Here is a 72,089-nt window from a genome sequence, read left to right as displayed (position 1 = left end):
ATCAGAGGGGGTTTGGGAGTTCATGGCTTCCATGATAGCCATGGACCTGACTCAAATGATTCAGGGCCCGACACACGAGGGAGGTCACACCTTGGACCTCGTTTTTGTCTCTGCCCAGTGGTTGAGTGATCTGGGAGGAGTGAATTTAACCATCACTCCTCTGTCATGGTCAGATCACTCACTCCTCCGACTTGACTTCCCTGGTGCTACCCCTCGCTGCGGGGAGGCGGAACCGGAAAACACTAGATGGTTCCGCCCCAGGCGCCTGATGGAACCAGATAGGTTCCAGACGGAGCTTGGCCCACCTCCTGCAGCCCTGACCCACCCTCAGGTAGAGGACCTGGTGGCCGCGTGGAATAATGCGACTACCGGGGCCTTAAACCGGGTGGCGCCTTTGCGGCCTTTCCGGCGGCAACGATCCACCCTGGCTCCTTGGTTTACCGAGGAGCTAAGGGTGATGAAGCGCCGCAAGAGATGCCTAGAGAGTCGTTGGAGATCCTCCCGATCCGAATTTGACCGAGCACAGGTACGAGCCCATTTAAGGACGTACCTAGTGGCATTGAGAACGGCCAAACGCCAATATTGTGCCGCTCTCATTGCATCCGCAGAGAACCGCCCTGCCGCCCTGTTTCGGGTGCCCCGCTCCCTTCTGTTTCAGAGGCCGCGGGAGGCCCCTTTACAGGGTAGGGCAGAGGAATTTGGGAAATATCTGCAGGATAAAGTCGCTCAAATCCGGAAGGATTGGGTCCCCTTCAGTGGCCCAGTCGAGACGCCAGTGGCGAGTCTTGAGAAACCTTTTTGGGAGGAGTTTTACTTGGTTGTCATCGAGGATTTGGACAGATTGCGTGGACAACTGCGACCTACCACATGTTTACTGGAACCGTGTCCCTCCTGGCTTGTACTGGCATCCTGGGAGGTTACACGCGACTGGCTCCTGGTCCTAGTGAACGCTTCGTTGGGTGAGGGGTCTCTTCCGGCCGCCTTGAAAGAGGCGGTGGTGAGACCCTTGCTCAAGAAGCCTTCCCTGGACCCTACGGAGCTGGCCAATTATCATCCTGTCTCCAACCTTCCCTTTTTGGCGAAGGTTGTAGAGAGTGTGGTGGCTTCTCAGTTCCCACGACATCTGGAGGAGAATGATTATCTAGACCCGCACCAGTCCGGCTTTCACCCCAGCACAGTACAGAGACGGCCTTGGTCGCTTTGGTGGATGATCTCTGGAGGGCCAGAGATAGGGGTTGTTCCTCTATCCTGGTCCTATTAGACCTCTCGGCGGCTTTTCATACCATTGACCATGGTATCCTGTTGCACCGACTGGAGGGGTTGGGGGTCCGGGGCACCGTTTTGCGGTGGTTCGGCTCCTACCTCTCTGGCCGGATGCAACGTGTGTTGGCAGGGGAGCAGAGGTCGACCCTAAGCCCCCTTACTTGTGGGGTGCCACAGGGGTCGGTCCTCTCGCCACTCCTGTTCAACACATACATGAAGCCGCTGGGTGAGATCATCCGTGGTTTCGGGGTGGGATATCATCTGTACGCTGATGATACTCAGCTGTACATTTCCACCCCGAACCACCCCAACGAGGCCGTCGAAGTGATGTCCCGGTGTGTGGAAGCCGTACGGGTCTGGATGGATGACAACCGACTCAAGCTCAACCCTTCCAAGACGGAGTGGCTGTGGGTTCCGGCCCCCCGGTTCAACCAGTTAATCCCATCTCTGGCCATTGGGGGCATTCAACTCGCCCCCGTGGAGCGGGCACGCAATTTGGGCATCCTCCTGGATGCCAGGCTGTCCATGGATGACCATGTGACAGCCGTGGCCAGGGGGGTGTTACACCAGGTTCGCCTGGTGCGCCAATTGCGCCCCCTATTGGACTGGGACGCCCTACGCACAGTCACCCATGCGCTGGTGACGTCTCGCCTGGACTACTGTAACGCTCTCTACATGGGGCTTCCCTTGAAATGCACTCGGAGACTGCAGTTGGTCCAGAATGCGGCCGCGCGGGTGATTATGGGGAGTACTAAGTACTCCCATGTGACACCTCTCCTGCGCAAGCTGCACTGGCTCCCTGTGGTCTATCGGGTGCGTTTCAAGGTCTTGATTACGATCTTTAAAGCGCTCCATGGCTCAGGACCTAGTTACCTGCGGGATCGTATTCTGCCCCATACATCCCTACGACCCATCCGCTCGCACAGAGAGGGACTTCTCCAGGTGCCGTCCACCAAACAGTGCCATGGGGCGGCGCCTAGGAGCAGAGCCTTCTCTGTGGCGGGCCCAGCCCTGTGGAATGACCTCCCCCCGGATATTAGGATCACTACTGACCTCCGCTCCTTCCGTGTAAAGCTCAAGACCCACCTATTCCAAATAGCCGGCCTGGCTCAATCATAACTTCATAACGCTCCTGATGGGTTTTTTAATTCAGTAATTTTATTTAATGGGATTTTAAATTGTGTTTTTTAATTGTCTTTCACTTATGAGTCTACCTCCTCCATGCACATGTATATGTCTTTGTTCTTTATGTATGTATGTTTGTCTTATCTGTATTTTATCTGTTTTGATTGTACGCCGCCCCGAGTCCTTCGGGAGAGGGTTGCGGCTAATCAAATAAAATTATTTATTTATTTAAACAATAGGTAGAAACTAATCAAGGAGAGAACTAAGAGGAATTTTGCTAACAGTGAGTACAATTAACCAGTGGAACAGCTTGCCTTCAGAAATTATGGGTGTTACATCACTGGAGACTTTAAAGAAGAAATTGGACAGTCAAGTGTTTGAAATTGTATAGGGTTTCCTGCTTGAGCAAAGGGTTGGTTTAGAAGACGTCCAAGGTCCCTTCCGCCTCTGGTATTCTGTATTCTATTCTGTGTGTGCAATCATTGTTCACATGTACAGACATAAATTGCAGGTGTGCTCTCAGAGTGAATGGAGGCTGTGAGGGGACTGTGAAACAAATGATTGTCTGCCTAGCTAAGAGCTTTTCTCAAGTTTGCTGTGACAGAATACTGGTGAAACAAACATTTGAAAGTGGCACATAAACCTGAGAGTAAAAACATTTATATAAGAGGGTAGAAGAAAATATGCAATTCGGGAAAAAAAGGACAGAGTAGTTTAGAGATAGGATTTGGGTCAGTAAGAGGCTTAACTTGAAAATAAAATATTAAAAACTCAGAAGTGCAAACTGTACTAGTTGCCTACAGGATCAGTTGTATTAATCTTTTTATGCACTACCAGTTGCATTTTTTTTTAAAAAAAATGCAACCATACAAAAATAGTTTGGAACAGTACTTTTAATTTTAATTTTATTTAAAATCTGTAAATGGGTTGAAAATCTCCTTTCTATGCATGGGAAAACTTACTAACAAACAAGGGAGAGGAAGAATTTCAGTCATTTTTTTTCAGTGCAAGGGAAATTATCCCAATAGTTTTTGTGAGTTGGGACCCGGTTTGACTAAGCATTGGCGATAACATATCTTTTTCTCTTATGTTTTGTATTTGCAAATTATGTTTTTTGCCCCTTATAGCTATTGCAAATAGTAAAATTACATTACCAATCTATTCATCACTTAGCATTCTCCATAATGTTCCAGATATAAAATCATTCTAGTGCATTGTCAGAGGAAAATGATGGTTCCTTCCCAAAATTTGCAGTAAAAGAAAATCTGCATAATAGTTTCTTTTTCTGGCCAAAATATATTTTCTAAGAACAATCTTAGAAGAATCTGTTTGATAAAAATTAACTCAACTCTGAAATTTCGAAGTTTCTATTTGTAAACTTTATCCTGAAGTACAATATGCATCTTTTTGACAACTTTAAATTTCAAACGTGGAGAGATAGAATATTGAAAGGATAATTATATCCAGAGGTGGGATTCAGCTGGTTCAGACTGGTTCAGGTGAACTGGTTTGCTCTGACGATCAGGTGGGCCTGCCAGCCCGCCCCTGCGCTATACTGACCTATACTTCCTTTGTTTGAAGCCCAGCTGATAGGTGGGGCAGAGTAGATTGCCGCGCCTCAGCTTTTTTACTCATCAGGGCTGCAGTAGAATGTAAGTTTTTGAGCTGTTTTCAAATGCACTGCACGCTCACGGACCAAAGCGGTTTGATGAGCGCGAAGCATGTGCTCAGCGAACTGGTTACTACAGCAGTTGAATTCCACCACTGATTATATCTATCTGTTTATGTGATTACTAGAAGCTGAAAGTTACTTCAATCAATCAATTATATTCCAATCTATATATTAGTTTAAATCAATTTGATTCAGAATTCATAAATAAACAAAAACTATTTGAATTCTTCAAGGATTCTTCCTTGTATATTTCAGTCCAACATCTTCTAGAACATGGGTGTCAAACTCAGTCGTGTCACGTGATGTCACATGATATGATATACGTATTGTGATGTATTTTGCCTTTGCAGAACCGGGGTAGGACTGGCCTGCATTCAGCCCATGGGCTTCCAGTTTGACACCCTTGTTCTATAACATCTCTCTTAGATGAACCATCTAGATCCTGTAAAGAAAATCTTATCACTTGTGACAACTTGTTCCAAGGATAAACAGCATAGACTCTCACATTCCTCCTGACGTCTAACATGAACCAACTTTGTTGTAGTTTTAATCATTTGGTTTGGTCCTACCTTTGGAACAACCCAGATTAAAGCCTTTCTCTCTTTCGTATGGCAGCCCTTTGAGATATTGGAAGAGTGTTATTTACATATCCCCTTCCTCGTCCCAATAAAACTCCTTTTATTTCATTTAAAGTGAATTCCTCTCCAGCAAAGTCCCAGCCAACAGTCTTTCAAGAGATTTCACAACTACAGACCTTGATCAGGCTTGGAGAGCTGCCAGGACGATATCTTCCAAATGCCACTCAGTAGCAGACAACACTTGACAAGAAGTCAGGAACAGATCTTCACCCTAATGAATTGAACTAAGTGTCTCATGCAAACTCCCCTTCCCTTTCGCTCCTCTTTATTCCCAATGGGAGGAGCCATTCACCATCCACCTGTGGCTTTACTTCTGAGTCAGCCCTTGTTCCTTAGCTGTTCCCTTCTCCTGGCAGCTCTGCGCGTACACACTGGAAACAGGTTCCAGCTGTGCTTCTGCCCTACTGATATCTGACTCTGAAGGCAGCTGATAACTGTCAGATGGCCCTGGCCCCATCTCTGCCTCCGACACAGAGCCCTCATCAGAGCCTTCCCCAAACTTCAGGACTGGCCCATGTTTCTCCCCAACCTCCTCACTGTCTGAATCTGCTGCCAGATTCGCTGGCTGCTGGTGAGCCACAACAGTTATATACTCATGTATTTAATTGATCCTGATAGAACTTGGGTTTCAGATTTATCATAGTCTTGGTAGCTTTCCTCTGATCTCATTTCAATTTGTTACTGTTCTTTCTTAACTGTAGTGCCAAAAACAGGATTAATTAATCCAAACGCAATCGGACTAGGACAAAGTGCAAGAAAATAATTACTTCCTATGAATCCCAAGACAAGCTTAACAAGAACTTAACCCAGATTCTTTTCACACATACTAGCGCTAAGCTACTATAGATAAGCCAGATCTCTCCCATTCTATATTTGTGTTTTATTTTACATTACATTTAAATTCCATTTTACTCATTTCAGCTTTCTATTCAAAGTCATCTATTTGTTGAATCTATTCTGTGTCCTCTAAAATATTAATCATCCCTCAAGGCTGTGTGTTTTCAGAGGACCAAATTTTAAAGTATTTTTTTTCCACAGGAACAAAGAGACATAGCTGAAATCCAAATATATTTTGAAAGTTAAGTACATGAAGCATAGATGAATTTTCTATAGAATTTGAGTAAGGTCAAGCAAATTGCACATTTTGAAAAATGTTCTTCAGAGTTGCAGAAAAACCAGAATTTGAAAAAAATGGTGGCTGCTCTTGATCTCTGCATAGTTGAGTGATTATTTACAGTAGTTTTATATTTGTGGCATCAGGCTTAACATTGTCAACACATCCCCTTTTTTACCCCATAATTTAGAAGTTTAAAACATTCAAAGTTTGGAGATATATGTAAGTCATTAGCTATGAGATGGACGGCAGATAAATTCAATAACTAAATAAATGTACGTCAATAAATGTAGAGTGAGATTTATTGGCTGTGTGATTTTGCATGGAAATTATCTATTTATAATTTGAGTTTAAAAAAATAGCACTGAATGGTTAATATAGGAAATAAAAAATTTAGACCGTTTGAAAGGAATAAAAATATTTTGTTAGCCTCCAGCTATGTGATAGAATAATGTATTTACATTCCTAATTTGATTAATTTATTTATTTCTTGTATGTTGAGAGTTCAGTCAAAAATGAGGCCTGGTCATAGAATGGAAACAGCATTGTTCATAGTGGATATACTTCATTGGAATCTGAGGGATGCCATATATTCCATTTGTCTTGTTAGACCTCTCAATAGCATTCATCTTGCTATCTCTGGTATCTTCCTGGGCTATTTGCTGCAAAGGTAGCTTCAAGTTCAGTAGTTATGTCTGTGGCTACTGAAACTATTAAAAAGGCTTTTTGGAATGTGGTATCATTAATATGCTGATGGTACTTGCCATTACATTGCCACTCCGGGCTTGCTTGGGGAACCACAAGATGGTCCTTCTCTTGTATCTACAGAGAGTGAGGAACTGAATGGGATACAATAGGCCAGTGATGGCTAACCTTTTTCTAAAGCTGTACCAAAACTGTGCTATCATGTGCTCACGTATGCCCACCCACCTGCACATGTGCACATGACCCTCCCCCCTGCGCATGTGTGCTAGGGGGGCCTGTGCAGGGGGAGGAAATTTTCACCCTCCCCAGTCTCCAAAGTCTTTCCTGAAGCCTGGGGAGGGCGAAAAATGGCCCAACAGCCCAGCCAGAAGTTTGGAATGAAATTCTGTTTTGCCTGTTGGGCCTGTTTTTCACCCTCCCCAGGTTCCAGAAACTTTCCTGAAGCCTGGGGAGGACAAAAACAGCCTTTCCCGGCCCTCTAGAAGGTCAAAAATTAGCTAGCGTATACTGGAGCTGTGGGCTGCCGTGCTGGCAAAAATGGCTCCGTATGCCACCTGTATGCCACCCATCCTGGCAATAGGCCTAAATTGAATCCCAGCAAAACAGACTTACTATTTACTTGGAGACATCTTGGTTTTCCTTAGTTCCTGTGTTGGTTTTGAATGGGGCTTCATTTAGAGCTAGTGCTGTGCACTCATGCGACTTGCTCAAGTATCAGATACAGATTTTGGCCAGGCAGGCCTTCACCCAGATTCAGATGGTATACCAATTGTGGCCTTTCCTAGACTGAAAAATTTGACGACAGTGATTCACCCTTTCATCACCACATATGTAAATGAAAACACACTGTATAGGGCACTGCTTTTTAAGATGATTCAGACGTCATTGTTGGTCCGAATTGTAGCACTCCTGTTTTGGAACATAATGCCAGCACTTTGACAGAACACCTCTTCTGTCTTGGTTGCTTATAAGTTTCCAAGTCCAATTCAATGGTTTATATGTGCATGAGAGGTGGGTTTCTGCCAACATTACTGCCGGCTCTGCGCATGTGCACAGTTGCCTGGAAATAGGTCTGCGCATGCACAGAACATTAAAAATGTCAAAAAAAAAAGATGTCTCGGCGACTGGGGAACCAGTTCAGGGATGTGGCAAGCATGCCATCCCTACCGGTTCGGCAACCCTGTTGCCATTTCTACTACCAGTTCCACCGAACCGGTGTGAACCGGTAGGAACCCAACTCTGACGTGCATGTGTATAACCAGGAGACATTCAATGGTATGACATCAGTTAGTGTGACCCAGTTTGTATCCCATAAATTGATGAAATTATTTACCTAAGGGTCAGAGAAATATGAGCAATCATAACAATGTACCTGTTGGAAAAAGCAAGCAAGCTTCAGCTCTAGACTCATTCCTATTTTTAATTGTGCAAATGATACCTTTCTATTGGAGTGCCATTCATGTGCTTTTTAGCAGGATAGAAACATGATTTCATTATTATGTCAATACTTTAGTGAGATATGAAACTGCGATCTTGTGAGAGCCTACAATATTACTAATAAAAAGCCTTTTACCAAAGTTCTCGAGATCCACATGTCCATCATCTGAAACATACCAGGACTGTAATGTATGAATATAGCAAATGGAACATAAAAATACATTTTAAAAATTCTTCTGACATGGTGTGGAAGGACAAAAGTCCTCTTTATCAAAGTGTACTAGCATTAACAACTTCTTATATGTAATTGATGGAAAGATCACTGGAATGTTTACAGACCTCCAAAAAGAACATTTTAATGGAGTGTCATATTTTAAATTACTTTTTCCACAAGATGAAGCATATAAATACTAACTTGAGGAGGCAAAGAAAAAAAAAAGACTTTTAATTCATTTAAAAGATGTGTGTGTGTGTGTGTGTGTGTGTGTGTGTGTGTGTATTTGTGTTGCAACCCCTGGTATGCCCAAATATGGGAGGGAACTCACTATTCTCCCTTTCTGTCTATCGGCTCACTGCTGGAGACCATCCAGGCAGAAAACCATATTTTTAATGTTGCCTTTTTATATTTATATTGTATTTGTGCTGCTAGTCTCCCTTTATTTATTTATCAGCACAAATACAACACACACACACACACACATACATACATACACACACACGCACATGCACATGCACAGACACACACATCTTCAGCGGCGAGTGAGACCTTGCCAAAATGTTGCCAAGACAATCTCAATCGTACACGGGAAAAGACCCGAATACAACAAGACCAGCATACCTACACCCGTGAAAATCTACAAAAACAAACAAATTATATATATTTATGTATGTATGTATGTATGTATGTATGTATGTATGTATGTATGTATGTATGTATGTGTGTTACAACCCCTGGTATGCCCAAATATGGGAGGGAGCTCACTACTCCCCCTTTCTGTCCTTCGGCTCATTACAGAGGACCATCCAGGCAGAAAACCATATTTTTATTTTTAATGTTGCCTTTTTATATTTGTGTTGTATTTGTGCTGATAAATAAATAAAGGGAGACTAGTATAGATCTATTTCAACCTAGTTAGGTCTCATCAGCTAGCCATACCCTTACTGGGAATCGAACCAGGGCTGTATTGCATATTAGGCCGATGTAATTGCCACTAAGCTCCCTCACAGATATATATATATATATATATATATATATATATATATATATATATATATATATATATATATATATATATATATATATATATATATATATATATATATATATATATATATATATATATATATATATATATATATATATATATATATATATATATATATATATATATATATATATATATATATATATATATATATATATATATATATATATATATATATATATATATATATATATATATATATATATATATATATATATATATATATATATATATATATATATATATATGTGTGTGTGTGTGTGTGTTTTTGTAGATTTTATACACACACACCACACATACACACACACATACCTATACCTATACCTATACCTATACCTACCTACCTACCTACCTACCTACCTACCTACCTACATATATACATAAAATCATGGTGAACTCAGTGCAACTTTGAAATAGTCTTTCATTCTGTCAACATCATGTGAAGATCATATTTGTAAGCAGAGATTACGAAACCCTAGAGCTATCCTACTGCTATGATGAAGTTACTGATTTTTTTTAAACAACTCCAAACCTAAATGTCTATGGAGATTCCCAATCATCCAAGTCATGGTTGTCACAAAGGTGTTTTTCCAAAAGGCAACTGGACTTTCTTATCAAAAAAGAATAACAATTTTAAAGCTATTATCTTTAATCTCATTATGTCCCAGATCTAGCAAGAGCCCCATCTGTAGAAACAGATATCTTTGTATAAAGATGGTGTCCACCCTCAAGCTGGCTTGGCCAGAGATGCATGCCTCAAATCGAGGCACATTAGAATATTTATCTGGATCTCTCTGAATAAATAGATGGAACTAGGAGTATCTGGATTAAGAGGAAGCAAAGTGTTACTATGGGGCCTAAACAGAGTTTGTGGTACCTAATGCATCCTAGAGCAGTGCTGGTGAACCTTAGCATGCACCAGTGGTGGGTTACGGATCCCGTTCCAACCGTTATGGTTGGAACAGGCCTGGCAGCGTTCATATGGACACATGCACCACGAGTACGCATGCAGTGCACACATGCATCTTAGCTCCTCAGCAAGCCTCTGCGATGCTCCAGCTGCTCCGTGGAGCATTGCACAGGTGCTGTACACACCAGGTGTATTTGCGGAAGACTTAAAAGACAGGTAAGGAGCTCGGGCAGGCGGGTGGGCCCTCCGGAGCACCATACCGAAATGGTATCTGGTCCTCTGGGCAGGCTCTGGTACGCCCGTACTGGAGCATACCACCTGCAACCCACCACTGGCATGCACACTTTGGAGCACTTCAAACCAGAAGGTGAGATAACTGACATGCTTGCGCACACCAGGAAGCTGTGCTTCCAGTTTCCGGCCCATGCATGCACACCAGCCACCTGGTCTTTTGGTTTCTGATGCGCATGTGTGCATAAAAAGCCAGCTGGACACTGTGCATGCGCACAGCGGAAACAAGAAGACCAGGAGTGCAGTGCATGCATGTGTACCAGGACACTTCTCCTCCAGTTTCCGGCACTCCTGTGTGTGTGAAAACCACTGGCCTGCGTGCAGGTGCACACTGGAAGCAGGAAGAGCAATGGGCGATAGCTCGTGTGACCAGAGAGATGACTTCCGGCATGCCTGGCATAGGTTCACCATCAGGGTCCTAGAGGTTGACTCATTGGTAGTACTGAGGTGTAGCTATTGATTTGTCCCAGATGAATGGAACATCTTTGCTAACGTGTTATTGAGACACTGAATTTCCTACATTCCTCTCTTACAGAACTGAAAATATACTTATAGTGTGACTAAGTGAATTTAAAAGAATTGCTCCTTCTCTTGAGAAAAATTACATTCGGAATCTCCTTTTGATCTTTGTACCTTTCAATTAGCTTCTACATTTGACTCAGAACAGTCTCCCTACTTGCTACTTAATTTCCTTGCCTTATTTTTAAGTGTCATTGTTTTTTATTTTTGTGGGACAACACCCATATACAACTTTTGAAAATTGTGGCATAGGAGTTTTTATTTCCCTTTTAACAGATGATTTTGATTTTAAAATGTTAAAGCATAATCCAAAATTTAACAAATGCAGATGAAAAAGATCTAAAAAGGAAGGACTATGGATCATATGTTTCTATTCTAGCTGAAGAGAACTAGCTCAAAATCCAAAGGCTGTTGGTCCAATTCATGTGCAATGACCTGCAGTGCGTGTGCAATGAACTGTGCTTTTCTCATATTGTGGCACATTATATTCTCTGTAAAGGGTACTGCATAAGGCAGATCACTGTTATTTCTCACCTCCTGGGACAAATATAAAATGTGAATCTTAGCTTCTGAGTAAACCCAAATAACAATGTCAAGAATATTTGCTTGAGAGCTGGCTTTGTGGAACTGCTTGTGATGATATTAGAATAGAACTGAACAAATAGAATTCTTTATTGGCCGAGTGTGATTGCATGCACAAGGAATTTGTCTTTGGTGCATATGCTCTCAATGTACACAAAAAGACAAGATACATTCGTCAAGAATCATAAGATACAACACTTAGTGATAGTCATAAGTGTTGTGGCCCAGCAGGATCTGGTTGAGCTGCTGATGGACTCGGATAGCGAGGAACCATGAGTCTGCCCTGGACGATGTGAAGGTCCCTGTGCAGGGTTCAGACTCAGAGCAGGGACCAGAGAGGCTGGTTAGCCACCAGGAGGCGCCTGAGGCATGGAGCAGTGGGGAGGATCAAAGGCAGTTTGTCCCTGATGCTAGATTGAGAAGGGCTGAGAAACGGAAGCAGCAACTCCGTAGGCAGACTCACAGAAGATGATTAAGCACAGGTGGTTGTGGATTGGCCCCTCCCAAGAGGGATTATAGGTGAGGTGTTGGGAGGGGACATTTGCAGGAAACAACTGTTCGAATTAGTAATTAAGAAAATCTATGTATTCTAGCAGTGTCTGCTCGTTTGGACTATCTGCGTTGCTTCATTCGAATTATCTGGGTTGCTCTATTGAACATGAGTTGTCTGGGCCCTCAGCCAAAGGATTCATTATTTCAGTAATTAAACAGTGGCAAACAGCCAAGCCTGTATTCTGGTTTATTCATAGGCGTGGAGAGGGGAGTCAGAACTCATAGGTTACTAATAAGCAATCAAATTATACTAGGAAACAAATAAAACAATATGAATTGTAAAGATATAAGCAACATGGTTATAGTCATAAGTGGGAGGGGATAGGTACTAGGAAGGAGGAGAATAATAATAGTAATTCAGTCTTAATAGGTAATTCAACAGTGTTGTGGGAATTAGTTGTTTAGTAGAGTGATGGCATTCGGGGAAAAACTGTCCTTGTGTCTAGTTGTTCTGGTGTGCAGTGCCCTATAGCATCATTTTGAGGGTAGGAGTTGAAACAATTTATGTCCAGAATGTGAGGAGTCTATAGATATTTTCACAGCCCGCTTTGACTCGTGCAGTATACAAGTCCTCAATGGAAGGCAGGTTGGTAGCAATTGTTTTTTCTGCAGTTTTAATTATCCATTGAAGTCTGTGTCGGTCTTGTTGGGTTGCAGAGCCAAACCAGACAGTTATGGAGGTGCACATGACAGATAATTCAATAATTCCTCTATAGAACTGGATCAGCAGCAGTTTTGGGCAGTTTGAGCTTTCTGAGTTGGCGTAGAAAGAACATTCTTTGTTGTGCTTTTTTGATGACATTATTAACAATGGGATCTTAATAATGAAACATTAATCACAAGTTTTCAGGCGTACATTTATTTTCAAATCTCTCTTGATTTATTAATCATTGATCATCCTTCTTAAATGGAGTTCTTAAGCAGAAAATAATAATAATATTTCCTGTGTTTATTTAGAATTGCTGATAACGCAGCTGGGATAGCTTCCATGCAGAACAATATTCCTGAGCTTTGGCCTTGCTTATGTCAGCTTTCCACGTTTTTATAACAACCTTAGACAATATCAATAAGCAATCATGTTTTCTGAAATTTAAAGGGAACAAGTGCTACCCAGCCTTAAGCAGTTTTCATGGTTGTGCTATTCAAATGCTACTAGTAAATCAAATTCTGAGGATATGAAATAAGGACTCAACCAAGGCTGATTCATAGGTAGATGTGAATTATGCGTGTCATGACTGAACTGATTATAGCAGCTTAGAGTATAATTACAATGACCATATTTTCTTGGAAAAAATTAAGGACAAACTTGAAAAAGGAGCAAATCTGTGTCATAAAAAATAGAAGTATTAATAATCATTATTATTTAGAACTTGGTTCTATACATAATATATATGTATAACATCAATATATATATAATTTCATTTTTGAAATACAATTCAATTTCCTTATCTTTCATATGAATGAAAAAGACTGCATTGTGATATTTTTGTATGATAAAAGTTAATTAACCAAAATAAAAGACAAAAGTGAGTTTTTGAAAAATGAATGCATTGAAATAAATCTTCTGAAGTGAAGAACTGATCTTTATAATCAGGAATATATGGTCATTGTAAATAACATGTGAACTAGATGAAAATGTATCAGTATTAGCTTTAAATATTATTATTCTCATATTATGATAAGAATGTAGGGACTTCCATAGGAATAAATGATCATGTGAAGATGTCAAGCAAAGGCAAAACTACAGATATTCCCAGGGGTCTTGATTGTTTTAGCAATACCCCAGGAGGAAGCATCATATACAATTATAATTGATAATTACTAATGTGACCTCATCTAGGTAGTTGATCAGTATATCTCAACACCATCAGGGTTCCAAGTAATACCCCCAACGAAAGAAGACTCCGACGCTTGAGTTTCCTCAAAGTTCCATTTTATTACAGATGTCATATTGGCACATCTGGGAAAACCCGAATCTGAAAGCTTCCAGGTTTTCCTCATCAAAGTGAAAGTTCAAATCCCTGCCCAGCACCCACATGTCCATCACATGCTCCAATCAGGCACCATCCAAAACTGGAGATGCCTCCAAGTGACACCTTTGCAGCTGCCGGGCATGGTGTCCCTGACTCTCTGAGAAAGGAATGTTATTTAGACTATATATCTCCCATACTCCATATAATCCCCCCTCCCATTTTCTCACAGTAGAAAATGTGGCAGGCCTGAAGGCCCAATATAAAAGATGGCTTCCAGGCAGGGGTGAAATTCAGCAGGTTCTGACTGGTTCTGGAGAACCGGTAGCGGAAATTCTGAGTAGTTCGGAGAACCAGCAAATACTCCTCTGGCTGGCCCCAGAGTGGGATGGGAATGAGGATTTTACAATATCCTTCCCCCAGGAGTGGGGAGAGAATGGGGATTTTGCAGTATCTTTCCCCTGCCACATCCACAAAGCCATGCCCACAGAACCGGTAGTAAAAAAAAAAAGAATTTCACCACTGCTTCCAGGTCTGACAAACATATGACAACTGGAAGATATATGGACTTCAACTCCAAGAATTCCTTCAGCAGCTCCCCTCCTAAGAGACCTAGGTCTGGTCAAGTCAGTTGACTCTTATCCCGTGCCAATTCCCTTGGCTATTACAAATTTAGTCTATTGTGTATAGGTAGCACGGGGAAAAAAATATGAATTCTGTTCTGATTCCTGACTTCTTGCTCCTGACAGAAACGCTGCTCTAGCCCGAATTTAATACCCATCTATTTGCAGCACTTTTGGGTGGGGTGTTCCATATTTTGCTACTAATGTCTTAGTATGGGGTATTGTTAAGAAATGCAGAAGTAGAAGAAATTACTTAGTTCTGTGGTCTCATGAATTAGGCTTCCTCGCTTTTTATCTTAACATTGTTGTGTTTGTAAATTTGCTTGAACAAGCAAAGACTTGAGAACTGAGTTTGCTCAACTTGCTAAGTTTGATTAGGGTTAGATAGCTGTTTTATTTTGGTTTGAATTTTGATTTGTAGTTTAGAGTGTAGTGTGAACTCAGCTGTTTGATTACCGGTAGTTTATGATTCAGGGCATTGTTCTATCCTAGGCAATGGACTATTCAATCACCAGATTAAGTCTGCTGTCTGACAGCATCCTCTACATCCAAAATCTGATATTGCTTGTTTGAAAGTTTATTCCACTTTACTTATGTCACTTTGATGATTTGGATAGAGATCATATTGGCAGATTGACTGAGTCTGTTTGGAAGAATCATCCCACACAAAAAGTGAGACCCGTGGGAGAAAAGGGAAAGTAGCTTGTCAGATCTATAGCCTCAGTTTCCTCCTTGGTATCTGTCTTCACAATTGAAAGATTATTATTTTTTCTTTACTCATTTAGACTTCCTGTCTGATTTAGAATCTTGTGTAAGATTTTAAATTAGGCAGGGATGCAGCTCAGACACAGGTTTTCCATTGCACTCCTTTAGTGCCTAAAAGGCTAATGGAACAGAATCAAAAATAACAGAGTTGGAAAGGACCTTGGATCTCAATTAGGAGACTCAGGGGTGAAATGCTATCGGTTCGGGCCAGTTTGCCCGAACTGGTAGTAAAAAATGCTACTGTTCGCCCTGAACCGGTAGTAAAAAAAAAAAGCTTTAAAAAGTAAAATAAAATTCCGACAATCAGTTGTATGACAATCAGCTGATGGTCACACAGCTGATCGTTGGAACTTTTTTTTTACTTTTTTCAGCATTTGCTTACTACCTATTTGTTCTGTCCCAAGCCTCTAATATATACTGACGCAGACTTGGCTGTCTGCCACAACTAAGGAGGGAGATAAGCAACCCCTTGACTAGGAACCCAGAAAGTTATCTCTATGAAAACAAGGCTTGAACTCACGAAATTCTCCCAATCTTTCACTACGTCTGGATTAGTAAACTGTTGTTTCCCACAAAATTTCCCTCCCATCGCCCCACCTATAAACTCTCCGGGAGGAGCCAATCAGTAGCCACCAGTTCCTATTTCCTTCTGTGAGCCTTTTTCCAAAGCTGCTCCCTCCTCCTCTCAGCCCTACGCATACGTACGTCAGGGACAGCCTCCCTCTGTTCTTCCTCACTGCTCCCTGACTCAGACGCAATACTATTCGCACGAACCATTAGTAAAAAAATGCTAAAAAAGTTTTTTTAAAAAGTTCCAATAATCAGCTGTGCAACGGTCAGCTGTGCCCTGTAATCGTCGGAACTTTTTTTTACTTTTTAAATTATTTTATTAACCACTGATCAGCTGTGTGACAGTCAACTGTGCCTGATAATCTGTGAAGTTTCTGCTTGTTGCAGGGGCCATTTTGTGTGAAGTTCAGCTGTTTTTTCATTGTGTGTGAGTCAATTGTGTAGCATTTGTGTTATTTTTGTGTAAAGTGTGATTATTTGTTTTTGAGCTCTCTGTGACTCATTTTGTGTGAAGTCCAGCTGCTTTTACATTGTGTGTGAGTCAGTTGTACAGCTATGCCCACTTGGTCACATGACCACCAAACCACACCGTCTGCTCATATGCCCACCAAACCACGCCCACCCAGTCACATGACCACCAAGCCGCGCCCACAGAACTGGTAGGGAAAATTTTTGAATTTCACCACTGAGGAGAATTTATAACTTTCCAGACAAAAGGCTGTCCAACTTCTTCTTTAAAAATAAATGAAGAAGAAATGAGAAGTGAAATGGAATCAACAGCATCCTACAGATGAGTGTGAACTTAACTTTGAAGAAAGAATGCAAAGGCAGTTACAGAAATATCTGCTGAAGCATTAAAGAGCTGAACTAGAGAGAAAGAAACTCGAAATTAACCCACCTCAATTTTCTTCTTTATAAGAGGAGGGAGGGAGGGAGGGAGGGATTGCCAGGTTTTCATAATTCTGTAATTATGCTCTGCAAATAAAAAAGTAGAATTCCAACAGTTGTCGTGGAGTCCATTTCTTGGATGGCCTATTCTGAAGAGCTGAAAAGTTTCTCCTCATTCAAGTTGTTTCTTACCTCTTTATAAAGGAATTCACAGATTTTAATAGTCTTGCTCAACTGTACATCACTAAATGTACATCAGTGTTCCAAATAACATCCAAAAGTAAAGCAGAGTCCAAGGCAAAGTATTGCTCAAAGAGAGCCATGTTGGCACATCTGGGAAAACCCAAATCTGAAAGCTTCTCGGTTTTCCCCACCTAGTTGAAAGTTCAAGATCTTGCCCACAATACAATACAATACAATACAATACAATACAATACAATACAATACAATACAATACAATAGTAGAGTTGGAAGGGACCTTGGAGGTCTTCTAGTCCAACCCCCTGCCTAGGCAGGAAACCCTATACCGTTTCAGACAAATGGCTATCCAACATCTACTTAAAGACTTCCAGTGTTGGGGCATTCACAACTTCTGGAGGCAAGCTGTTCCACTGATTAATTGTTCTCACTGTCAGGAAATTTCTTCTCAGTTCTAAGTTGCTTCTCTCCTTGATTAGTTTCCACCCATTGCTTCTTGTTCTACCCTCAGGTGCTTTGGAGAATAGTTTGACTCCCTCTTCTTTGTGGCAACCTCTGAGATATTGGAACAATGCTATCATGTCTCCCCTAGTCCTTCTTTCTCTTAAGCTAAACATACCCAGTTCCTGCAACCGTTCTTCATATGTTTTAGTCTCCAGTCCCCTAATCATCTTTGTTGCTCTTCTCTGCACTCTTTCTAGAGTCTCCACATCTTTTTTACATCGTGGTGACCAGAACTGACTGCAGTATTCCAAGTGGGGCCTTACCAAGGCATTATAAAGTGGTATTAACACTTCACGTGATCTTGATTCTATCACTCTGTTGATGCAGCCTAGAACTGTGTTGGCTTTTTTGGCAGCTGCTGCACACTGCTGGCTCATATTTAAATGGTTGTCCACTAGGACTCCAAGATCCCTTTCACAGTTACTACTACTGAGCAAGGTATCACCTATACTGTACCTGTACATTCCATTTTTGTTGCCTAAATGTAGAACCTTACTCTTTTCACCATTGAATTTCATTTTATTAGATAGTGCCCAATCTTCAAGTTTGTCAAGATCCTTCTGTATCTTAAGCCTATCTTCTGGAGTGTTGGCTATTCCTGCCAGCTTGGTATCATCTGCAAATTTGATGAGTTCCCCATTTATTCCCTCATCCAAATCATTGATGAAGATGTTGAAGAGTACTGGGCCTAAAACAGAGCCTTGGGGTACTCCACTGCATACTTCCCTCCATGTAGATGCAGTTCCATTGAGAACTACACGTTGAGTGCGGTTGGTCAGCCAGTTACGAATCCATCTGGTGGTGATGCTGTCTAACCCACATTCTTCTACTTTATCTAGTAGTAGGTTATGGTCTACCTTATCAAAAGCCTTACTGAAGTCCAAGTAAACTATATCGACGGCATTCCTCTGGACCACTAATTTTGTCACATTATCAAAGAATGCAATAAGATTAGTCTGGCATGATCTGTTTTTGACAAATCCATGTTGGCTTTTGGCTATTACTTTGTTTGCTTCTAGGTGTTCTCAAATTCGTTGCTTGATTATTTTTTCCAGAATCTTTCCTGGTATTGAGGTTAGGCTGATAGGTCTGTAGTTTCCTGGATCTAATTTTTTCCCTTTTTTGAAGATGGGAACCACATCAGCTCTTTTCCAGTCCTCTGGTAGTTCCCTGGTGTTCCAGGATCTCTGAAACATATAATTCAGTGGTTCTGAGATCTCGTCTGCTAGTTCCTTCAGAACCCTGGGGTGTAATCCATCTGGTCCTGGTGATTTGAATTCGTCTAGGGTAGACAGGTGCTCACTTACCATTTTCTTCCCTATTTCAATTTGTGTTCCTAATCTGATTTTTGTGGTGCTGCTTTTGATAGGTTGGACTGTTTTATTCCTTTGTGTAAAGACAGATGGAAAACATGAGTTAAATAGTTCTGCTTTCTCCCTGTTGCTTGTCACCTTCTTGCCACTTTCTCCTAGCAATGGACCAATTGTTTCCTTAACTTTTTTTCTTGTTTTTAACATGTTGGAAGAAGCTTTTTTTGTTAATTTTTATTTTTGTGGCAAGCCTTTCTTCATTGTGAGCCTTAGCTTTCCTCACTTCATCTTTACAGGCTCGGGCTATTTGCTGATATTCTGCCTTAGTTATGTCCCCCTCCTTCCACTTTTTATACTTACCTTTTTTGTCTTTCAGTTTGTCAGATAGTTCTTTATGCAGCCATGCTGGTTTCTTTTGGGAGCTGTTATTTTTCTTCTTCATTGGTATTGTGCTAGACTGGGCTTTTATAATCTCATTTTTCAAAATTTCCCAAGCTTCTTGAGTTGTTTTCCCCTTGAGGATTCTCATCCATGGAATTTTTCCCAAGCTCCCTCTAAGTTTATTGAAATTATCTTTCTTAAAGTCCAAGACTCTAGTTTGACTTTGTTCTACTACTTGTGTTTGCATAATGTTGAATTCCAATATTGCATGGTCACTTGCCCCCAGGGTTCCTATGGCTTCAACACCTTCTATCATTTCCTCTCTGTTAGTGAGAATTAAGTCCAATATGGCTGATCCCCTTGTTCCCTTCTCTACTTTTTGGAAAACAATGTTGTCTGCTAGGTTTGTTAGGAACCTGTTGGATCTTCCACTTGGTGCAGAGTTTGTTTCCCAGTTGATGTCAGGGTAGTTAAAATCTCCCATTACTATTGTGGTGTGCTTCCTGCATACCTTAGTTAGCTGACTAGCAAAAAGTTCATCTACTTCCTCTGCTTGGTTGGGTGGCCTGTAGTATAGATCTATGGCAATGTCATTTCCCCCACAACCTTTAATATTGACCCAAATGCATTCAAGATAGTTCTCATCATTGTTGTGCTCTATTTCTGTAGAGACGTAGTTATTTCTTATATATAGTGCAACTCCACCTCCTCTTTTATTTGGTCTATTTCTTTTAAATAATTTAAATCCTTCTAGCTGTATGTTCCATTTGTCAGTTTCATCCCACCAAGTTTCTGTAATGACAATAATATCATATCTGCCCTCTTTTACTTGAATTTCTAATTCTCCCTGTTTATTCCTCATACTCTGTGCATTGGTGTATAGACATTTGAGTCCATTTTGATTGACCTTGTGTTTACTGTCTACATAACCTGTGTTATGCCTGACTGCCCCTATTTTCTTGCCACTTGTGTGATTCATGCACATGGTATGGCAATCACTATTACATGCTTGGTTTTGCTTGACAGCAGGAGTGATAATCTTACCCACACACACATCTATGTTACATGCATTTATAACCCTATGAATTTTAGTTTGCTGGGGACAGAGATGTTCTGTATCTATTAATTCTCTGTCCCCGCTCTTCAGTTTAAATGTTTATCAAGAAAATCTGTGAATTTAATGCCAAGTAGCTCAGTCCCTTTCTCGGATGGGTGCAACCCATCTCTTTTGTACAGTTTTTCATTGGACCAGCTACAGGCATCATGACTAATAAAACCAAAGCCTTCCCTTTTACACCACTCCTTTAGCCAAACATTAAACTCTGCTACATGCTGGCCCTTCCCTTTTTGTTCCTTATATACAAGTAAAACCTCTGAAAAGATAAGCCTACAACCTATACTATTAAGTTCATATCCCAAGTTCTGGAAATCATTCTGCACAGAAAGTACATCTTTCTGGGATAGATCATTAGTGCCAAGATGTATAATAGCATCAACGTCACAGTCCTTACTTGCATTCTTGACTATCTTAAGAATACGCCTCTTGTCTCTGCTGGCAGTAGCACCTGGCAGACACCTGACCTCTTTTAAAACCTCCATATCCTCTCCTAAATTAACATCCCTTACGATTGAATCACCAACCAGAAGGTGACTTCTTTTTTTACACACCCACAAGTTTTTTTTACACACCCACAAGTTTTTTTTACACACCCACAAGTTCATCACATGGTCCAATCTCCCACTGCCATGCTCTGCACCTGATTCCGGTCAGATGCAGAGACAAAGGATGACCTTGTCTTTCTAGAAAGAATTTTGTTATGGCTACATATTATGTAACTCCTTACAATCCCCCCTCCCATTTTTCCACAATAGAAAATGCATAGCAGAATAATAGAAAGTGTGGCAGGCCAAAGATCCAAAAGAAAAGATGGCTGCAGAGCTGACAATGTAACTTTTCAAAAATAGTTTTCAACAGGTGAGGAACCTGGCAGAAAAATACATTGGCCACCAAAATTCCACGTATAATTGATTCAAATTCAACTTTTAACAAATATTAATCTCATGAATTGAGCACAGAAATTAGATACACATCTCCATTCAAGTATGCTGATAGTTATAGAAAATTCCTTCATCATATATTAGTTATTTTCATTTATCCTCTATTTATCCACCAGGATTTTCTTACATATAAAGGTGATGAATTAGCAAAATACATTTTATAACATGATATGTTTATTTCAAGCTTAAGAATCCTATATAAAATATATTCAAATTTAAACAATACAGCCAAAAGACGAATACAGATAGATGCAAGCATTTCATATTGACTCATGAGTGCCTACATTAAAATAACATGGTTAAAACCAGCCTCAAATACTTTTTGCTCCACTTGTAGCTTTTGTATCAATTGTGGGGTTAGTGAATGAATTACTTTCAACACATTTATAGTTGTCATATCACAGATATATAAAATATTTCACTGGACTAGTATTTTAGAGATATTTTTACTGAGTCCCTGAATGTTTCATTGATAAGGTTTATCCCTGTCCTCTCCCCTGTAAGCTATTATTTCTTGGCACCACCAGAACATGTCTACAAGCCTTGGAAGAATAAATAAAAATGTCATTATTTTGAGAAGTTCAAAATTATTTCTAAAGACATTTGAATATTTAAAACAATTAGTCCCTTTTAATAATTTAAACAATACATCCAAAAGACAAGAAGTAGATGCAAGCATTTCATATTGACTCATCAGTACCTACATTACAATAACATGGTTAAAACCAACCTCAAATATGAGATCTAGCGAGAGCATTAATTAGGCCTATAATATATGCAGGAAATCAACCAATGGCAAGCCTTAAGCCCAGAGAAGGCATAGAATGACATAAAGCTGTTTCAGCACGCATAAGGGTTGCTTCAAACGGTTAATGGCAATCCCCTCAGCACTTAATTAATTAATGCTTAATTAATTAATGCTTAATTAATTAATTAATTAATGCTTAATTAATTAATTAATTAAACAATTAGTTTGTCTATTTTACAATATTTTCAATACGATTCTCTTTGAATTCTTTTTAAATTCTAACCTCCGTTTTTGTTAGTTAACCATTGGTAAAATATATCCCATGTTAAAAAGTATTCTGTTTCTTCCTTTTCTTTTAATTTAAGTGTCAATCTATCCATCTCAGTACTTGCTAATTTTTTTTATTCCACTTTCACCTGTTGGGATCTCTTAATTTTTCCATTGTTGTGCAAACACTATTCTTCCTGCTGTGACTACATGCAACATTAAATATGCATTCCCTTTATTATACTGTTCTGGTAGTATCCCTACCAGAAATATTTCTGGTTTCTTTTTTATACATCTTGCACATATGACACAGTGTGGGATATAAAACACATGATTGCAAGCACTAGCCTGACTTTTCAACCCTTCCCCATCCTGGACACATAGGTGGGTTTCACAAACGTCTACCACCAGTTCGCCCCTCATGCGCTCGCTTCATGAGCGTGCGCGCCTTCCACGTATGTGCGCGGCCTTCTGCACATGCACTTGGATCGCATGTGTGGCTTGTATGCATGCGCACAACTTCAAAAATGTGGCTAAATAGGATGGCATAGAGCTGGCGTGGGTTATGGTTAGTGTTAGGTCTCCGCTACCGGTTCGCCGAACCGCTCTGAACCGGCTGAATACCACCTCTGCCTGAACACCTCTGCTCCAAAACCTATTCATAGTCTCTGATAATACTAAGCTCTTTTCATTGTGGATTATTTAGGACTCCTGCAGAAAGTTTGTCCCAGAGACAGATAATAATAAAAGTTGCAGTTATACTAGCATATGAAAAAGCTGCTTCAGATTTAGTCATCAAATATATATTGAAAAGCAAGCAGAGCAAACATGAGAATAATATTTCCATTTTGTTTTTAAAGACTCACATTACATTCTTTATGAATGATCCATAATATGTCCACTTAAAATATATACATATTGTAAAGAATAGCTAAGTATCCTTTAAAAATATGTCCTACATACTTTCAAATGTAATGAAAAATAAAAAATGTATACACGCTGCTGCTTATACCCCTTATTTCAATGAATTCAATGAAGTTTCAATTAGCTGGCCTGGCACATTCTTAGTTTTTACCTCCCGATGGATATATTTTAATGGGTAATTTTGGGTAATATTTTAACTCTTGGGTTATTAGAGTTTTTAATGTACTATATTTATTATTCTATATACAGTCTTGCAACCTCCTCCACCTACGTATTTAATTATTTAACTGTTTTATGTATGTATTTTATAACGCATTTTAGTGACTGTACACCGCCCCGAGTCCCTTTCGGGAGAGGGGGCGGTCTATAAATACGAATAATAAATAAATAAAAAATGAATTGATGCCATTTGAATTTCATTGCTATTGGAAGGTACTGTGGCCAACCTTTGGTAAATAGAAAACATAAGAATCACTGCATAAACCATCCCAATTTTTAAAAAAAGTTCTTTTTTTATATGTGGTAAGTAATCTTGTACTAATGTGTTTTTGAATTTCCACTAAGTGGCATATGCAAAATGTGTGAGAGCTGCATTCATTGTTTAATGCTTATGAAAACAAATACATTGTTTTGTTCTTCAGCACTTAGAAAGGAAATTTACAATTGAGTAGACACAAAGTAGTGTAATCAGATTAGTTCCCTGTTAGCTCAAAATATAGCACTTCTTCATGGATAATCTTTCTATAGAAGTAAAATTATACAATTACACAATGAAGCTTTTTATTGTGACCTTTAGGGCAGAAAATAAAACAAAACTATAATAAAATCTATACACTTGTAATTATTAATAAAGCTAAAAAATAGACTTAAAATGCAATAACACTACATAAAAATAAATTAATATAGTAATAATTTAGTATATAGTATATAATTTATAATAGTAATAACTTGGGGTAAGAGGCAAAATGGCAACCTATTAACATGACCCTGCATGAACTCTTGCTGCTTCATTTTACTGCTGTTTAAAACTTACTGTAGTGAGGTGATGGCATCTCTTATACTGTATATGTGTAACTTTTTGGGAGAGAAAAAGAGAAAGGAATTAGACCAAGAAAAGAGAGCAGAGGAAAGGAGAGAAGGGGAGAGGAGGAGAGGGGAAAGGATAGGAGAGAAGGAGAAGCAAAGGGGAGGGGGATTTTCTGACTCAGGAGAATAGAGAAAAAGGAATAGCACCCCAAGGGCACTACTGATTCCCAAAATTCTTCCAAAATAGCCATACAATTAAAAAATAATATTTTTTCTATTTCTGTTTGAAAAATAAAACAGCAATAAAAGTGGCAGCAGAACATGACCAGTGCTTTGAAGATTAATAATAAACCCTTATTGAGGCTTAAGGATGATGCCCAATTATGAGATGTCGTTTTGTTATGGGAACAGTTCCTCTCTTTCTCCAGCATCTGCATGGTGACCTTGATGGTCGCCAAGCTCTCACAATCTCCGTGTATATTCCCAGCATTCCACCTCCCCCTTCCTTGTCCTCAGTTCATTGGCAAGTTGAAAAGCATTAAAGTTTGAAAGAAGTGAAGCGGTTCAATCTTGACAGGATGGCTCAGGAGGTCACAAGTTTATAATCAGGGATTGTGATTGCGGAGTGGGAAAGTAAGTGTGTGTCTGAAGGAAGGGGTACCCTAACATCATTCCTGGGAATCTGGATTTTGTATTGATTTTGGGTAAGGTGAATTTAGTGGTGATAATTGTATTTATTGCTTTCATTCTTTAGTTTTCTATAATCCTGCCTGCTTGCTGCCAACTTTCTTTCCCAGTTGCTGATACCATATCATTTAATTATTTATAGACATATTGCTTTGATGTTGCATTTTGAGATGTTTGAGATTTTGGATAGCTTTATGATGAAGTATGCATTTTATTCCCTGTTGGGAAAGCTGAAGAGAGCACAGATTACCCCATCTGAAAAAAAAAAATCTTTTGAATTTCACAGAGAGCCTCAGAGTGTATCTGTGTGGTTGTTTGTAAATTGATCCTGTGCATTGAGAAGATCTGAGAACTGTGGTGGTGTCGAAGTAACTTAATTCGTGCTATATCAGGCTCAGAAACCTTCAGAGTATGTTATCTTCTCCATTACTCATCTACTGATGAGAACAGGTTCAAGATCTGATTGGGACAGAGTAAGAACACGGCTTCCAGATTCTTTTCTTCATTTATTCAGACAGAAAACGGGTTGAAACCAGACCTGTCTTCATTTCCAAAAGCATGTGCAGATCTCCAATTATATGTGCTAGGACAGCAGTCCCCAACCTTGTGGCTTGGCAGCCTGGCAGACTAGATATCTTCCATGCAGTGGTGGGATTTGGCCGGTTCGGGCGAACCATTTGTTAAATTGCTGGCTGGCCATGCCACTTCCTGCCCCGCCCCTTCCAGGAGTCCCCACGTGCCCTGTTTTGGCTCCCAGGTAAGTGGAGGGAAGCCTACTAGGCCCAAAACTGGGCACGGGGAGATGGTGCCCCCCGGCCCATTTTTGCTCCCAAGAGACTGCAGGGAGGCCTACTAGGCTCAAAATGGGGCACGAGGGGTGACATGCCCCCCCATGGCCCGTTTCTGCTCCGGGGGGGCAGGAGGCCAACTGCTGCCTGTCACACTCCCTGACCATGGCCACGCCCCACCCAGCCAGTCATTAGGGCAGAGAACTGGTTGTTAAATTATTTGAATCCCATCACTGCTTCCATGGCAGAATTGAATGATAGCGTGGTATTTCTTTTTCAGAGCCCAGAGGAGTTAGAAGATGTATCTGACCTTGAAGAAGACCATGATGCCCACAGTCGCACCAGTATTCAGACAGAAGGAAAAACTGATAGGGTAAGTATGGGAAAAAAAACTGAACAGAATTCCAATATATTACTATCTTCTTCCACCAGCTTCAGCATAACATATTGTTACAGCAAAATAGATGCATAATGAAGAGGAAAAGATTGAAAGTCTAAATACTAAACATTTAATTAAATTTGCTCGCTCAAAATACAGAACTGTTCTATTCCATGAGTTTTACTTTGACTAGCCAGCCTAAAAAAAATGGATATTATTTCTATTAAGGAGCTTCGTATCCTGCAACAAATGTAAAAGAGTTTGAAATGATTTTAATATTAGAAATGCATATCAGTGGGAAGGAAGAAGTTTGTTTGGTGTGGATTTTTAAGGAGACTGATAAACTTGCACTCTCTGAATTAACTTTTCTGCAATGCAGAAAATATGTACATTAGGAAAAGTTGCATTAATAACCAACAAATTATTATATTAAAGTTGCAATACACACACATACAGATATATAGACCAGAGGTGTCAAATGCAAGGCCCGTGCGCTGTCCCCAAGCTCTTTTTTTGCTGGCAGGGGAGTGCAGGAAGCCATCGCACCCAAAAATTGAGCTTGGGCTCCCGTTTTCGCTGGCAGAGCACTCGGGCCACCACAAGCACTAGTGACATCAAGCTGGCCACCCCCCCAAAGGTCAAACATAACCCTGATGTGACCCTCAATGAAATCAAGTTTGACACCCCTGATATACGCAGACAACCAGATGCGCGCGCGTGCACACACACACACATACACACAATGTCATGCATAATCTCAGATTACTGAGAACACGAAGGGTATCTTGCAGATAGCCTGAATAGGCTAGGTTTTCTATTCTTAAATGGTCTGTCTAGACCATCTGTGGCCAGGCTATAGAACAAGTCCAACAATTTACTTATCTTGGCAGCATTATATCTATCGATGGAGGTACAGATTTCTCCTCAAGTTCAGCACTTTAGAAGTTTAGTGTTGGTCAGTTGAACTGTTTCATATCATAAGTCTTTCCAACCTTCAGCAAATTATTTGGTTTGTAAAGAAGTCATTATTTCTGAGATACCAGTGTTGTTGTTGTTTCTTTTTTGGCAACTCAGAGCCTACCTACTGCTTCAGCTTTTCAGTTTTCCAACCAACTAATTTCTCCACAGAGTTTTATATGTAATTTCTCCCCACTTCCTCCATTCATACTCCACAATATTTACATGGCATTTATTATATGTATTTATGTACCGTGTTTCCCCGAAAATAAGACAGGGCCTTATTTTCTTTTGAGTCCCCAAAATAAGCGCTTGGCCTTATTTTCAAGGAGGTCTTATTATTTTTGAGGTGCAGGAGGCAGCGAGCGTGGTCACCACATGGCTGCTGCTGTGTTGCAATATTTTCAGGGAGGGCTTATTTTTGGAGGAGAGCTTATTTTAGCGGATGTGCTCAAAAGCCCAATCAGGCTTATTATCCGGGAAGGTCTTATTTTTGGGGAAACATGGGGTATATTCAAATAATATAGGTTGCATAGTAATAATTATCAGTGAATACTTGCGATTATAGAAATGAGAGTCAGTCAAATGCTTCTGGTTGAGCTGTTAAATTTCCATCTGCAGCAATGTCCTTGAAAAGATATCCCTTTTTAAAGACTTAATTTTTTAGGTTTTATATGATCATTACAGCGTCTTGTTTGCATTTGGTGATTGCTTCTGTGATTTTCACCTTGTTAGCATCACCAAATCAATCTGATTTGGTTTGAGGAATTCACCACAGTGCGTAGTGCTGGCAATTCCAGGAGAGAAAAAAATCTGATATGTTCTTTATTCATTTGACTTTAATATCTAGAATAGATGGCATAGAATTGATACCTGGGAAAACAGGAAATAAGCCTGTTTCACTAAAAATTCATGCCTCTTGCAGTATTATAATAAAACACAAAGTACATTGAAAGAAAGGAATAAGGGCAGAATAAGACTGCATAATTTCCCTGAAGGGGGATTTCTGATCTCTTGGTGCCACAGGATAGCTGAAAATCTCCCTGTGAAATAAGAGACCCTCCTTCAGGAAAACAGTACAGTTCTTGGCCATTTGATCTCAGAGCTCAAGGTAGGCAAAAAGTGAGATGATTCTTTAAAGTATTCCTAAAGCTTTTTGATGTTTTAAAGCTTCCTGTCTTTGTTCGTGTAATATCCATGGGCAAAACTAGACATACATAGATCCTTTCTCCAGATGCAAAGCTGAAAGGGAGAAAATGAATCCCGATCCTGATTTTTGAGGGACGGAGCATGTTCAAATAAAGAATATATATATATATTTGTTTTCGTAGATTTTCACGGGTGTAGGTATGCTGGTCTTGTTGTATTCGGGTTTTTTCACTTGTAAGATTGAGATTCAATCTTGAGATTCTCAATCTTACACGGGAAAAGATCCGAATACATACATATACATACATACATACACACACAATACAATACAATACAATACAATACAATACAATACAATACAATACTAGAGTTGGAAGGGACCTTGGAGGTCTTCTAGTCCAACCCCCTGCCTAGGCAGGAAACCCTATTCTGTTTCAGACAGATGGCTATCCAACATCTTCTTAAAGACTTCCAGTGTTGGGGCATTCACAACTTCTGGAGGCAAGCTGTTCCACTGATTAATTGTTCTAACTGTCAGGAAATTTCTCCTCAGTTCTAAGTTGCTTCTCTCCTTGATTAGTTTCCACCCATTGCTTCGTGTTCTACCCTCAGGTGCCTTGGAGAATAGTTTGACTCCCTCTTCTTTGTGGCAACCCCTGAGATATTGGAACACTGCTATCATGTCTCCCCTAGTCCTTCTTTCTATTAAACTAGACATACCCAGTTCCTGCAACCGTTCTTCATATGTTTTAGTCTCAAGTCCCCTAATCATCTTTGTTGCTCTTCTCTGCACTCTTTCTAGAGTCTCGACATCTTTTTTACATCGTGGTGACCAGAACTGAATGCAGTATTTATATGTATTTGTGTTACAACACCTGGTATGCCCAAATATGGGAGGAAACTCACTACTCCCTCTTTCTGTCCTTCGGCTCATTACAGAAAACCACCCAGGCAGAAAACCATATTTTTATTTTTAATGTTGCCTTTTTATATTTGTGTTGTATTTGTGCTGATAAATAAATAAAGGGAGACTAGTATAGATCTATTTCAAGTTATTTAGCTCTCATCAGCTAGCCATACCCTTACTGGGATTTGAACCTGGGCTGTATTACATATTAGGCATGAGTCTTAGCCACTAAGCCACAGGCTCTCCTCCTTATCAGCTAAGCCAGGGAAATAGGTATGTATTTGTGTTACAACCCCTGGTATGCCCAAATATGGGAGGAAACTCACTACTCCCTCTTTCTGTCCTTCGACTCATTACAGAAAACCATGCAGGCAGAAAACCATATTTTTATTTTTAATGTTGCCTTTTTATATTTGTGTTGTATTTGTGTTGATAAATAAATAAAGGGAGACTAGTATAGATCTATTTCAAGCTATTTAGCTCTCATCAGCTAGCCATACCCTTACTGGGATATATTTATCAGCACAAATACAACACAAATATAAAAAGGCAACATTAAAAATAAAAATATGGTTTTCTGCCTGCATGGTTTTCTGTAATGAGCCGAAGGACAGAAAGAGGGAGTAGTGAGCTTCCTCCCATATTTGTGCTGATAAATAAATAAAGGGAGACTAGTATAGATCTATTTCAAGCTATTTAGCTCTCATCAGCTAGCCATACCCTTACTGAGATTCGAACCGGGGCTGTATTACATATTAGGCAGTTGTATTAGCCACTAAGCCACAGGCTCTCCTCCTTATCAGCTGAGCCAGGGAAATAGGCATGTATTTGTGTTACAACCCCTGGTATGCCCTGGTATATATGTGTGTGTGTGTCTGTCTGTCTGTCTGTCTGTCTGTCTGTCTGTCTGTCTGTGTCTATGTGTGGGTTTGTGTTGTTGTGTGGGTGTGTGTAAAAGAGGAAAAGTAAGAACTGCTTTCTGTTCTGAAAACATGAGTTTTTGTAAAGTGAATCATTTTAGTTCAGACTTCCCTAACTTAGCAGGTAGAATTTCTCTGTTGGCCACAGATAAATGGGAATCTTTTAAATAGTTTCTAAAGAAACTTCTTCCTAAAAGTTCTCCTAATTGACTTGTGACTGTGCTTGGAATTAGAATTACTCCTTAAGCAATCTACAGAGACTTTATGTTATTTATATAAACCTTTATGATCATAGAATATATCTTGTGTCCAATAGAATGCAACTACCACAACTCTTTCAGAAATCTACAGAGATATCATGTTATTTATATAAACTCGGGATCACAGAATCTATCTTAGTTAATATACAACAGCTAATTGGCTTGCTATCCTCTCAAGTAGTTAATAATACTTTCTAATTTTAACCCCACATAGAATAAAACTGAAGATGGATCATAATTATTTATGAGAATTTTTCACTGCTCCAAATCATGTTCATATATTAATGGGAAAGTAAAATGCTTTCAGACGAAAACTGTAGCTATATTTATGGAATAAAGGCACTTAATCATGCTTATTTGTATCTTGGGGCATTTTGAATCCAAATCCAACCTCTTATACTTTGTTTTTATATATTAACACAAGCTGATGCCTTTTATAAGAAAAATGATCATATAGCAAGAATCAGAAGACTCTGCTAAGCTCTTTGGCTTTCAAACAGAAACTATATTGGCACACTCTGAAATATTTATTGTAAAAACATTAAATCCTAACTCATTATATTGATATGAGCCACGGTGGTGCTGTGGTTAGAGTGCAGTACTGCAGACTACTTCTGATGACTGTCGGCTGCTTGCAATTTGGCAGTTCAAATCTCACCAGGCTCAAGATTAACTCAGCTTTCCATCCTTCGCAGGTGGGTAAAATGAGGACCCAGATTGTGGGGACAAGAGGCTGACTCTGTAAATCACTTAGAGAGGTCTGTAAAGCACTGTAAAGCAGTATATAAGTCTAAATGTTATTGCTGTTGGGATCATTAAATAAGCACCTCGCAAGTCACAAACATTCATTTGGGATGCAGACTATGACTTAGAAGACCCTTTTCATCTGGAGAACCTCAAGCGGCACCCAAGGTGGAAGGAATGTAAAAGCAAATCAAGATGTCAGTCAAGATCACACAAAGTCCTGTGTGTCATACATGTGATATGTCATCAATATGATGCACATAAAAAAGAGAGAATATATCTTTATATTTAAAAAAATAAGGTTGCAAATGGGATGGTGCATGGATTCTTTTTTCACATTGTCACCTAGAAATATTTTTAAAGTCGCTAACTCTCAGGTAGACATGGGACCTTGTCTTTTAAATGGGATATTAGCTGTCAGCTTCAAGTGACAATACAGTCTCATGCTTGATGAGACAATGCAGCTGCTTCCTCTTCTCCAAATACATCCACAAACTCTGAATACTTTTCTGGACTCAACACATGATGCTGGAGACAGAGATGGATAAGAGTGGGAGGCTTGCAAATGTGTCTGTTGACAGCTTGAGTTTTTTCCCCTTGCTCTCGATGAAAATCTGGATCACAAGTTTGCAGACAACCAATGCTTAGCACAATAAGGACATCTGAGTAAGCTGTGAGATACAATATCAAGAATGTATAATTATTTATTGTCAATAGCAAGAGAGTTGTGTGTCATACAACAGAACCAATTCAAAGTGCTTGTCTCTTGATTGTTTATACCAGCGTAGGCTTCTCTAACAAATGTGTATGAGGAAATTAATTTGTTGCATTGTGGTCTCATCCTTGAATTTAAAAGAGTAGAGAGTTTCTTGCGGCCTGTCAGCCACCGGCCCCTCCCAACAGCCAAATCAGAGGAGGAGATGGTGTGGGAGTCAGGGACAGCATCAAGACAACCTGAGAGCTCCGAGGGGGAAGAAGGAGTGGAGCTGGCAAAGAGAGAGAAAGAGGTGGAGCATGGGCCGGCCGTCAGCCCTCAGATGGAGAGTCAACAGCCCCCAGATCTGGAGGTGGCTGTTGAGGAAGAGGAGGAACATCTGGGTCCAGTGCCTGATGTGCCGATGCGCAGAAGGCAGAGGAAAGGAGAGCAGTGGAAATCTATGGGCCGGTCCTTGGAAAGGAAGAGCCACTGCTGCTGGTGAAGCCCCACCCTAGCTCTGGGGATAAAAGGCAGGTGGCGGAGACAAATAGATGTGGCAGACAACTTTTCGTCTTCCAGCCATACGGACTTGCTAGCCTGCAGTGAGAGAGAAACTTTTTCCTTGGCCTCCCAGCACTCCTAATTAAAGGAATCTTTAAGTTTACTTCTCAGGGTTTGTCATGTTTGGGGAGCTGGGTCAGAACAGACTTATGCTTTAAAAGCTTGTTGTCTGCTGTCTGAGCTCTTCTTATTTGTCTGACAATTCTTCTGCTGAATTGTCCAGAGGAAAACCTGGAAAGTTTCTTAATGACAAGGCTTTGGCGGGGTTCAGATACTTGTTTGCCATATGTCCACAGTCTCACAGGTGCTGCACTCTGCAGTTGAGTCGGAAATCTATACTTTAGTTGTGCCAATCTTGATTTATTGTCCCAGTGATCCACAACAGGAGCATCAACTGAAGTCTGTTTCTGTTGAGGATTAGGGTCTTTGTAAATATCCTGCTTGCATGGCTTTTCCAGCCTGGTGTCCAAGTAAGGCACAGGGGGAGGCAGTCAGAGGTGGGTTCCTACCGGATCATTTTGTCTGGCACTTAATTGAAAATCCAATAAGTACTCATGAACTCTGTGGTTACTCTGTTTCAGCTTGCAAACATCTCAAGCTGCTGCTGCTCCCCCAACCAACTCATTAACAGTACCTCTAAATCTTTGCATGAAGTTCTGGTAATTGTTCAGTAATGGATTACTGCCCTCAATGAAGGGCATGGCTTATTTGGCTGCTCCTTCTTTCAGCAGACTCAGAATAAAAGCCACTTTGGCTGTAGAAATTCTGCTGTCTGATCCACCATGAACAGTTCACAATGAGTAGCAAAAGTCAGCAATCGATCCTGGGTTCCTCCAAACTTTTTTTTTGACAAACTCCCATGAAAGGAAAGACATATTGATTGGGATGCAGGCTGCTGAATTGCTGGCTGAAGAGGAATAGAATAGAATAATGAAGTTGGAAGGGACCTTGGAGGTCTTCTAGTCCAACCCCCTGCTTAGGCAGGAAACCCTACACCACTTCAGACAAATAGTTATCCAACATCTTCTTAAAACTACCAGCGATGGAGCATTCACAACTTCTGGAGGCAAATTGTTCCACTGATTAATTGTTCTAACTATCAGGAAATTTCTCCTTATTTCTAAGTTGCTTCTCTTCTTGCTTGATTTCCACTCATTGCTTCTTGTCCTGCCCTCAGGTGTTTTGGAGAATAGCTTGACTCCCTCTTCTTTGTGGCAGCCCCTGAGATATTGGAACACTGCTATCATGTCTCCTGTAGTTCTTCTTTTCATTAAACTAGACATACCCAGTTCCTGTAACTGTTCTTCATATGTTTTAGCCTCCAGTCCCCTAATCATCTTTGTTGCTCTTCTTTGCACTCTTTCTAGAGTCTCAAAATCTTTTTTATATCACGGCGACCAAAACTGGATGCAGTATTCCAAGTGTGGCCTTATCAAGGCATTATAAAGTAACCCTAGTCCCAAATGCTGGTTAGCTGTAGCATGACATTTTACAGGCTATTTCTATATCTTTTTTGCTGTTAATGTTGTAACTGTACCTGAACAAGTTATTCTGCAGGCAGAAGAATGCCCTCAGGAACTGATGCCATTTCCATGAACAAAGACAGGCTCTTTTATTAAAGAGTACTGTAGTGAAGCTTTCAAAATTGGAATAAGCCATGCCAGGAAAAAACGCCATAAGAATTTTTGGAAGTCTATTATTGTAAAGTATAATATAACAGAATCTTGAAAGTCTGCCAAATTTGTCCTCTCTTCTTTCAAAGAGAATTAAAACAGAATTGTGTTTCTTTCTCACACTCTCTCCTTTTCCAGGGATAAACTGATGTTTGCTTAATTGCTGTTACATTCTGACATCTCCAGAGATGGTCACAGCCACCACATTGTTTTTTTTTTTTTAATCACATGGGAGTCAGTGGAGCTTAAATGGATAGTGGAGTGCTTTGAAGACCCCCTCTCCCCTACGTTTTCCCACCTAAGTGATGATATTCTGGAAATGTTACATTGTAGGTAGACTTCTGATCTTTTCTGCCAGGTTCTGAGGATAAACTTATTATTGCTTGTTGTTAGTTACAAAGTCGTGTTCGACCCATCATGACCCCATGGACAATGTTCCTCCAGGCATTCTTGTCCTCAACCATCCTCTGGAGTCCATTTAAGCTCATGCCGACTGCTTCGGTGATCCCATCCAGCCACCTCATTCTCTGTCATCCTCTTCTTCTTTTGCCCTCCAACATTCCCAGCATTAGGCTCCTCTCCAGTGAGTCCTTCCTTCTCATTAGGTGGCCAAAGTATTTGAGTTTTCTCTTCAGGATCTGGCCTTCTAAAGAGCAGTCAGGGTTGATCTCCTCTAGGACTGACTGGTTTGATCACCTTGCAGTCCAAGGGACTCACAGGAGTCTTCTCCAGCACCACAGTTCAAAGGCCTCAATTCTTTGGCGCTCAGCCTTTCTTATGGTTCAACTTTCACAGCCATACATTGCAACTGGGAATTGGGAATATTTCAACTTGGGGGACAATAATGCAAACTATTTTCCAACTATTTCACCAGATTAGAAAGAGGAGGCAGGAAATATCATTTCACTCATAAGAGACAGTTGGGATAAGGGAAGAAGAATAGAAGGCTAATCCCAAAGCTATCTTCTTTGGGGAAGGGCCAAAGGAGAGGGATATTTCCCTGAATAATTACCAAGGAAAGAGGAAATTAACATTCTCCAGCAAGGAGAGGGGGATTAGAAACAGACATATTTTTTCACATAATTCCAAAAAAATCCAATCCTTCTTTAGCCTAATCTATAGGATGAGGTTGTGAGCAAAGCAAAAAGATTAATCTTTCATTGTGGTAGACAACACTTGTAAATTCATTCTGATGATTGCAATAATAGGTATAAGAGAGGTGAACTCACCTGCCGCAGAAGCATTTCTTCCACACTAGTGACACAAGTTGGCTAAACATTGGATCTAGCCAGAGGGCTGCTGAAGAGATGCTAGTTGGCCAGTGGTGGGATGCTGCCAGTTTAACAACTGGTTCGGTGAGCGCGTGTTTTGCCTGCATACGTGCCTAAAGCACTTGTGCACAGTGCTGAAAATGGAGCATTTAGAAACTCAGCTGCTTACCTTCCAAGTCAGCAAGGGTAAATAGAACAGTGGGGGGGGGAATCAGCTGTGCCGCGCGATTGAGATGAGCTAGAAAGCAGGAAATAAAGGACAGGATAGGGCAGGGGCGGGTGGGCGGAGCCAACTGAACGTCAGAGCTACCGGTTCACCCAAACCAGTCCAAACCGGCTAAATACCACCTCTGCAGTGGCCATTATTTTGGCCACTATTTTGGAGAGCCACCAAGCCATGACGCAGAAGGGTACCTTGACCAGCAGCTGTTTCTTACAATCCCCTGGAGGAGCAACACTTCTTCTGCTCTTGTGAATTAGCCTTCTCCCCATGTCATGCTGCCAACTGGTAATCAAAGCATGTCAGCAGATCTTATGCAAATTCTGCACAGATGATTCATGCAGTGTGTGGTGTCACTGTCCAGATATGCTTAACAGAAGACAGCAAAAAAAAAAAAAAAAAAACCTGCATTGAAAGCCGAAGAGTTTAATTACATTTGGAATACATCCACCCTGAGAACATACTGTGTGAAATTATTGTTTCCCATAAGGATGAGTAAAGAAAATAGCTGGCAATTAAAGTACAGCCACTCCCCTTTGGAGGCTAAATTATGCCTTACATTACTGCATTTGAAGGGTAAGACAAACAGGATTTCCTCAAAACACATTACACTAGCTGCTTCTTTAAATTTCCGCAAAGATAGATGAAAGAATGGTGCATACATTGCACAATAACTTTCTTTTGAGGGATTTATTTCACTCGAAATCTTATTATCTTGAAAGTCTAGATGATTTTCTTCATGAAGAAAACCCAAGTCTAAATTTCAATAATACTAAGAATAAAAATAAATAAAACATGTCCTGCAGTTGTTTCCTAACAGGCCATTAAGGTTTTCCCTTTGTAAACTGGGTTCAGGCTAAGAGAATAGAATCAAATGTACTGGAAGGGACCTTGGAGGTCTTCTCATCCAGCCTCCTGCTCAAGCAGGAGAATCTATACCATTTTAGATAAGTGACTGTCTAGACTCTTCTTTAAAACACCCAGTGATGGAATGCCCACGATTTCTGAAGACAAGCTGTTCCACTGATTAATTGTCCTCATTTTTCTCATTAAGTAATTATGTAGTTTCCCTTTTATGGCTTAGTTAGTAGGAACCCATCCAATGTGATTTCTTCAACAAACCATGATTAAGCATATTATCATTGCAATGAGCATATGTTTTTTTTAAATTTTTTAAAAAATTACATAATAATTACAGAATTATAGAATAACTAAATTGGAAGGAACCTTGGAGGTGTTCTAGTCCAACCCCTTGTCCTCGCTTAAAATACAAACATTTAGAGTTTGTTAAAACAATACAGTAATAATAACATTAAATATTATGAAATATCAGATTCTGTACATTCAGTTACATGCTTTGAAAGCATAAGAAGCAAAGATTAATTGGATTTCATTAAACTCATACTACTTGAGTCTATTAGTATACAAACTAAACAATGTGTCTAAAATTCAAGAACAGAATTGAAATTCCAAAACTGAATGGGGAAGCAGATGTGTGGATCAAAAGAGGAAGAAAACAGTGCTAAATAAAATATTATTTCAAGTTTTTTCTTGTCCTTCATTCAGAGTTGATCTGCCATACATGGAGATGTAGATAAAATTCACAGGCAGGCTTCTTATAAAACTTGGACTGTTTTTGCCGTGAATTCTTTATTCAATTAATTGTTTATTTAGCAAAATATGTATGGATCATTTCATAGTTGTTTCTGCTTCGCCTTCTACCTCCCTTATGAACATCATAATAATTGTATCCTCAAATACTCCATTTGTCCTTGAATTTTAACAGCTGGTTTAAATGCCACTGGCATCTCCACCAGAATCTTGATTTCTTTCCAAAACAGTTTGCCTAGTATCTTTGGAGCCAATACACAGGGATTTTTTTTTTTTTTTACCTTTGGCTATTTTTCTTCATTTTAAAAATAAAGATTTAGATGCTTCCCTTGACCACTGCACTTCAGTATTTGAAGCAACCTTGACACAGCCGAAGACCAGCTGACCATAAGATCTAAGGATGAATCAGAAATATGCATCAGTACTGATTCTGTGGGTCTCAGAGGGCAGTGTCCTAGCAATAGATTAGCCCATAGATCAGTGATGGTGAATCTTTTTTGCCTCGGGTGCCAAAATGATTGTGTGCTCATCCCATAACTTAATGCCCCCCTCGGTGCTGTCTCCTCTGCGCATGTGCGCATCCCCCCCGCTGCCCCGTGCATGGCTTTCTTGGAGCCTGGGGAGGGCAAAAACGCCCCCCCCCGAGGCCCTCCAGAGGCCAGAAATGGCCCCTTTTTCCGAATTCCGGTGCGCCTGGTAGGTCCATTTTTCACCCTCCAGAGGCTTTCTAGGAGCTTGGAGAAGGCAAAAATGGTCTCCCCTCCCAGAGGCCCTCCGGAGGCTGGAAGTGGCCCGTTTTCCAACTTCTGGTTTGCGTGTTGGGACATTTTTCTCCCTCCAGAGGCTTCAGGAGGCTTCCCTGAAGCCTACAGAGGGTGAAAAGCAGCCCAACATGCAAACTGGAAGTCTGTTCCCAAACGGGGGCGAAAAATGGTTGAAAATGAAGGCTGAAATCAGCCGGCCAGTGCGCATATGCTGGAGCTGACAGAGCAACGCCTCGCGTGCCCTAAGAAATGGCTCCCCATGCTACCTGTGGCACGTGTGCCATAGGCTCGCCATCACGGCCATAGATTCTGCACAGGTTTCTGTGTAGAAAATTCTGTAATTATTATATAGCAGGCAGAAATAGGTAAGCATCCATTTCCATCTGGACTCTGGTTTGAATCTGACAAATATACATGCACATTGTATATGGATTTGAGTGCATTGTACAGATTTTCTAGAATAGATAATGACATTTTGGATTTTACTTGGAAACCTATCCAGCCAACTTTGCGCTTAAGGAGGGACTAGAACTTATGTTTTGCTACTTTCTAGCTGGGTGTATTAAATCACTACGCCAAATATGCTGTCATTGCATGCTAAGGATCCAGGTTAAATTTCACCATTACAGGAAAGTCGCCCTTCTGAATAGAAATTACTGCAGATCAGAAAACAACTGAGCAAAAGTTGGATAGCATTCTATGTTACGTCCAAGCTGCTGAAGCAGTGGTCAAAAATTTAAAAAGGGAAAACCATAACGTGCAGCTTGGAATGAAAGAAAATTTTAATTTAGTCTACATTTTAACTGAAGAGATCTAATCTGTACACATTTTCCATTCTGTACCTATATGAACATGTTAGAAAACATTGAACATTTTTGTGTTACACTTTGGAAATGCTAAAAAAATAATTTTATGTGGATTGCAAATCTTTGAAAGAAATTGCGGTAATGGGATGGAATGGATTCATGACGAATCCAACATTATTTTGGGACCAGTAAACTGATTGGTCAATCCATTTTAGCTACAGAATTTTATAACATATTTTCATTACTAAAGTACTGTTGGAAGAAATGTCCATCTGGGTTCAGTTCCAAGTGGGGAAAAAGACACTGGATTCATGGAAAAGGGAAAGAAGGTTTATTTATTCTTGGAAAGAAGATTTATTGATGATGGACAGGACCACATGATTTGATGTTCTGGGGGAAAAGGGCAGAGATGCTGAGAGTGCCTGGGTTTTATGCCCTCTTTGGGCTTTTGAATTTGAGTTTGTGTTCTAATTGGTTGTCAGACTCCCATGAGGCCATGCAGGGGCAACTCTGTAGGCTGCCCTGAGTCCCAGGCTTGGTTGATTCTTGCTGGGTGATGACCTACTTTGGCTCTGCCTGAAGGAGGTAGATCTTTGTTATGTAGAATAGACTGGCTCAGGCCTTAATGGTGCATGGATAAAGCGCGGGGGGGGGAGTTTCTGCCTCCCTTTTAGGGGAAATATAATGTCCCTTTTAATAAGGTGACCAACTTTTTTACAATGAAAAGGAGAACAAAACATGTTCTATTGTCCAAAATGGTTAATATTTCCTAAAATATCTTATTTTTCTAGGAGAGTGGTGGGTACTAACTTCCTATAGTGCACAAAGACAACAACAACAATATGAGGTTAGAAAATTACTTTTAGCTGAAATTTAAACCAGTCAAATGAAAACATTCTCAACTCTTTTTTTCTATGAAAAATAGTCTTCACATTATCCCCTTTATGTTGAAAAGTCTTTGTACCTCTGACTTAGACATCAGGGAAGATTATCACTGAGTCAGTTCCTGAGTCTGATTATCATGTATGATTTATGAGCAAGAAGGCCCAGTGCTATTAAGTAGGTGAGAATGAATGAATGACCTGAAGAAAGTTGCTTCTAACTGTGTTTCTTGTTAGGTTTTAAGTGTACAGCTCAGTAATTGTAGAACAAAGAAAGGTCATGGACCTTTTAAATGTCCCCAATGTATTGCACATGTTTTGCAATATATTTAGCATACTTTCCTAAAGCTAATTGGAATTCTAAAGCAGAAATTATATTCTACTCCACAATTTGCATGATTTTAAATAATTAATCTATCATACATATAGTAGGTATTCAGAATTCATTGGAAAATTACCTGCATTTACCTTTTCATTCACATAAACTACCCTCATGGAGGAATAAAATGTGCAATAAGAAAAGGCAGTGGTTTTCAGCACCCTTATTTTTGCACTTTATTCTTTTCAGATTTAAAAAGTTTCCCTTATTAATAAAGAATTGGAAAGGTTACTTAGGATGTAAATGATATTAAATGAGGCCAGTTTCCATTAACAGGGTATATCAGGTTCATAGATTTGACAAATAAATATTGGCTTCTGTAAATATGAACATCTGAAGGGTTGCCAGAGGTAGCAAATGAAGTCACTCACATCATCTCATTCAATTAATGTGAATATAATAGTTGGGAAACTGCCTAGATTGGAAGGATGTGTGTGTCAAGCATGGGCTTAGCTTAGAGCAAGGGTCATCAACCTTAAATGCTGAAAAGTCGTCAACCTTAAACACTTAAAGAGCCACAAAGGTCCTAATCGGAAGCCCCCCGTTCAATTCTGGAGCTGACCGTAAGTCCAATTCCTCCACCATAGAGTTTCCTCCTAGTGCAGCATCTTTTTTCCTCTACCTATCCTAACCGAAAGCCCTATCAATTGTGGAGACGCAGCAGAGGGATGAAAGGGCCACATGCGGCTCCAGAGCCGCAGATTGCTGACCCCAGGTTTAGAGTCATTGTGCAACTGCAAAAAGCATAAGCTTGTGCACTCCCAAGATCCATGAAGGTTTATCTGGTTGTTCCCAGAGGAAGGCGAACAGTCTGAGGAGATTTCTGTACAATAAAGAACAATAAAGTTGCTAGACATTAATGACATATATAGACTATGCAAAAGAGATAATCAACCAGCAAAAAGGGAATAAAAAAATTCCAGCACCTCTCCACCAGCAATCAGCACCCAGAGATCAGGGGTCAGCAACCTGCGGCTCTGGAGCCGCATGTGGCTCTTTCATCCCTCTGCTGCGGCTCCCTGTTGCTCAAAATATGTGTCACAACCGCCAATGTGCGACACCCACTGGCACACCATTTATTGAGCTTTTCAACCTCCAGTAGGCCAACCATGGATAAATCCAAGAAAAGAAAAGTTTCAGAAGAAAACAGAACATTTAATTCAGCTACATATGCTAGTTTTGTGGGCGCTCAGGAAATAGTCAGGCACGGGAAGGGTTTTGTGGCTCCCGGTGTTTTCTTTTCTGAGGGAAACGGGTCCAAATGGCTCTTTGAGTGTTCAAGGTTGCCAACCCCTGACATAGATTAACTGCAAGATTAACATCAGACCACCAATCAAGTAAACAATGCTCCCATCAAGAAACTGCCAAAGAAGCCAACAGTAAACAGCCCAACCAAGACATTTCTAAGACCTTCGACAGTGACAGGGCAAGCCACTAGAACTGCGATGGCGAACCTTTTTTGGCTCACATGCCAAAAGTAGGGGGAGCTCAGGGGGAGTCGTATGCGGACGTGCCACACCCATAATGCAATGTGCGACACCAGCGCATATGCACGCATAACCAGCTTCCCCCCCCCCATTTTTTGCATGCTTTTTTCATCCTCCTCAGGCTCCAGAGGCTTTATAGGAGCCTGCGAAGAGCGAAAACAGCCTCCCTTCTCCCGGAGGCCCTCGGGAGGCTTCAGGAGCTTCCCTGAAGCCTCCGGAGGGCAAAAAACAACCCCACGAGCAAACTGGAAATCACTTCCGGTTCGTCTGTAGGGTCATTTTTAGTCCCCTGGAGCCTTCAGAGACCTGAAGCCTCCAGAGGGCCTCGCTGGGGGAGAGGCTGTTTTCGCCCTCCCCAGGCTCCTATAAAGCCTCTGGAACCTGAGGAGGGCGAAAAATGGCCTCAAAAAAAGGCTAATAGGGCTACGCCTCGCGTGCCCTAATAAATGGCTCCACGTGCCACAGGTTCGCCATCCCAGCACGAGAATATGAACTGACAGCAAAATTCACTCCTTGCTAGCACTGGTGATGTTGCCTAGTTTGAGTAATGAAACCTCTGCAAGAAAACATGCAAGCTCAGAGAACATCAAGGACCCCTCATTTCAACCCTGAGCTATAAATATTCTTTAAAATTGCTTGCTTCCATGCAGGGGTGGTATACACTTACCTTCCCTACCCGTTCGCAAATGTGAGCCTTCCGTGCATGTGCCTTTGGGGGAAAAATAGCCTAAGTGGGATGCCGTAGAGCCGGGGCAGGTGAGCAGGGCCACCTGTGATTTCCACTACTGGTTTGGGTGAACTGGTCCGAACCGGTAGAATACCACCTCTGCTTCCATGCAATAAAGTTGCTTGCTTCAGCTATTTACGAATGGCTCTGGTTGTTTGTGCCTGACAAGAACATTCATAATCTTTGAAATGACATCATGACACACATGATGCCATCATAGCTTCTGCTGGACCCATACCCATATGGGCTAGAGCATACCATAAACAGAGGGGGCAACCAAGTATGCCTTCACACTCTGTCCATTTTTCTCACAATGGCAAGGATATACAATCCTTGGCCTTCTAAAACGGGGATAAGAGTAGAAGAATGAAGCAGAAGGGACCAAGCTAAAAATATTTGATGTCATTTTACATCAAGATTAAATAAAGCACTGTTAAAACCTCTAATTTTGAGTTGGACTTCTGACAATCTTATGATTACTGCTGCTGACAGCAATATAATTACATTCCAAATATTTAGTATTTTCCTCTTCCATTGTTTTCAGAATTACTATTTGATGGCAACTTAGGAGCAGGAGTTTGGAAGCCATGCCAAAGACTTGGTTGATAAGAGAGGGGAACACATATATTAATAGGGCTGCAGGCTATGTACACTTGATGCTAGAAGTCACAAATTTTGTGTCTCTGTGTGTCTCCAGAAGTTGCTCTTGAAATTTTGATAAATTATGAATCTAGACAGCAACAATCTAAAAAGAATCAAGGTAAGATTGTGATGAGAAAGAATTCTTCTTATTGGGCTATTTGATAATTCTGAACTGATTTTTATGACCCTAATCAGGACTGGGAGACAAGAGGAAGCTTTCAAAATTTCTGTTGGAACAAGTTGGCCAATTGTTGATCATATAAAGTAACTGGTGTCAATGAAGGTTGTAAACATCAACACTCCAGTGGTATATGAATAGGATGCAAATCCCTAACCCAGGGGTCGGCAACCTTAAAGAGAGCCATTTAGACCCATTTCCCACAGAAAAGAAAACACAGGGAGCCACAAACCCTTCCCGTGCCTGACTATTTCCTGAGCAGCCACTAAACTAGCACATTTGAATTAAAGCTTCTGCTTTCTTCTGAAACTTTTCTTGGATTTATCCATGGGGGTCGAAAAGCTCAATAAATCACATGCTGGATGGTGTCCCACTTGTGACACATATTTTGAGCAACATGGAGCCGCAGCAGAGGGATGAAAGAGCCACATGCGGCTCCAAAGTCATGGGTTGCTGACCCCTGCCCTAGCTTGCTTGGCACATGCATCATGGAGGAAGGATAGACAGCCACACATAGGTAACTAGACTTTTTTTTAGACCGAATTGGTAATTTCCAAATCACAAGTGAGTGAGTTGCTAAATTGCCCCAATGATGCTGATACATCTTTATCCCTCTAAGTGTGCCAGCCTTTGCATACCTTATAGTGCTGAAAGCCTATCAAAATAATAGCCCAACGCAGTTTATATGTAGAGTAATTAAGTAATTACAAGAGTAATTAATGTAGTGACTCTTTCACGTATATGTCTGCTGTCACATCTAACAATCTTTCTTTGTCAGGAAATGAAGGATTGTAGTGTGAGAATTGGAAGGCAAGCCATTAAAGAGGTGGATTGAACAAGCATTGCAGAAAAGGTTACACACACCCTAAATAGATGGAAACATGAGAAAGAAACACCTCACCTTAATTTTATTTGCTTATAAAGTGGGGCAGAGAGAAACTTGGACAGATTTTAAGATTCGGTTATCTATCTATCTATCTATCTATCTATCTATCTATCTATCTATCTATCTATCTATCTATCTATCATGTATCATCTATCTATCTATCTATCTATCATCGTCTGTCTGTCTGTCTGTGTGTTGTATTTGTGCTGATAAATAAATAAAGGGAGACTAGTAGGTAGTACCATGAGTTGTAACACAAATACATACGTATGTATGTATGTATGTGTGTTACAACCCCTGGTATGCCCAAATATGGGAGGGAGCTCACTATTCCCCCTTTCTGTCCTTCGGCTCAGGGGAGTAGTGAGCTCCCTCCCATATAGTGAGCTCCCTCCCATATTTGGGCATAGCAGGGGTTGTAACATAAATACATACCTATTTCCCTGGCCTAGCTGATAAGGAAGAGAGCCTGTGGCTTAGTGGCAATTACATCGGCCTAATATGCAATACAGCCCTGGTTCGATTCCCAGTAAGGGTATGGCTAGCTGATGAGACCTAAATAGGTTGAAATAGATCTATACTAGTCTCCCTTTATTTATTTATCAGCACAAATACTATATATATATATATATATATATATATCTATATATATATATCTATATATCTATATCTATATCTATATCTATATCTATATCTATATCTATATCTATATCTATATCTATATCTATATCTATATCTATATCTATATCTATATCTATATCTATATCTATATCTATATCTATATCTATATCTATATCTATCTATATCTATATCTATATCTATATCTATCTATATCTATATCTATATCTATATCATCTATATCTATATCTATATCTATATCTATATCTATATCTATATCTATATCTATATCTATATCTATATCTATATCTATATCTATATCTATATCTATATCTATCTATATCTATCTATCTATCTATCATCTATCTATCTATCTATCTATCTATCTATCTATCTATCTATCTATCTATCTATCTATATATATATATATATATATATATTTCACAAAATTGAAGAGATTTCCTGGAACTCTTGCTGCGCCTGGAGTTGACCTGGCCGATCTTGAAGGACATAAATCATGGCACTGTGCAAACCCGAGACCTCTAACTCTATCTGCTGCCATTTGCCACTTGCCTTACCAACAGTGGGGAACTTTGGGGATCAGAAGCCATGTCCATGTCCAGAATGCTGGAACTGATGCCCCTCTGATGCCAGGGGTTTTTCAAGATTAATGTCAAGTTCTAACAGACTGACAAGCTCATGGAACAAGAGTGCCTCGGATTTCTGGAAAGATTTGTATTGCTGGTTGTATTCTGAAACCCTGCCAAAGTGATTCTCTTACAAAATTTTGTGTAATTATGGTTGACTTATTTTGGATTTCTGTCTCAGGCTTTTCCTCTCTCCTGGACTCAAAAAATCTCTTCTGCAAGGGTCCCATTTCTGTCTATAATTGTGCTGCTGTTCCCCCTATGTTCCTAAAGTTTGTTAAGCTTTCCATCAAAATTTTGCTTTTTACAATGCTTGTTATTCTGGGACAGTTCTGCCCACAAAGTACGTATACAGGCAAATATTGGAAATAGCAAGAAAAAAGAAAGCATCACATATATATGATATAAAACTGCACATATGCAGTTTTATAAACATGATCCCTTGAAATAAAAATGAATTTGTGTTCAAATTAATAAGCTAATTAACCAAGGAAAGCATATTTTAATGTATTTTTAACTAGCATTGGTGAACTCTTTTTGCCTCCCATTGCAATATTAATTCTCATCCAGTGCCAGAGAGATAGGTGGATAGATATTTTATTATAGTCCAAGGGATATAAAAAGAAAACATTAGAAACACAACAAATAATAAACTGCAAAGTATATGAAGGAAATAATAATGTTTAAAGATACCAGTACTATTAAAATTAGAGCAGCAGAATTGGACCTACATCTACACATAAGTTAAATTCTGTTTTCACCTAAATATTTTTGGTTCCTTGTTGTTATTGCTAGTTGCGAAGTCGTATCTGACCCATCGCGACCCCATGGAAAATGTTCTTTTAGGCCTTCCTATCCTCTATCATCCTCTGAAGTCCATTTAAGCTCAAGCCTATTTGATGACTCCATCCAGCCACCTCAATCTCTGTTGTCCCCTTCTTCTTTTGCCCTCAATCTTTCCTAGCATTAGGCTCTTCTCCAGTGACTCCTACCTTCTCATTACCTGGCTAAAGTATTTGAGTTTAATCTTCAGGATCTGGCCTTCTAAAGAACAGTCAAAGTTTATCTCCTCTAGGACTGACCACTTTGATCGCCTTGCAGTCCTAGGGATTCTCAGGAGTCTTCTCCACCATCATTGTTCAAAAGCCTCAATTCTTTGGCACTCAGCCTTTCTTATGGCCCAACTTTCATATCCATACATTGCCACTGGGAAAACCATAGCCTTGACTATACACACTTTTGTTAGCACGGTGATGTCTCTGTTTTCAGTATGCTGTCTAGATTTATCATAGCTTTGCCATAGTTTTGGGCAAGAGTTTCAATCTCCTCAAGTTATTATCTTTTGAACTACACCCAGGTCTTCTTGTGAAAGTCCCCAATCCTTCAAGAGAAAATTCTAATAGTACAGAACAGAAGAGAGGGATGGATTTGCCATTGTTCCAATGTTAATGTTATTTTAGAATGAGGCCCTGCTCTGCATGGCCTATTATGGAAAATGATGTAATGTGCTTAGAATCATTAAAGGTGATGGCAATCCTTATCACAAGTGAACACCCAGAAGCACGGGAAACTAAGCATGACATAGGCACTGTCTCCCATTGCCCAGAAAGCCAAGTTTCAGAGGTGACCTCTTCCAATGTAGGAAACCATCCATGTGCATGTTGAACCAACCAGCTCTGTCTTCTGATACTTGTTCTAGGTCTTGCTTGCTCAAGAATGTAGGCTCTTGAGGTTGTTGTCTACTTTAAATAATATTCCTGATAGGACAGTTCTTTGCTTATATTAGAGCAGGGGTGTCAAACTCAAAGCCCGGTGGCTGGATCCAGCCTGTGGGGTGCTTACATTTGGCCTGTGGGGCCGCCATGGAAACAGTGAAGGACTGGCTCGCTGTGCCTCTGCCAGGGAAAATGGATCTCAGGAGGGCCATGGGCAGCCCTTTGGAGCTCTGCTTTCACTTGCAGTGGGTTGCGGGAGGCTGTCACAGCCAAAAACAGAGCTCAGGGGCCCTTTTTTGCTGGTAGAGTGTTCGGGCGTCCACAGCCCCCTCCCTGACATGAGTGACATTGATCTGGCCACACCTACCCTGGCCACCCCATCCCCCCATCCTCCTAAGGTCAAACACAACCCTGATACGGCCCTCAAAGAAATCGAGTTTGATACCTCTGTATTAGAGGATTTAACAGATTAATAAAGTTGGAAGGGATAACCTTGTAGGGTCACCTAGTCCAACCCTCTGCCTATGCAGACCCTACACCATTTTTGGCAAATGGCAGTCCAATCTCTTCTTGAAAGCCTCCAGTGATGAAGCTTCCACAACTTCCGAAGGCAAGCTTTGGTTGATTGTTCCATTGGCTGATTGCTCTCACTGTCAGAAAATTTCTCCTTATTTCTAGGTTGAATCTGTCTTTGATCAGTTTCCATCCATTATTCTTTATCTGGCCTTCAGGGGCTTTGGAAAATAGCTTGACCCCCTCCTCTCTGTGGCAGCCCTTCAAATATTGGATTTATTGTGGTGCACTTAGGAAAGCACTAGGAAAAAAGCTAGTTGCTCCCTATCTCTAGTAAACATAAAAGTGAGAATGAGGTCATGTTGACTTGTGTTTTTTTTTTTCCTTTTTAGTTCCAGACTGTGATGAGCTTGCTTTTGGGCGGTAAACTGAACAACTGAATTTTTTGTATCTTCAAGCTACCATCTTCTCTCTGAACATGTCAAACATTGGCATTTTACTATTTTAAAATTTTGAACAGTTCCACTGCAATTTCAGAGCAATTCATTCTGATCGCCTTTTGGCAAGGCAGATGGTATAATCCTTGACAGCTGCAAAGACGTTGGTGATCATTAAAAAGGAGCTTCCAGGCAATTCCTGGAAATTAAAGCATAACTAGAAGGGAGAATTGAACATGGACCTTAAAAATGACTGACTAGTATATTCATATGTCATGCCTTGGGGAACAATCGCAATGTGTCTTCATATAAGTTATTCCTTCAACGGTTTTCACATTCAAGGTAGTTTGCTTGGCAATTGAACGGAGTCGTTGTGGATCCAGCTTCCCCTGCACCCTTCCGGTCTCTGCCTCTCCATGTGGAGTACTTCCCTTCTATAAATGAGTATATTTCATTCTTCTAAAAGGCTTTTAGAAGAATGTGTCTACAACATCCCTCATTTCAGGGCTAGAATTCAGGACATGGAAAATAATTAGCCCAAAACAAAACTAAGAACCCATTATACCAAAAGTGCAACCAAAGCCTGGTTGTTGTACTCCAAGCTTAGCTCATGCTATGCATAGGCAAGTCACAGTGGTGGGATTCAAAAAAAATCTACTACCAGTTCTGTGGGTCTGGCTTGGTGGGTGTGGCAGGGGAAGGATGCTGTAAAATCTCCACTCCCTCCCCACTTCAGGGGAAGGTTACTGCAAAATTCCTATTCCCTCCCAATCATCTGGGACTCGGGAGGCAGAGAATAGATGGGGGCGAGGCCAGTCAGAGGTAGTATTTACCGATTCTCCGAACTACTCAAAATTTCCGCTACCGGTTCACCAAAACTAGTCAGAACCAGAGGTGGTATGCTGCTGGTTCGCACCAGTTCAGACGAACCAGTAGTGGTGGTGGCACGAAGTTCCGCCCACCCACTCTGATGTCATCAAGAATCTTCTGCACATGCTACCCGCTACTAAACTGGTAGTGAAGAAAATAGAAAAACACCTCTGATCAGATCCTGCTGAAAACTACCTCTGACAAGCCAGGGTGGTTGATTGCTTGGTCATATGCCATCAAGTTGTTTTTGACTTAAGAGAGATCACATAAGTAGTTTTTTTTCCCCCTATCATGATCTATATTTGCTGAGGTGGTTCAGTGGTTAGAGTACAGTACTGCAGCCTACTTCTGCTGCCTACCAGCTGCTTGCAATTTGGCAGTTCAAATCTCACTAGGCTCAAGGTTGACTCAGCCTTCCATCGCTCCGAGGTGGATAAAATGAGAACCCAGATTGTTGGGGGCAACATGCTGACTCTGTAAACCGCTTGGAGAGGGCTGTAAAAGAACCGTGAAGTGATAAATAAGTGCTATTGCTATCCCTAGACCCTCATTCAAGTCTTCCAATGGTGCATTAATCACCATTGTATTGAAATCCATCCACCTTGCTGCTAATCATCATCATCTTCTTTTTCCTTCCACCTTCCTCAGCATTAGTTGCTTTTCCAGAGAGCTGGGTCTTTGCATAATGTGTCTGAACTAGGATAATTGGGCTTGGACTTGATCAGAATATAGAAAGAATACCTGGTCCAACTAAGTGAGAATGTGAGACTGAGAAGTTTCCCCATCCTAGTTTGTTTGTTTGTTTATTTATTTATTTATTTATTTATTTATTTATTTATTTATTTATTTATTTATTTATTTATTCAATTTATAGGCCGCTCCCTCTCCACAAAGGGACTCGGGGCGGCGTACAATTAAATATACAAATGACGAGGAGGAGGTATATGCAAAACATTTTACAATACATAAATAAATAATCATAAGTTAAAACAACACAGTAAGATTAAAGCAATTAAAATACCCAAAAAGTCAGAATTAATTTAAAATTGTCCAGGGGGATTGGAGAATGTAGTTATAATTCAAGCCAGGCCAGCTAGTTGGAACAGGTGGGTCTTGAGTTTCTTGCGGAAGGAGCGGAAATCGGTAGTTGTCCTAATGTCGGGGGGGAGGTCATTCCAGAGGGCTGGGCCCATCACAGAGAAGGCCCTACCCCTCGGCGCCGCCCTCTGGCATAGCTTAGTGGACGGCACCCGGAGGAGTCCCTCTCTGTGAGAGCGAATTGGTGGCAGGGATGTATGGGGCAGGATACGATCCCGCAAGTTCAATACCTTAGTCACAACATTATAGCAGCTCTATGTGTCTGCAAAATAAGAGAAAGCTTCTATTTTCCAAAACTAAAATGGGCAGCAGAGATCATTGTCTAAAGATTTAACTGATATCCACTATAGTATACACAGTATATGGAAGATTGCTGCTGGAATGGTAAAAGGAATACGTGGAATGGAGCATCAATTTACAAATGACTAAACTAAAATACTTGTGTTTGGTATCTGTAAAACTAAAAGAAAGTGGAAAGTTAAAATAGATCTGAACATTTTGGTTCAGTTATAAGCTAAAATGTCACAAAGTATGAACTGATAGTTGTTGTTTTTAGAATGTATAGTGGTATACAGCCGCATACCACTATATGATATGAAAGCAAGAAAGTAAGAATATATAGATTGGTAATAGTTGCATGTTAGTTTCCAGCAAACGGTGATAATGGAAAAACCAGAGGTAGCCCTTGAGAGAAATTGTACAATATTTTGAATAAATGCATTTCAGAGAAATATGTTATGCTGTTCAGTGACATGAAAAGGTGGGTGAGAACTACAGTACATGAGAAAATAGAGACTTAAGAATAAATGAGAATGGTGATTGTTCATTGAGGAGCCATTTGGAAAATGGTTTCTTGTTTTGATCACATGGATTAAATACAAAGTTTAAGCAAGTGTATAATAATCATACACATAATTAGAAACCTGTAACGTCTTAAAATGCTAAAATACATTTCAAACTTGGAGTGATAAATAGAACTTTGAAAATTAGGGCATTATCAAAAGGGCTTTTCTCTGCTGATTTTAATGGGTGGACAAAAATATGGAGCAGTGGTGAAATTCAATTTTTTTTACTACCGGTTCTGTGGGCATGGCTTGGTTGGCAAGGGAAGGATACTGCAAAATCTCCATTCCCACCCTACTCCGGGGCCAGCCAGAGGTGGCATGTGCTGGTTCTCTGAACTACTCAAAATTTCCGCTACCAGTTCTCCAAACTACTCAAATTTCCGCTACCAGAACCTGTCCAGAACCTGTCAGAACCTGCTGGATTTCACCCCTAATATGGAGAGAGGTATATTTCAGAAAATGGAGCTCTCTGAGGAAGAAAAGTCTGAATGACCACTAGATGGCAGTGAATAGAACACCACTCTTACTAGCAGTCTAACTGGCCTATGTGTACAATTGCACCAGGAAGTTCCTTTTGGTTAATCCAATACACGAGTTAAATAGTCAGATTAGGAGGAAATAAAAGCAAGTTGAAATCTGTACAGAGCCATCTCCCCCAGTGTTGTGGTCTATTCCTCTATATCCCCTTACATAGAACTTGCTTTCCCTTGTTACAGGGCAAGGGTCTCCAAATCTGGCAACTTTAAGGCTTGTGGACTTCAACTCCATGCTGGCTGAAGAATTCTGGGAACTGAAACCCACAAGTCTTAAAATTGCCAAGTTTGGAGAACTTAAAATTGCCAAGTTTGGAGAAGTGGCGATAAAAGCGGCAAAATGGCAACATTTTTCCGCTCTTATCTCGTCTGCAGATAACTGCCCAGCCACCCTGTTTAGGGTGACCCGTTCCTTACTTAACCAAGGAACTGGGAAAGACCCCTTGCAGGGTAGGGCTGAAGAATTTGTTCTATTAGACCTCTCGGCAGCAATTGATACCATCGACCATGGTATCCTACTGCGACGACTCGGGGGGTTGGGAGTGGGGGGCACCATTTTACGGTGGTTCTCCTCTTACTGTCGGATCGGTCTCAGTTTATGTTGACTGGAGGGCAGGGATCGACCCCGAGGCATGTCACTTGTGGGGTGCCCCAGGGGTTGGTTCTCTCACCCTTCCTGTTCAACATATATATGAAACTGCTGGGCGAAATCATCCGTGGTTTTGGGATACGGTATCATCAATATGCTGATGATACCCAACTTTTCATCTCTACCCCAAACCACCCAAACGATGCCCTCGACGTGATGTCCCGATGCCTGGAGGCTGTGCGGATCTGGATGGGGAGGAACAGGCTCAAGCTCAATCCCTCCAAGACTGAGTGGCTGTGCATCATCCCGATTTGTGCATCTTGTTCCATCTTTGATGATAGGGGGAGAAATTTTAGCCCCCTCAGAGAGGGCCCGCAATCTGGGAGTCCTCCTGGACACGCGGCTTAGTTTCGAAGATCACCTGACGGCCGTGACCAGGGGAGCCTTTTACCAGGTTCGCCTGGTACGTCAGTTGCACCCCTTCCTGGATCGGGATGCTCTATACACAGTCACTCATGCCCTCGTCCTTTCTCGCCTGGACTACTGCAATGGTCTCTACATGGGGCTGCCACAGAGTTGGCCTCTTCAGGGTGCCATCGGTGAAACAGTGTCGGCTAACAACCCCCAGGGGGAGAGCCTTCTCTGTGGGAGCGCCTTCCCTTTGGAATGGGCTGCCCCCGGAGCTTCGCATAATCCCTGACCTCCGGTCCTTCGGATGTGCCTTAAAAAGTTGGCTTTTCCAGCAAGCCGGCCTGGCCTGTTAATTTTATCTAATTTTTTTAATGTTAGTGTTATATTAATTGGGTTTGTTTTTTGGATTGTTTCTAATTTCCTTTTAACTTTTGTAATATGTGTTTTTTAATGCTGTACGCCACCCTGAGTCCTTTAGGAGAAGGGCGGCATATAAATCCAATAAAACAAAACAAACAAAACAACAAACAAACTCTGCTAAAGAGTAAAGACCAACAGTACACTTAGCAACGTAGTTGTAGTAGGGCATAAAATGTCTTCTTTTAGTCATGTTGGAAGAAATGTCCTTCTGGGTTCAGCTCCAAGTGGGGAAAAAGACACTGGAAACACGGAGGCCGCTTGGAAAGATGTTTTTAATGGTGGACAGGTCCACATGGTTGGAGGTCCTGGGGAAAAGGGGACTCACATGCCTCAAAGATGTTGAAAAAGAAAAAAGTCTCCCACTCCTATGTAAGAAATGCACTCTGATTGGCTGTCAGACTCCCATGGGGTGATACAGGGGCAACTCTGTAGGCTGTGCTTTGAGTCCAGGTTTGGTTGAACCTTGCTGGGTGGTGTAATGAAAGGGCTTTGGGATTTCTATTCCTATTATGGCTCTGCCTGAAGGAGGTAGATTTTTGTTATGTAGAATAGACTGGCTCAAGCCTTAATGGCCCATTGACAAAGGTGGGAGCTATTAAGAGTGAGTCTGTTTCCTGCCTAAAAACATGTTTCTCTGGCCCAGCCTTAATGGCTGATTGACAAAGGTGGGGAGGGATGAGTTTCTTCCTCCCTTTTAGAGTGAAATATTCTGCCCTTTAATATTTCCTAAAATATTTCATTTTCTAGGAGAGAGGTGGATGCTGACTTCCTACAGTAATATTGAGTAGCCTGTTAAATTAAAAGAAATAGTGGAGGAAGAAAGTTTTTTTTTTTGTGCATAGAACTATGACGTTTGGTCAACATCTAATAAAAAAATTGCCCTCTTACAGGAATTTGGCCCAAATATTTGTGGATTAGATCTTAGCTGCATCACAGTCACAACTTATTTACAGCAATAATTTGTTAAAGTCCCTTCCAATCTATAAAAGGAGGACGTCCTCTGATAGAGGCAGATGTTTTACACATCAAATTATCTTGATTTTGCAGGCAAAGATGACTCAGTTGCCAGAGGCGGAGAAAGAAAAGATAGCTGAACAAGTGGCTGATTTTAAGAAAGTCAAGAGTGAGCTTGATAAGGAGATTGAAATATGGGATGACACCAGCAATGACATCATCGTTCTCGCTAAAAGGATGTGTGTGATTATGATGGAGATGACAGACTTTACAAGGTAATTTAAAAGAAGGTAAAAGCAGGAATTTAAAAGAAATATATATTTCTGAGCACTGGGAATCATTGTCACATTCAAAAGGGAAAAGAGAAAAGGTTTTATAATGATAGGTGACAAGTGCATGTCAAAACTAATAGAACTGAAAATTGAAATGTTCACTGTAAAATATTGAAGTGTCACAATGATTGTTTAAAGCAGGGGTGTCCAACCTTGGCAACTTTAAGACTTCTTTAAAACACCAAGAATTTCCCAGGCAGTCATTGAAGTCCACAAGTTTTAAAGTTGCCAGGGTTGAGTACCCTTGCTTTAAAATGTATGCTAGTTTGGAGAAAGACAGTGAGCTGTTTGTCCTTTTTTGATTCTCTTCTGTTTTGTTTATGGTTGACCCTTTTATGATGGATACACAACAAATTGATCTAAAGCAAAGAAGACCCTTGGTTAAGAAATAATTTATATGACAACTGAAAAACTTGGAATTTACTCTCTTAGTGCTTGTCATTGTGATCTTTGACCATGTCTGTCTTAGAAACCCAAACCAATTTTGCACTAATTGAAATGCCATGGATTTTCTCAATGAACCATGAAGATTATTGTTCAGAAAGCAAGGGGCAGGCATGGAGGTCTCTAGGATGAAATAACACTTCTACATTCAGAAGAGGAAGGAAATGCATATTGAAGCAATTTTAATAGGTTGTGTAGGTATGGTTTTTGTTTAGAACTTCTCCCAACTCTGATATTCTAAATAAAACAGTAGACTATCAAAAGATAAGATATTGGAACTAACTAGCCATTACATGGCTAGTAATAACTTCTGCAAAGAATGGGTTGTATCCATCTGTATAAAATATTCTTTGATGCAATACCAATTTTGACGCAGTACAGGGAGAAGTTTTTGTAAATCTCCATCAATCCTTAATTTTATTTAGAAGATTGGAGAAAATGCAGAAAAAGGTTCAGGAGACTACTATGATGATGATAGGGAAATTACTAAAATTGTTTTTCTGTTGCTGATAATTGATTCAAAAAGATGTGATGTCCTTATTTTGTAGGCATTCAGTGAGTGCTCTTCAGCCACCTATCAAATAAAATAATCATTTAAAGGTGACAAGGAAACATTCTCTCTCTAGAAATTGAACTTACTCTGTTACACAATGAGGTACCATAGTACTTTTCTGGAGGCTTCCATTTCAGCACATTTGTATTTACAAGGATTTATAGATTTACTTATAGGGATGCAGTGACTCAATGGCTAAGACGCTGAGTTTGTCGATCAGAAAGGTAGGCAGTTCAGCAGTTCGAATCCCTAGCGCCACGTAACAGAGTGAGCTCCCGTTACTTGTCCTAGCTTCTGCCAACTTAGCAGTTCGAAAGCATGTAAAAATGCAAGTAGAAAAATAGGAACCATCTTTGGTGGGAAGTTAACAGTGTTCTGTGCACCTTCGGTGTTTAGTTATACCGGCCACATGACCATGGAGACATCTTCGGACAGCGTTGGCTCTTTGGCTTTGAAACGGAGATGAGCACCGCCCCGTAGAGTCAGGAACGATTAGCACATATGTGTGAGGGGAACCTTTATCTTTACCTTATAGATTTAGTACCTACCATAACTATATTATAAGATTTCCCCATTCCCAGAATTTCTGATCCTCTTTTTTTTAAAAAGGAACTCAAAACAGCTCCTGTCACTTTGGCTTTTTTGACCCTACCCTGAGGATATCCCTAATTATTTGTCAGCTTTCTGAAAATAGTTCTGGTAAAAGAAAAATGTAACTACATAGTCCTAAATATGGATGCATCCCTCCTCTTTTTTCCCCTAACAAAAACAAAATGGCCTAGAACATCCTTTTTCTGTCTCTTCTGAACTCCTCAAGGAAGGATACTTAAGACAGCAAACATTTTCATACTAAATCTTTGGTATATTGCAAAAACATTACAGCTAAATAAAACAATAACCTAAAGGTGTTACAGATTGTGTAAGACAGAGCCTGAATCAATGCACTTGTATATATGGTAAACATTTTTTCATCTCTTAATATTCAAAGTCACTAAAGGGGACTTTTAAAATAGCATCTTTTTTAAATATTTTTTTTATATTTTTTGAATAAACACAAACAAAATCATCTTCCATTACAAATTGTAGAAAGTGTGTCAATTGGTTACAAAGAACTTTCATGCATCCCTTCCAGAGTCATCAGTTATGATTCATATTGTTATATATTTTACACTACATATATTTATATATATATTGCTATCATCATACCTTATTCTTCATATGACTATAGTTGTTTTAACGTCCCTTTATAACAAACATTCCAAAATTTAAAACAAAACCACATAGTGGCATTCCCTTATCTATTTTCAATATCATCCAACCACATTATACCTTTATAACACATTCAAAATAAAAATTAATTATGTTTAATAACAAAAATTTAGACCTCTTTTCTTAGTCATTGTTTACAATTTATATCCAATTTCCCTTTTATCATGTCAATGCAAATTATTATGTTATTGTCATTATCAGTCATTTATTTAACAAAAGTTTGACTAAGTTTAACTTACTTTTTCCCCTTTTTTCACCATTTAAAATTTATACCAAATTTCCTCTTATCAAACCAAAACATATGTATGCATTGTTATCATTGTTATCATGCACTGGCTCCCTGTGGTCTACCGGGTGCGTTTCAAGGTCTTGATAACGATCTTTAAAGCGCTCCATGGCTCAGGACCTAGCTACTTGCGGGATCGTATCCTGCCCCATACATCCCTGCGACCAATTCGCTCGCACAGAGAGGGACTCCTCCAGGTGCCGTCCACCAGACAATGTCGGGGGGCGGCGTCTAGGAGTAGAACCTTCTCTGTTGCGGGCCCAGCCCTGTGGAATGACCTTCCCCCGGATATTAGGACTACCTCTGACCTCCGCTCCTTCCGGATTAAGCTCAAGACCCACGTATTTCAAGTAGCTGGTCTGGCTCAATCATAGTTCGTTCACACTGCTCCTGACGGGTTTTTTAATTCTGCGACTTTGGGAATTTTATTAGGGGATTTTAAATTGTGTTTTAACTGTTTTTACTCATCTTCCTTCCTCCTCTATGTATATGTATTCGTTTAGTTGTTTGTGTATTTTTCGTATTGTTCCTATGTGTTTTGTTGTACGCCGCCCCGAGTCCTTCGGGAGAGGGTGCGGCTTAGAAATAAATTTTATTATTATTATTATTATTATTATTATTATTATTATTATTATTATTATTATTATTATTATTATTATTATTATTATCATCATCATCAAATATTTACCTAACTTTATCATTATCACTACATTTTTAACATAATGCTCTAATTTTAACTAAATTTAACTAGTGTTTTATTATTACTTTTCATATCTCAACCTGTGTCTTTCCAATAATAGTGTAGTCCTGTTTCTTTTGCCATTTGTGGAATTAGTCTTCTGGTTATTTCCTTAATCAAATTTGTTTGGACTTCTCTTCGCAACTTGTTGCTTGTTACATATCTTGTAAAATCTGAAAACCCTCCTTCAGCTTCTTTAATCAGTTTATCTTTGGTTATCAGTAGTGTTTTTGTCAAAATCTATCTCCTTAAGTCCATCCATTCTTCTCTTTCTTCTTCTTCTATACCTTGAAATCTGTAGTAAAGCACCTTTCCATCTATCTTCCCTTTCCTTGTTCCACTCTTTCCATCTCCAACCACACTCAGTCCACTGTCAATATCCACAGTTATCTTGCCCCTTTGTTCATTTTTCCCCTGGGTTTTTAAGACTCCAGCCTCCACTTTTTCCATTTGCTGAATATCTTCCATTTGCTGAATATCTTCAATTTTTCCATCAGGTTTTACCATATTAAAGTTTATATTTTCAATATTTTCCAATCTCTTCTCAATTCTCTCTTTTGTTTCTAATAATTTTTGAATTCCAGACATAATCTGTTGTAATGTTATGGTTTCTTTTTGAGGTCGTGCGATCCTTCCAATTAATAAACACTGCCACTCTAGTTTAAAAACAAATCTTTGTTTTCACTTCTTTCCAGCTAGCAACAAGCACGCAGAGAGCACATGTGTAAACAACCCATGCTCTTTTCTATAAACAAGCTGAAGCCTTTGAAGTGCAAGGTCAAAATGATCAAAGGAGAAAAAGAAAAAGCAATGTTTCCAGGTCTCAACCTCCAACCTCCAAGTGGCAGTGTAACTTCTTTTCCCTCTAAGATTACTACCCTCTTTATTTAACGTTTAAATCTTCTTTATATTTCAGGCTTAGAAGAAGCAAAGTTCTTAAAATGAAACAAAATAAAAAGAAAAAAATCCATCCCAACCAGTATTGTAGAAATAAAGGAAAAGATTTAATCCATAGGTAAAAAAGAAATAGAAGAATAAAATCCAAAACTTTCACTTTAAAAAGTAAAAAATGTTCACAAAGCTTCAATCGATAGAAAAAATAAAATAAAAAAAGATAACACACTGTCCAATAATGCTTAGTTTCACCTCTTATTTCCTTTTCTTTACCAGTTTAATTTAACTTCAATTTTTTTGGGCAGTCTTTTATAAAAATAAGATTTCCTCACCAGATGGACACACTTTCTCTTTCCGCTTTTCCTCCCATTGCGTTCTGTCCTGACTTCAGCAGCTTGAGGCTGTGCTTTTGTCGCCGGCTAGAAAAGATTCTCTTGGATCAATCAGGGACTTTGTGATGTCCCTGAGATCAGCTAGACATATTCTTCCCTGTCACCATCTCTTTGGGACGGTTTAGGTCCAGATGGACCGTCCAGCAGCAAAAGTGTCGATTGCGATCTCAGAGCTCTGAGGTCGCACGTCGTACCGTTGCGACGACAGCTCCTTTCTCTAAAATAGCATCTTTATGCACATCCCTTAAATGTGCAATCCAAAAAGGATTCTTGTATTAAAAAGTTTTCACAAACAGAATCTTGCAACCTCCCTCCTACTGCCTGTATCACTTTTTAATGGGTTTTAGTGGGTTTTATGCTGTAGCAGGGCCTTAGAGGGCAAGATTTCTTGTCAGGGAGAATCCCCCTTATACCAAGGGTGTCCCACCTTAACAACTTTAAGCCTGGTGGACTTCAACTCCCTCAGCGAGTTGAAGTCTGCCAGGCTTAAAGTTGCCAAGGTGGGACTCCCCTGCCAAACTGCAGGGCAATTTCCACCTTGATCTGAAAACTTCCCAAACTCTCCAGAACAGATTTTTGGAATACAAGGGGAACCGAAGGAGGAAGGAAATTGGCAAAAGGCTATTTTTCCTCATTTGAAAAAGGCTAAAGGTAAAGGTTCCCCTCACACCTATGTGCTAGTCGTTCCTGACTCTAGGGGGTGGTGCTCATTTCTGTTTCAAAGCCGAATTTGAACTGTACTGAAGTTCAACTGTACTGAACAGTGCTGTCCAAAGACGTCTTCGTGGTCATGTGGCTGGCATGACTAAATGCCGAAGGCGCATGGAATGCTGTTACCTTCCCACCAAAGGTGGTTCCTATTTTTTTACTTGCATTTTTACATGCTTTTGAACTGCTAGGTTGGCAGAAGCTGGGACAAGTAACGGCAGCTCACTCCGTTACGTGGCACTAGGGATTCGAACCACCAAACTGCCAACCTTTCTGATTGAGAAGTTCAGCATCTTAGCCGCTGAGCCACCACATCCCTAATTGAAAAAGGCTACTGCTAAAGTAATACCAGTAATCACTTATGAGAATTTTTGAGGACAAAAGACCATTTGTGGATCTACTTCATTGCACTGATCAATTTAAGTTGAATGAACATTTTCATTTTATAATGTACAAGCTGTACAGGTTTTTTTTTATAATGGTTTCAGGTAAAAGTTTCCCCTGCTTAATCTTCTCTAATCAGGTATATATAAATACAAGGATACATAAACACTTTTTTATCACTCAATTACATAAAGGGATTTTTTTTTCTTTAGATACAAAAAAAAAGTGCCGATAAGTTCAATTCAGAGTGAATTGAAGCAGACTTTGATCCATAATACACTGTATTTAAGTGCCCATGAACTTCAGCGGCCTTGGAGTTTAGTGGACAATTAACTCTGATTTGGTGCATTGATTTCAGGGCAAGCGAATTGTAGTTTAGGCTGAATCTGTTCAGAATCTGCTCAGATCTTTTCAGTTTTGATCGTTGCAAATGGGATATTCAAAAGTCAAGATGGCAGCTATTGTAGTTTAGGCTGAATCTGTTCAGAATCTGCTCAGATATATATATGCTATGCTATATGCATGTTGTAAAATGGAGGGATTTGGTGTGGCCGTCATCTTGACTACTTTGCTATCACACCAAAGATTATTCTGGTAATAAGGAGAGCGCAGGAAAAACCCACAAGAAGATTTCATCTTTTTATGTCATAAATACATGGCTTGTGTAAGAAAAAAAATAGGTAAAGCAGGTGAGGAGGCATCGGGAGCACTCCTGGAGGATGATGAAGAATGAATCTGATTGAACAGGTTTGAACTGCCATTAGGGCCTACCTCATGGCAATAAGGGTGAGGAAATCTTTATATTTCTCCACCATCATTGCATCCAAGGATAGCCATCCAGGAGCTTTGTTTCATGTGACCACCTGGGGAGCACAGTGTCTCACCTGATTAGGATACTGAGATGGAGGTTAGCCAGCTCACATTTGAGACTCAAGTGCTGCTGTGGGGTGGGGTTGAACTCCCATCCTTCACTTCAGCTCCTGCCAGGGAGCTCCCAACTGGGCATCCCCCGGGAAATGGGGATGTCACTGACTAATCCTTTCAACCCAGAAGGGCTTTGGTGTAGGGGTGGGTTCCAGCTTCTGTTACTGCTGGCTCGCTCAGGGATGCACTTCAGGCACATGTGTTCCAGGCATGCATGCACAATAGTGAAAAAATTGCTTCTGCAGAAGCAAAAAACAAGATGGCGGTACCTTTGAGGGCATGGCTGGCTGAGCTACTACCTAGTCGGCTCAACCGGTCCGAACCAGTAGGAACTCACCTCTACTTTGGTGCTTCTGGCACGAAAGCAATGTGATCTCCTCTTGATTAGAGTCCCAAAATTCCAGATTTTTTTTTTTTTAGGTGACAGCTTGAAGTTGCCCACTAACTCTTCTGAGTTAATAAAAGCATTTTTTTTGTAATTTAGTATACTGCAGAAAAGAAAATATTTCATTCATCAAGATCATACAAGGTTAAGAAAAAAAAGATAAATGTAACGCCTATTTTATGTATTTTAGATGTTTTCAAACCTATAAGCTATATAAGGAGAACTGAAAATTTGACATTTTCATCTTGTGAATATTTAGCCCCTTTGGGGACAAATAAAAATATAGTTGATAGTCTAAAACCTCAAATAGCAATAGTTTTTTTTTAATCTCACAAAAATAAGGTATGTTTTAATAAAATCTTGTTGCAGTGCAGATGACTTCACATTTTGAAATATTCTGGTTTTGCATTAATGCTTCAACTCCACCATCAATTGCTGAAATTGTTGCAATTTAACTAAACTATTTATGAACTTAATCATGGAAATCATAATGCGTTTCAAAGATTGCCTTTCTCAACGAGAAGCAGCAGATGTGCCATACAGTCTTTCTAGATAGAGGCCATGTGGTGCCCAGAAGTTGCTGCCATTTTGAAAGTGGCCACAATTCTCTGTTTGCAAGAATTGCGGCCACTCCTAAACTGGCCCCCACTTTGGATAGCACAAAACTGACTAGGAATGCCATGTGATGCTTCTCATTGAGAAAGATGATAAGTGGAGCAAGGCATGATGGGGGAGGAGGCCCAAGAGGGTGCGACCCAATGGGGAGGAAGCTGTGCCAGGGCTGCCTCAGAGAGTGAGGGAGACCCTGGTAGGCTGAGGGCAGGCCATGAGTGACTGAGGGAGTGCTACAGTACAGAGCTTGGCCTCACTCATCCCCTTCATTCTGCAACAGGGAGAGCCAGGATTGTGGTCATTAAGTGAGGCAATCATACGGGTGCCTCACCTAAAGACCGTGACAACTTCTGACTATAATTCCAGGCTCAATCGTGATCATAAGTCAAGGCCTACCTGTAACTCCATTTAGCAAAGGTAGCTGTTTGCAAAGTGAGTCCATAATTGGTGTGGCCCACTGGCAGTCAGCGGAACTGGCAGCAGAGTCGGACAGTGAGGAGGTTGGAGAGGAACATGGGCCACTGTTGGGGGCTGAGGAAAGCTCAGATGCGGGCTCTGCATCAGAGGCAGAGAGGGAGCTAGACAGCAGTGAGGCAGAGGAGCAGCTGGAGCCTGTTCCCAGTGTGTGCATGCGCAGAGCTGCCAGAAGACAAGAACAACTAAGAAAGCAGGGTCGACTTAAGAGTAAAGCCACACCTTGGAGGTGATTCGACCCTCCCATAGGAAACAAATGGGGAATGGGCATTTGCAAGAAACAACGTTCATTCGGTCTTGTCAAGAGAGAAAAGTTATGTTTGTAACTATGAGACTCTATGCCAAGTTTTGCCTTTCCGTTTGGAAACTAGTTATCTGGCAGCTCTCCAAATGAGATAAGGTGTGTGTTGATAAACATTCCTCTGAAAGACTCTTTGCTAAACCTTGCTGACTATGAATGAAAGGAATTCACAGTCGTGTTAAAAGGGGTTTTGCTGGGACCAAGACTCTTCAAGACTTGTTAAGGAAGCCTGGGTCAGAACAATTGTAATCTAAATTTAGAGATGATGAAGACATGCATCGGGATGACCATTTCTTTTCCTTAGAAGAGAAACAGCTGTTGCAAGCGACAAATGTTCTAAAATATTGTAGCTACCAAACCCCCCCTCCCCCCTTTGATAGCTTCTTCAAGCAAATCTCAGGAGAAAAAGAAAATCTCATCTTCTTCCTACTCCATTTTTAAAATTTGTGATCACGTTTTAATCTGCATAATTGATGTAGGCCATTTGTATGAAGCAAAGTAAACAAAAGCTGCAAGGAATTATGTGGTTTGCCTTTAAGTCAAATAAGGTTGGAAAGTAAATGTGCTTAAATTTAGGTAGGTAAATCTATTGGTTTGGCTTCAACAGGTAAACAGCACCAGGGTGTCAAGCTGTTCTGCGGAAAATACAAGCACAGAAGCAGATCTGGTTAACAAGAGGGATAACCAATTAATAACACAAGCCTTTTCTTGTTTCTTTCCATTCCTTCCATTCCCAGTGCTAGAAAGGACCATGTTCCCATGAAAATAAGACAGGCTCTTATTTTTTTTTAATTTTTTTATTGAAAAGTTTTACACAAAAAAAAAAAATTTTTTTTTAAACATTTTCTCCCTCCCCTCCCCCTCCCCCCACCCACCCACCCGTTTCCCCACCCTAACCCTCCCTAACCCAACCCCTGACTTCCCAGATAGAGACAGAAGCACAGTTACCAGCAAATCTGAAAAACAAATATCCCAATAATAATATGCATATATCAGAATAAGAACAAGATAATACAAAAAAAGCAAAAAAGGGGAAAAACCATCATAACCTCCTCTCCAAAACCATTACTACATATTTATGAAACATTTCTCAACCAAATCCCATAGACACTTCCTTTGAACCGTACCTTAATTTTACAAAATCAATCCAGGGATACCAATCTATAATATACTTATCGTAAGAGTGATCTTTTAGATATACAGAAATTTTATCCATTTCGGCAAGATTTGCTACCTTAAGCATCCATTCTTCTATAGAGCATAATTCTGCTTTCTTCCAATATTGTGCTACCAGCAGTCTAGCTGCTGTAATCATATACAATATTAATTTAGTTTCAGCAATAGTGCAGTCAGGTACTATGCCCAATAGAAAAAATTGGGGAACAAATTTAATTTTTCTTTTAAGAATAATATTTTCTGATCCAGTACCATAAGTTCCACTAAAATATATCTCCCTTGCAGATCTGCTTCCAATAAATTAGCTGACAAGTTTTTATTAACATACAGCACCAAACCATTCTTTTTTTTCAGGAGCTGAGGCTACAAAGCATTGTCCCAATTTCCGATTGTCCAAAAATTTTTGATCACTAGACTTAATATGCGTCTCCTGAAGGCAAATTACATCATTTTTATGCTGTTTCAAATAATAGAAAACCTTTCTTCTTTTTTGTGGGGAATTGAGTCCATTAACATTCCAGGTCAGCAGCCTGACCATCGTCAAGCTTAGTTTGAAGCTTCTGAAGCATAGCCCTCATATCAGTAGGAAATCTCTTAGGCCTTGCTCCTCCCACGGCTTCAGATTGTGTAGGTACATCAACAGAGATACTCGAAGTTTGCTGTATAGTCTTCTCCATTTTCTTTGCCGTTGCTCTAGTAATTCTCTGTTCTTTAAATTCCAATCCCAAGCCTACTGCTTCTTCCAGTCTCTCCACAAGCTGTTTATCAACTGACGCAAGTGCCGAGGCTGCTATCTCTATTGGCTCCTGCTGAACAGGCTGGGTCTTTTCCGATTCCAATCCTGGCTCGCCAGCTCTTATTTTATTTTGACCCCCGAAATAAGTGCTTGGCCTTATTTTTGGGGAGGTCTTATTATTTTTGAGGTACAGGAGGCGGCGAGCATGGTCACCTCATGGCTGCTGCTATGTTGCAATATTTTCGGGAAGAGATTATTTTCAGGGGAGGTATTATTTTAACACATGCACTCCAAAGCCCGATTGGGTTTATTACTCGGGGAGGTCTTATTTTCGGGAAAACAGGGTATGTAAATTTAAATTGGCTTTTCTGTAAAAAAAAAAAATCTACTGGCGCACAAGTACCAAATATATCCCCATGTGTGAGGAAGGTGTAAATAATATCAATCATGACCATGTCACACAGGAATTCAAGCCAGCAATGGTGGGGAATGAATGAAATCTAAAGACAGCTACTGTCTCCTTTATGTAACATTATACAATGTGAGATTGATATGTCACCATGATTAGCAGTTTTGATAAACTATTATTAATTGTTTATATAAGGCTGGCCAGGTATGCAAAAGCATATTTGCTTGGGAGAATTTAATTGGATTATTTTGATAGTCTTGGTGCAGAATGACATTGCCAATTCTTTCTAAGTTGATTTAAAAATTATAAACTCTTGTTTGAATTCTCTTATCTAGATTCCTTCTCACAGTTTTTTCTGCATAAAATTAAATTGATAATGTCCAGAGGTGATATTCACTTACTTTCCCTACTGGTTCGCAAATTTGAGGGCACATGCGCACACGCTCGCTTTGCTCATATGAGCCCCATCCTGGCATGAGCTTGGCCTTCCGGGCATGTGCTTTGATCGTTCACACAGCTTGCATGCATGTGCGTGGCTTGAAAACGTGCTTAAATAGGACGGCATAGAGCCGGGGCGGGGGAGGGCAGGCCCACCCATGATTTCCACTACCGGTTCGGGCAAACCGGTCCGAACTGGCTGAATACCATCTCTGGTAGCATCCAACTATTTCAAAGGACACTTTTAAAGATGGATTTCTCACAAGAGAGAAGAAATGTGTTGTGAAGTTACATCTACCTTCTGCATTAATGCTCATCACCTGAATTAGTACTTTGGAATCAAATACACTATTAGATGCTTTTCTTCCTTTTTTTTTATTATCATCGAATTCACAGGGAGTCCTTGACTTATGACTGTTCCTTTAGCGACTGTTTGAAGCTATGACAATGCTGAAAAAAGCACAACTGTAATTTGCACTTACAACCATTTCAGTGTTCCTGTGGTCACTTGACCACAATCTGGGGGCTTGGCAACTGACTTTGCATTTATGGCAGCTGCAGCATCCTGGGATCACATGATCACCATTTATGACCTTCCAATCTGGCTTTTGACAAGGAAAGTAAATGGAGAAACCAACTAGGTTGGAAGTCACAATTATGGGATGTCTTGCTTTACAACCCTGGTGATTCATTTAATAACTGCAGCGAAAAGGATGCAGTCATGTGATGCCTTACTTAACAACTGCAGCACTTAACAATGAATTTTACATTTGTGATTGCAAGTCAAGACTACCGGCATTCGGTAGATCTGTGGTGACTCAGTGGTCAGAATGCAGTATAGCAGGTTAACACACTGCTCACTGCCAGGTGTTTGATCCTGACCGGCTCAAGGTTGACTCTGTCACTGCGGTTTTTTTGTTTGCCAGCTGTGCTTAGACTCAAAGACATATGGTAGACTGATCTGACTCTTATCACTAAACTCACTGTGCATGTCCACACATTCTTCCACATTCCTTCATCATTATTATTTCATTTCTTTGTCTTTTGTTCGCCTGCCAAGGTGGTAGGCAGGAACTCTGCCAAAATGTAATCGTTAGCTAATAAGTTTGTGTTTTCATTTTCTTTACAATAAAATGTGTTTCTTAGAATATATCTCGGGTCTATTTTGCTTAATTATCAAGTATACTTCAAGGAAAGGCCACGGTTCATCCTTCATTAAATACAGGGCTGAATTTACACCCTGACAGACTCATCCTTCCATCCTTCCGAGGTTGGTAAATAAAGACCCAAATTGTTGGTCACCATATGCTGACTCTGTAAACTATTGCTATTCACTATTTATAATACTTGTTCTTTTAACTACCTACCACTCTCGAGTTTCTTGAATTTGCTAAATAGTGTATGTTAGAAATTTGTAAAAAGCATTTAAAATATTCCAAGAGACAATTTCCATTGTTTCCTGGGACAGTTTTAAGCATTTTGAGCAGCCTGGTCTGTATGCTTCCTGACACTTTCAAAGAACACCCAAAGGTGAGTGAATCAGGACTTACCTTTATTGAAGCCATATTAATTTCTCCAACAGACTTTTCAAAATGTTTAATTCTCTGGCTCTTATATATAATTAATATTGTAACTTCTGTAATATTTCCTAGATTGCTTTTTACGAATTTGACAGCACAGTGGCTATTCAGTACCTTATAATATAATAGCTGGCTGTAGAGATATGTGATATATTCTTGAGGAAGGATGTACATTTTCACATTTGAGATGGAACCATCTAAGAGTTTGGTTCTAGCTGACGAATTGAGTAGCATCTGGGCCCTCAGAGAAAACGCAGCTGGATTCATTACTAACAGCAAAAGTGCCGCAGCACGCTCTCAGTGATATATGTAAGTAAAATAAACATATTAAGGAAGATTAAGTAAAATACATACAGTTCAAAGAACTCAGTAAGACAGAAGATTGGATGTAATGATAGTAATAAATTACACAGACAATTGTTACAAAATGAGGAATGGACTCAGGATTTAAGTAAATATTGAAACTTGTCACTTTAAGTGTATATCCCTCAGGCAGTTATCTCTATCACACTGCAACATATCAAAAATTTAAAAGGAACATAACCCATTGTTCAGCTCGGAGGATAACAATTGTTAGACTTTTGACTGCTGCTAGTTGAGCATACAGGGATAATGCCTTCCTTCTTTCTCAAAAAGCATTGACACACTAACAGCCCTATGATTTATAACAGAGTTGGAAAGGACCTTGCAGGTCTTCTAGTCCAACCCTTGTTCAAGGCAGGAGACCTTGTGCCAAACACTGGTGTAAATAATGGTTTCGCAAAAGATTCCCAGTGGAAACTAAGCCAACCTGCTCTGCCTCTGTGACACTTTCACTAGTGGATATTAAGAGACCATAGACCAGTGATGGCTAATCCTTTTTGGCTCACATGCCAAAAGTAGGGGGAGTGCAGGACAGTCGTGCACAGGCATGCCACACTCATAATGCTACTGTATGTGCGCGACCCCAGCACGCATGTGTGCATGACCCCCCCACGCACCGCTTTTTGCATGCTTTTTTCACCCTCCCCAGGCTCCAGAGCCTTTCTAGGAGCCTGGGGAGAGTGAAAACAGTCTCACCCGCACCCCCTCCCCACACTCGGAGGCCCTCTGGAGGTTTCAGAGGCTTCCTTGAAGCCTGTGGAGCGTGAAAAACCAGCCCTACGGGCAAACTGGAAGTCCAGACTTCTGGTTTGCTCATAGGACCGTTTTTTTCCTTCAGGGAAGCCTCCTGAAGGCTCTGGAGGGCGTAAAACAGCCTTACGAGCAAACCAGAAGTCCATTCCCAAACGTCTGGTTTGCCTGTAGGGCCGGTTTTTCATGCTCCGGAGGCTTCAAGGAAGCTTCCAGATGGCGAACAATGGCCTCAAAAGAAAGCCAAAGTCAGCTTGCCAGTGCTTACATGTGCACTGGAGCTGACAGAGCAACGGCTTGCGTGCCCTAATAAATGGCTCCATGTGCCATAGGTTCCCCATCACAGCCCTAGACTGTGCAAAAATGGATAGGTTAACATTAAAGATAAAGGATAAAGAAGACACAAAATATTTTTTAACTTGGGATTTGTTTTATCGATGGCTAGATAATAAAAATAGAAATTGGGAATTGGAAGAATACTACTATGTAAAAGCAAAGAATATTGCCATCACTTTTATTATGTATATGTAAAATGACCCAGACAATACACTGTTTATTAAAAACGTACATATGTTAAAGAAAAATGTACAAATGAGAGAGAGAGAGAAACCATGGCCTGAGTTCCAGAAGGTCTACAACCTGGAACTAGACTCAGGTCCTCCAACTGAAAAGCAAAGACTGGCTTTGCTTCAACAAAATTGAGGGAGGGACCCCATTGTAAGGAACAAGTCTTTGTAAGGTAGCCAGATCTATTGTCTATTTCCATAGGTCAATGATGAATAGCAAACAGTTATGTGGAGCTCCGATGTGTCTCCTGGGACAGTCATGCGTTTTCCTTCTGTGTGATATACAGTCAATGTCTCTATGATTTCATGTTTTCCTGAATTGCTGATGGAGAAGAGATCATCTCCAACTTTCTCTTCAGATAGAGCAATCTGCCTTACACAGAGCAGCAGTCGACAATAATTAACTTGGAGTTCAGATCAATATTTATTTGATCAAACAGTAAAAAAATAACAAAAAAGAGATGGAAAATATGCAAACTGTTGTATAAATTGTTGTGGCAGCAGAGTCAGACAGTGAGGAGGTTGGGGAGGAACATGTGCTAATCCTGGAGGCTGGGGAAAGCTCAGATGAGGGCTCTGCATCGGAGGCAGAGATGGGGCCAAGGCCATCTGGCAGTTCTCAGCGGCCTTCGCAGCTAGACAGCAGAGAGGCAGAGGAGCTGCTGGAGCCTGTTCCTGATGTGAAAAAAAAGAGGAGCGAAAGGGGAGTGGCTTTTTGCAGGAAGCAATTCGTTCGTTCATTCGTTCGTTCATTTATTTCAGGAGTGTGAAGATCTGTCTGTGAATCTCAGAGACTCTGTGCCAAATCTTTTCTTTCACAGCACCGTGTTTGGAAAATATTTACGTGGCAGCTTTCAAATCTAGATAAGGTCTGTGGTCATAAATTCACCTTTGAAAGACTGTTTACCAGGCTTTTGCTGAATGTGAATGAGAGGAATTCACATTTGTTTAATAAAAGGGGTTTTGTCGGGACCAGGAATCTGCTTCATGCTTTTTGGGGAAACCTAGGTCAGAACATAAATAAACATCCCCTCCCCTTTTCTATGAATGTTCTGATGAGATTCTCTTCTGTTGTCTCCAATTTTAAAGCAAAACAATATTGATAGCTTCCCCTTCAAGATATAGTATATAGCAGTGATGGCGAACCTTTTTTGGCTCGCGTGCCATAAGTGGGGGGAGCACAGGGGGGTAGTGTGCAGGTGTGCCGCACCCATAATGTAATGCGCGACCCTCCCAGTGTACATGCGCGCACTACAAGCATGACCCCCCATTTTTTGCATGCTTTCCCCCCCTCCTCAGGCTCCAGAGGCTTTATAGGAGCCTGGGGAGGGCAAAAACAGCCTCCCCAACTCCCCCGGAAGCCCTCCGGAGGCTTGAGGGACCTTCAGGACGCTTCCCTGAAGCCTCCGGAGCAGTCAAAATGACCCTCCGAGGAAACCAGAAGTCTGTTCCCGAACTTCTGTTTTGCCCATAGGGCTGGTTTTTTGTGCTCCGGAGGGTTCAGGGAAGCTCATGAAGCCTCCGGAGGGCCTTCGGGGGGGGAGGGTGAGGGAGGCTCTTTTCGCCCTCCCCAGGCTCCTATAAAGGCTCTGGATCCTGGGGAGAGCGAAAAATGGCTTTTAAAAAGGGTGAACTCAGCTGGCCAGCACGCACAGGCGCACTGGCCAGCTGACAGTGCAGCGCCTCACGTGCCCTGACAAATGGCTCCATGTGCCACCTGTGGCACGCATGCCATAGGTTCACCATCACTGGTATATAGTAACACTGCATAAATTCAGCCTTAAACTCTGAGAGCGATTCTGGTATACCTACTTGAAAGGAAAAGGGGAAAGGTACTGCTAGAAGCTGATGACATGGATGCATAGATTCACTTCCTGTGTTCACATCAAAGTATCTGATGATTGAAACTATATCTGGATTTCAAAGGCGCCCTCCCCAATGCATTTGGATCAACTGTACAGGTTGAGACTCTGAGGAATTTCTACTGTCAATGCAACAAGCTACAGTTGTTAGAACTGTGGCACAAGATGCGGAAGAAAATTGCTGTCTCCCGCAGAGATGACATGCCCCTTTCCTTTCAGATTCCTTAAAAACACAGCAGAGGTGAACTTCTTATTTTCATTGGGGGAATTGCATTAAAGTTCTACCTTCTAGAACAAACTGAAGAGTAAGTGAAAACGAATGAGGCAACGAGGCTTCCTACTGAAGACTTAGCGGCCAGACACAACGGTTTCTACATCTGCAGACAGAAGCAGTTGCTTAATTAATAAAGCAGTTGACCTCTTTTTCTCTGGGACCTGAAAATACATACAAAATAATTATCATGCTGTCATTTTTTTCTGGAATGTCTGTATCACTCATTAAAGGTAGAGTGGCCATCTGTGTGAAGTCCCACAGGCTAAATCCTGCCGTAATTTTCTTTTGCCAGGGGGTGGGGATGAATTCTCTTCTTGCATATATGATTCTGAAGTGCATATTAGCCAGAGCAGGCAAATTGCAGCTGCCTGAGGACCCTAGAGAAGGAAAAGACAGAGAACAAAAAATAGATGTTAGGCAGAGAAATACAATAAAAGGTAGAGTTTATGTTTGAAGCAGTGGTGGGTTTAAATTTTTTTACTACCGGTTTGGTGGTGTGGCTCGGTGGGCGTGGCAGGGGAAAGATACTGCAAAATCCCCATTTCCTCCCGATCAGGTGGAACTCGGGAGGCAGAGAATAGATAGGGGTGGGGCCAGTCAGAGGTGGTTTTTACCGGTTCTCTGAACTACTCAAAATTTCCACTACCAGTTCTCCAGAACTGGTCAGAACTTAATGAATACCACCTCTGGTTTGAGGGTGTTAGTATCAGTAGAAAGGGCAAGTGTGAAGCCTTCTTAGAAAAAAAAGAATCAAGAGGCCGGGTCAAGTTACGGTAAGGTCAGCCTAAATGATTATCAACTTCAACATCCCCCTTATAAAGGTCATGTTATAATTTGCATTGTCTTAGGTATAGCAATGATCCAATATCTCAGGGATTGCCACAAAGAAGAGGGAATCAAGCTATTCTCCAAAGCACCTGAGGAGAGGACAAGAAGCAATGGGTGGAAACTAATCAAAGAGAGAAGCAACCTAGAACTGAGGAGGATTTTCCTGACAGTTAGAACCATTAATCAGTGAAACAACTTGCCTCCAGAAGTTGTGAATGCTCCAACACTGGAAGTTTTTAAGAAGAAGCTGGATAACTATTTGTCTGAAGTGGTGTAGGGTGTCCTGCCTAAGCATGGGTTAGACTAGAAGACCTCCAAGGTCCCTTCCAACTCTGTTATTCTATTATATTATTTCAGAATACATATGACCTATAACTTTTCATGCTTAGGTCTCTTTTGCATTGGGGGTGTTTGGCAGGAGCCCAGTGATCACAGCAGTTGTGAATATAATATAATATAATAGAATAGAATAGAATAGAATAGAATAGAATAGAATAGAATAGAATAGAATAGAATAGAATAGAATAGAATAGAATAAGAGAAGTGAAGAGAAGAGAAGAGAAGTAGGAGTAGGAGTAGAGTAAATAGAAAATACTTTATTTGGCCAAGTGTGATTAGATACACAAGGATTTTGTCTCCAATGCAGAAGCTCTCAAAATGCATGCAAAGCAACAGAATCATCATCAGAATACCAATAAGAGGGGGTTGGGATTAAAGAAGATAATAAGAAGGATAGATGATAATACAACAACCACACTACATGAGTAAATATACATAAACATTAGACAGCCCTGTGAGAATTAGGCGTTCAGCAGATGGATGGCACGAAGGAACGAACTGTCTCTGTGTCTAGTTGTTTTGGCATACAATGCCTTATAGAG

The sequence above is a fragment of the Natrix helvetica genome, assembly GCF_964273705.1.
Source record: "Natrix helvetica genome assembly, chromosome: 5".
NCBI lineage: Eukaryota > Metazoa > Chordata > Lepidosauria > Squamata > Natricidae > Natrix > Natrix helvetica.
The sequence above is the reverse complement of the archived record's forward strand: the minus strand, read 5'-3'. Positions refer to the sequence as shown.